The sequence below is a fragment of the Dipodomys spectabilis genome, unplaced genomic scaffold, assembly GCF_019054845.1.
Source record: "Dipodomys spectabilis isolate Male_0828 unplaced genomic scaffold, ASM1905484v1 ptg000138l, whole genome shotgun sequence".
Classification (NCBI taxonomy): Eukaryota; Metazoa; Chordata; class Mammalia; order Rodentia; family Heteromyidae; genus Dipodomys; species Dipodomys spectabilis.
In genome coordinates this window covers 8,633,004-8,699,854 of record NW_024870815.1, presented here as the reverse complement: position 1 = coordinate 8,699,854, position 66,851 = coordinate 8,633,004, and the positions used below count along the sequence as shown (strand labels likewise).

Sequence of the window (66,851 nt, the reverse complement as noted above, 5' to 3'; positions counted from 1 at the left end):
ACAACGGGAAAAAAATTAGAATCACTGCAGATCTCTCCACACAAACAATGAATGCAAGAAAAGCCTGGGAAAGCACCATACGAGCCCTGAGAGCCAATAACTGCCAACCCAGACTGATATACCCGGCAAAGCTAGCATTCACATTCGATGGAGAACTGAAAACTTTTAATAGCAAAGAAAAACTAAATGAATACATAAACATTAAGCCAGCATTACAAAGAATTCTAAGAGGGGGGACACAACCTGAAGAAAGCAACCAGGAACTGGGACCTGCCCCAAACAGGCATTACTCAAAGTCTAACTGAGCAAGCACAGGAGGAAAGGAAAGAAGAAAAACTTAGGAAAACGGAATGGCAGGGACAACAATGCATCTCTCTATACTTTCTCTTAATATAAATGGGCTGAATTCGCCAATTAAAAGAAAACGAACTGAGGACTGGATCAGAAAACAAGACCCATCCATCTGTTGCCTTCAGGAGACCCACCTCTCAGCCAAACATACAAACAAACTCAGAGTGAAGGGGTGGAAAAGGATCTACCAATCAAATTCCCCCAATAAGAAAGCAGGTGTAGCTATCCTGATATCTGACAAAATAAACTTTTCATTAAAATCAGTACAGAAAGACAAGGACGGACACTACATATTAATAAAGGGAACAATCCAAGAGGAGGATATAACCATCATCAACTTATATGCCCCAAATATTGGTGCACCCAGATATGTTAAACAAATGCTCTCAAACTTACAGAATAAAATAGATCCCAATACGATAATACTAGGAGACTTTAACACGCCACTCTCACCAAAGGACAGGTCTACCAACCAGAGGATTGGTAAAGAAGCTACCGAATTAAGTGAGGCCATACTTCAAGCGGAATTAACTGACATCTACCGAGTATTTCACCCTAAAACAACACAGCACACATTCTTCTCAGCAGCTCATGGAACTTTCTCCAAAATAGACCATATCATAGTTCATTCAAGGAACTTAAGCAAATACAAAGGGATCGACATAATCCCCTGTATCCTATCTGACCACAGTGGAATCAAGCTAGCTCTCAATAACAAAGCATACCGCAGAAATTTCTCTAATACATGGAAATTGAACAGCACACTCCTTAACAAGGCCTGGGTAACAGAAGAGATCAGAGAAGAAATAAAGCATTTCCTAGAACTCAATGAAAATGAAAACACCTCACAAAGAAACTTGTGGGACACAGCAAAAGCAGTCCTGAGGGGCAAATTTATTGCCCTCAGTGCCCACATCAAGAGAATGGAGACAGACCAAGTAAATAATCTCATGTTGCAACTAAAACAGCTAGAAAAACAAGAAAAAATGGGACCTAAAGCTACTAGACGAAGCCAGATAACCAAATTGAGAGCAGAGATTAACCAATTAGAAAATCAGAAAACCATAACCAAAATAAACCAAACAAAAAGCTGGTTCTTTGAAAAAATAAACAAAATTGATGGCCCGTTGGCAAGATTAATTAAAAAAAGAAGAGAGGAAACCCATATTAATAGGATTAGGGATGCCACGGGAAACATCACAACACGCACCCAAGATATCCAAACAATTCTAACAGACTACTTTCAAAAGCTATACTCTCTAAAGGAAGAAAATCTGGCGGAAATGGATGCATTTTTAGAGAAATACAAGTTACCCAAACTGAGCAAAGAAGAAGTTAACCAATTAAATAAGCCAATATCCTATAATGAGATACAGGAAGCTATCAAAAGCCTTCCAACAAAAAAAAGCCCAGGACCAGATGGATTCACAGCAGAATTCTATAAGACCTTTAAAGAAGAACTAATACCCATACTCCTCAAGCTCTTCAGAGAAACAGAGAAGGAGGGAGCTATCCCAAACTCATTCTACGAAGCCAATATCACACTCATCCCCAAACCAGGCAAAGACCCAACCAAAAAGGAGAATTACAGGCCAATCTCCTTGATGAACACAGATGCAAAGATCCTTAACAAGATTCTAGCTAACAGAATCCAGAAACACATAAAAAAAATAATACACTATGATCAGGTAGGCTTCATCCCAGAGACACAGGGATGGTTTAACATACGTAAGTCAATAAATGTAATCCAGCATATCAACAGAGCCAAGGTCAAGAATCACATGATTATCGCCACAGATGCAGAAAAGGCCTTTGATAAAATTCAACATTCATTCATGCTAAAAGCTCTGGAGAAAATAGGAATAGAAGGAACATTTCTAAAAACAATAAAAGCCATTTATGACAGACCAATAGCCAATATTATACTTAATGGGGAAAAGCTACAACCAATCCTCCTAAAAACAGGAACAAGGCAAGGATGTCCACTGTCTCCACTCCTCTTCAACATAGTCCTAGAACCCTTAGCCAGGGCAATAAGGCAAGAAAAAGACATTAAAGGGATCCGCATAGGGAAAGAAGAAGTGAAACTATCCCTTTTTGCAGACGACATGATACTATACCTCCACGATCCCAAAAACTCCATCCCCAAACTTTTAGAAATCATAAGTCACTTCGGCAAAATAGCAGGATACAAAATAAACCCACAAAAATCAGTTGCCTTCCTATACACTGATAACGCACAGGAAGAGAGGGAAATAAAGGGAGCAACCCCATTCACAATAACCTCCCAAAAAATAAAATATTTAGGAATTAACCTAACCAAAGATGTAAAAGAACTATTTAATGAGAACTATAAAAAGTTAAAGAAAGAAATTGCAGAAGACACTAGGAAATGGAAAGACCTCCCATGCTCCTGGATAGGCCGACTTAATATAGTAAAGATGGTGATACTTCCAAAACTAATATACAAATTCAATGCAATTCCTATTAAAATCCCAATGACGTACATCACTGAAATACAGAAAACAGTCCAAAAATTTATATGGAACAACAAAAGACCTAGAATAGCCAAAACAATTCTAGGGGATAAAGACAATATGGGAGGGCTATCCATGCCGAACTTCAAACTCTACTACAGAGCTATAATCACAAAGACAGCATGGTACTGGCACAAAAACAGACCCGAAGACCAATGGAACAGAATAGAAGATCCAGATATAAATCCACAGGCCTACAGCCAGCTGATATTCGACAAAGGAGCCAAAGACATACAATGGAAGAAACACAGCCTCTTCAACCGCTGGTGCTGGGAAAACTGGGCAGCCACATGCAGAAAACTAAAAGTGGACCCCAGCCTATCACCATGCACTAACATCAACTCAAAATGGATTAAAGACCTTAACATTAAACCTGAATCTCTGAAACTACTGCAGGACAGAGTAGGAGAGACACTTGAACTAATAGGCACAGGAAGGAACTTCCTGAACAGAGTCCCAGGGTCACAACAAGTTGGAGAGAGACTCGACAAATGGGACTACCTTAAAATAAAAAGCTTCTGCACAGCTAAATCTATCGCAACTAAGCTAGAAAGACAACCAACTAATTGGGAAAAAATATTTACCAGCAATATATCAGACAAGGGGTTAACATCCTGTATATACAGGGAACTCAAGAAACTAATCCCTCCCAAACCTAACAAACCAATTACTAAATGGGCAAGGGAACTAAAGAGGGACTTCTCAAATGAAGAAATAAAAATGGCAAAGAAACACATGAGGAAATGTTCATCATCCCTGGTGGTGAAGGAAATGCAAATAAAGACAACCCTGAGATACCACCTTACCCCAGTCAGAATGTCCCACATCCACAAATCAGCCAACGACAAATGCTGGAGGGGATGTGGAGAAAGAGGAACCCTATTACACTGCTGGTGGGAATGTACACTTATACAACCACTTTGGAAAGCAGTCTGGAGGGTCCTTAGAAAGCTAAAGATTGACCTCCCTTACGACCCAGTCATACCACTTCTAGGCATCTACCCTGAACAACAGGAACCAATATACAAGGACACGTGCACCTCCATGTTTATTGCAGCACTGTTCGCAATAGCTAGGATATGGAAACAACGTAGGTGCCCCACCACAGATGAATGGATCCAAAAATTGTGGTATCTATACACAATGGAATATTATGCAGCCATTAGAAATGACAAAATAATGGCATTTGCAGGGAAATGGATGGAGCTAGAAGGAATCATGTTGAGCGAGGTAAGCCAAGAACGAAGAGACAAACGGTACATGGTCTCCCTCATAAGTGGATGCTAAATCCAAAAGGTTAGGTGATACGACAAAACTAACAGGACTTAAGAAACAAAGAACTCCCGCTCATCTGGTTGAACCACTACTAAATATCCTCATGCTGCTGATCACAAATATGGTATATAACATGTGAACACTATTATATATTACAGACTGTGGTAGACAATTTGCTCCAGGGAAGTTAGAATGAACTTGTGACTTTGAAATTATGTAATCATTTAATCACAATCAAAAAAAAAAAAAAAAAAAAAAAAAAAGAACCTCGGGGAAGGGAGGGAGGGAGGGGATGGTAGGGGGAAAACAACGGAGGGGGTAACAATGTTCAAGAGGAAGTGTACTCATAACCTCACTCATGTAACTGTAACCCTCTGTATAGTAGCTCTACAATAAAAAAAAAAAAAAGTAAAAAAAAAAAAAAAAAAAAAAGAAAGAAAGAAAGGAAGGGGAAAAAAAGGCTGGCTCGGTGGCTCTCACCTGTGATCCTAGCTACTCAGGAGTCTGAGAGCTGAGGATCATGGATCTTATTAACCACCAGAAAACCAGAGTGACACTGGCTCAAAGTGGTAGAATGTTACCCTTGTGCAAAAAAGCTCAGAGACAGTGCCATGGCTCTGTGTGCAAGTCCCACAACCAACAACAAACAAAAACCAGAAAAAAAACCCACCTAAAAAAACTGAGCAGTTTGAACTGCTTAAATGGAGTCTGGTAAGACAGATAAGAAGACCACTAAGTTCCTGCCCAGCTTTCTCATCTATTACTCTAGGCCTTTTGTTCCTCCAAGAATGCTTTCAATTCTGTTTATTAGGTAGAAATAGATCTGACAATACAAAACCAAAACAAGCTGATGTTTCTGTCCCCCACTCCCACCCCAAGGCATTACATTTTTAATTCTTCATATTTTCAGAGACTGCAAATAAATTTGCAAAATTCACCTTCAGTTTGGACCTTTGTAAGAGCTTTAATGTTTTAACTGGCACAGAGATGAGGTTATTTTCTTTTCTTTAGGTTAAAACAAACAGTAAAAAACTTCCTAATACAAATTCTAGACATGATGCAAGTTTGAAGGAATTTAAGATGCTATTTCAGGGGTTGGTGAAGTCAAAAGTTAATTTCTGGCGCACCCCCTCCATGGAACCTGGAAAAGATTTCTGCTTGGTAGTGACACCAGAGGCCCAAGTTGCAGAAACTCACAAGGCAAGGAGGTGGATGTGAGGAATGTGTTGATTCTCCTGCCCGTTGCCCAAATAGATCACTAATCAAAGATTTCCTCTTCTTTTTTTTAAATCCTTCTAAGTGTAGTCTGTCATGTACAGTAGAACTCGATCAAGGAAGGCTGGTTGCACTGTGGTCTACCTAGGATATATTTCTAAGCTCAAGACTAGGACTTCTCTTTCCCCATGTAGTACTTTCCTTGGACCTAAACAATGCTTAATGTATGTTCCTTTGGTTTCATAAACAAAAAGGAGAGTTAATTATCATTGGGATTAAAGAAATGGCATTTTCAGTCTTTTGTTTTTGATACTATTTGGTGGAAGGTGAATTTTTGCCTACTGACACTAGTTCAAATGAGAGGAACTGAGTAACAAACAACTCTCTTGAAAATTCTACTAAAAAAAAAAAAAAAAGCAGAATTTACGTTCCCTAGATATCATAGGGAATGTTACGGTTCTGTTTATATAGACAAGGGCCGAGGTCAACTGCAGATGCAATAAACATCTGTCAAATGATCTGCAGGACGCAACGGTAAAAGTGGAAAAGTGTCTCACTGACAATTTAAAAACACAAATTTCAGTACACGTTAAGCCCTACCGGTCCGAGTACCCGCGCTGTCCCACCGCACCTGCAGCCTGCGACCTGCAACCGAACAGAGACCAGAGCAGCTCCCAGGGCGCCACGACCACAGGCTGGGGCCGTCCTGGCGCCCAACAGCCACGGAGTGGCCGGTCGTGGGAGGAGGGAAAAGTAGAAGGGAAAACTCCGGTGGCTTCTAGAATTCCTACAAGCACACAAGATCAAGGTTAGGACACCCGCAGGGCGGTGTCCCGGCCCGGCGAGTTCGGGGGCACCCTACCGGCCCTGACCGAGTCCTCGCCCCCCTCCCTTCCCACCTGACTCCCCGGCGGTACTGCGGGGACCCCCGGAGGGCAGAGACCGCAGCCGGGCCGGAGGAGCCAGCGAACGAGGGGAAACTCCCTTCCCGCGTGCAGGTGGACGGGCGCTCGGGCCGAAAGGAAGCGGGGCGAGCCTCCCGGAGAGCCTCAGGGCGGCGCCGCCCGCCCCCCGGCCCCCGCACGCCCTCCCCCCCGCCCTCGCCGCCTCCCGCAGCCCTCCCCGCGCCCTCGCCGCCGCCCCGCAGCCCGCCCCTCCCGCACACACTCCCGCGTCCTCGCCGCCGCCCCTCCCGCGGACCCTCCCGGCGCCCCGCAGCCCGCCCCGCCAGGGGGAGCGTCTGAGCCCAGCGGCCGGCTGCGGGCCCGGCGCGGGCGGCGCAGGGCGGCGGCTGGCCGCGGCCCTCCCGCGTCCCCACCCCCGCCCCGCCCGCCCGCCCCCGCCGGCCCTGCCCGCCCCCTCCGCCCCCTCCCGCGGCGCCATGCGCAGACTCAGTTCCTGGAGGAAGATGGCGACAGCCGAGAAGCAGAAGCACGACGGGCGGGTGAAGATCGGCCACTACATCCTGGGCGACACGCTGGGCGTCGGCACCTTCGGGAAAGTGAAGGGTGAGGACCCGCGGGGCGAGGCTCGGCCGCCGCCCGGATCGGAGCGCCTTCCTCCCCAGCCCCAGCTCATCCTCCCCGGGCGCCCCGCGTCCCCGGCCTCGGCGCCCCGCGTCCGGGGTCCGGAGGGCGCCGAGCCCGAGGCCGCCGCGGGGCTGCGGCGCGGCGCGGCCCGGTGGGGGGCGGGGGCGGTCGCCATGGCGACGGCGGGGCCGCGGCGCGGCGCCCGGGGCGAGGGGCGGGGTCGGCCCCAGGTGCGAACTCGGCCAGGTGCGGGCGGGCGGGCGTCGGCCGGGCCCGGGGACGGGGGCCAGCCCCTCGCTTCCCCGACGGCCCTCGGCGCGTCCCCGAGGCTTCCTGAGCGTGCCGCGTCTTCTTCCCAGCCAGGCCGCTCCGCCGTGGGAACGGACCGCGGCTCGGTCCCGGGGCGTCCACGGGCGTGCGCAGCGGGCCGGGCCGCCCGCCGGGCCGGCGTTCTGCACGCGGTCCTGTCGGCGCCGGGGTGCTTTCCTTTCGGGGTGCGGTGCACCAAGCCGGTCAGCGACGGCCGAGGGCGCGGGGCCGCTCCTGGTCCGGTCGTGCGGCTGGCTTCTGCCCCGCTCCTGGTCCGGTCGTGCGGCTGGCTTCTGCCCCGCTCCTGGTCCGGTAATGCGGCTGGCTTCTGCCCCTCGCTTGGTCCGGTAATGCGGCTGGCTTCTGCCCATTTTCAGGGCTGTTTAGGAAGCACTCCGAGACACACCTTTTTTTTTTTTTTAATTGACTAAGATAAATGCAGAATCTCAGATTCTTATGTAATAACACCCGTATTATTCCGAAATAACGGGCTTGCTCTCCGGCACAAACACTTGCAGTTTTCCTGCTCCCCCACCCCCTGCAAAAGAAAGTTTTAATTGCAAGCTTCGTGAGGCATACTTCTTAGTTTTCATCTTCAAAATACTGCTCGTGGTTATTGAGGTGTTGGAGAAAGGAAGCTTGGAGGTGATATCAAAGGGAACAACCCGTGCGTAGTGCTGTGAAAATCTCTGATTTGCGTAGAGTAAGCTCTTAGTAAATATTTGACTCAAAAGGATAAGTTCTTGGAAATCGATGCGTCGAACTAACGGACGCTTGTCCTCCCAGAGCTAAAGAAAACATTTCTGATTTTAGCTCAAAAGAGAAGAGAGCCCTCTTTTTTCTCTTGCCCTTTCCCAGAGTTTCATAAAACTGGAAAATGGCCATAGTCCACAGGGTAACAAATAAACGCATAAACCTTTTTCTAAAAATCTGCAAGGTCAAAAATGTAGGGAAGAAGAAGTGCACGCCTGGGGATGGTAACACAGCTGTTAGGATGGGTTTGTGTTAGTCCAGCAACATGTTTTTGTTCCCTTCTTTTTTTTTTTTTTGTCAGTCGTGGGGCTTGAACTCTGGGCCTGGGCACTGTCCCTCAGCTCTTCAGCTCAAGGCTAGCGCTCTACCACTTGAGCTACAGCGCCACTTCCGGTTTTCTGGTGGTTTATTGGAGATAGTCTCAGTCTCTCCTGCCCGGGCAGGCTTTGAACCACGATCCTCAGATCTCAGCCTCCTGAGTAGGTAGGATTACAGGCGTGAGCCACCAGCGCCCGGCCCCTTCTTTTTTTTCTTTTTGCCAGTCCCGGAGCTTGAACTAAGGGCCTGAGCACTGTCCCTGAGTTTCTTTTGCTCGAGGCTAGCTCTCTATCACTTGAGTCACAGCACCACTTTCTGCTTTTTTTTGTATATGTGGTACCCAGGGCTTCATGCATGCTAGGCAGGCACTCTACCACTAAGCCACATTCCTAGCCTCTCATTTTTTTTTTTTTAATGTGTAATTTTATTTACGTATTTATTTTTGAGACAGTCTTGCTGTGTTCCCCGGGGCTAGCTGCTGGCTTCCAACTTGCAATTTTCCTGGCCTCAGCCTCCTAAGTATTTAATTTTAGCTATGATGTTTCTTGTTAGCAGTTATGAACTGCTTTTTAGTTTGTAAGACATACTCTTTAGAGCTCCGAAAATCCTGATGAGGCAGTTTTGAGGCCCTCAACCTTTCTGAAAGTTCTGCTTAGATTATGACATTCATCTCATTTTCCTGATAAGGACCTGAGTGGTCTTAGGTCTCTTTTTTGTATGGAGAAGTGCTCTTGGCACAGCAGTTTGGAAAGGAAGAAGGAAACCTTCATTTTATGGATTTGGTCTGTGATGCGATGGTGACATGAATCTCTCCAGTGACTCTGCTTTTCCTTAACCTTCGCTTCTCCACCCACCCACTTCTCTCATGAAATACTATATTCTGTCAAAGTCAACTAACTCCCCAAATAAGAGAGTCCATTAGTTAGGGTACCAGAGACTTTTATGTTTAAAATTATATCTGTTCAAAAATGTATTAGTTGATATTGGTCAAAATCTTCAACCAGTTTGCTATCGTTTATTTTTCAGACAGGGCCTCTTCATGGAGCTCAAGCGGACCTTGAACTTAATGGTCCTCCTGCCTCAGCTTCCCAAGCACTGGGTTACTATGTGTAGCCTCAAAGTTTTAAAATGGACAGTTGTTACGGTTTTTGCCAGCAAGTAAGGGAACCCACCTCTCCTCACACTCCTTTTTCCCCTATTGTCCTCTGTTTAGCCAGGAAACAGCCTACCTTGTTTGTGAGTCTTATTGACTCCCTAGATCCTTTTGGCCAGGGATACAAAGTGGCAATTAACTTATGGATGTGATCCACCATTGGATAGGCATGTTTGGAGGAGCATCTTATTTTCAAGTACTTGAATAGGAGTAGACAAGAGGGTAGACACCTATCTACAAAGAAATGTGGATTATTAGTGATTATTAGTGCTAGAGAATGAGAATACAGGCTCTGGGAGAAGGCCATGGTAATGTTTCTAGCCCTAACACCAGCCTTAGCTTGACAATAATTCTTTGGAGTAATAAGATTTGCCATGTATTTCAGTAGAGATGATTTAAAATGGCTGTACAAATTAGTAAATTTTACATTAAAAAATAGGTTAATGGTGTACCTCAAGTGGTAGAATACTTGGGAGTCCCAAGTTCAGTTAAAAAGAAAAAAGAAAGTAATGGAATCTCCAAGAAAATATGACAGTTCTCAGTATGTCATTCCTGGTTACATTTAATTTGTTGGGAAGAGGAGGTTGTAAATTTATTGTGGTTTAGTTTTTGTTACAGGTTAAAAGAAGTTGGCTCCTTAATAACATCATTTTGAAAATGTAAACAAAATAAGGGTTAGTTTGGGATTATGCTGAATTATTTATGAAGTATTGTGTTTCTTCTGGTTGTCAAGATGTCAGCCTAGGTTCCTGCAAATTCTTTCTGTACCCTCTCTTAGTTATAAAAATATGGATGAACAAAGAGGTTTTAGCTGACACAGTAGCTCATGCCTATAATCCTAGTCACTAGGGAGGTTGAGATCCGAAGGATTTAGATTTGATGCCATCCTGGACAAAATGCATGAGAAGCAGGCACTGATGGCTCAAACCTGTAATCCTAGCTACCTAGAAGGCTGAGATCTGATGATCAGGGTGCAAAGGGCAGGAAAGTTCTTGAGACTATCTCCAATAAACCACCAGAAAACAGGAAATGGAACTGTGGCTCAAAGTGGTAGAGCACTGGCCTTGAGCTAAAGAGACCAGGGACAGTGCCCAGGCCCTGCATTCAAGCCCCAGGACCAACAATAACAACAAAAAGTACATGAGACTCTCTCTCATCTGAAAAAGATGGGTGAAGCTGGGTGCCACTGATGACTTACACCTGTAATCATAGCTACTCAGTAGGCTGAGATCTGAGGATTGAGGTTCAAAGCCAGCCTGGGCAAGAAAGTCCGTGAGACTGTTATCTCCAGTTAACCCCAGAAAACTAGGAGTAGCACTGTGGCTCAAGTGATAGAGCACTAACCTTGAGCTGAAGAGCTCAGGGACAGTGCCCAGGCCCAGAGTTCAAGCCTCACAACTGACAAAGATTGCGTGAGGTGATAGATGAATCAATCTACCCATCAAGAAAAGTATAAATAGAGCCTGGCGCCGGTGGCTCATGCCTGTGATCCTAGCTACTCAGGAGGCTGAGATCTGAGGATCATGGTTCAAAGCTAGCCCAGGCAGGAAAATCTATGAAACTTACCTCCAATTAACTACCAGAAAACTGGAAGTGGCTCTGTAACTCAAGTGGTAGAGCACTAGCCTTGGTCTGAAGAGCTCAGGGACAGCACCCGGGCCCAATGTTCAAGCCCCATAAATGACCAAAAAAAAGTATCAATAGGAGGACTATTGTCCATGTTCTGGGCAGAAAGTGAAAACCTGTGTTCCAGAGCAAAAAGGGTTAGAAGTATGGCTCAAGAGGCAGGCAAGAGTGGCTGCCTAGAAAGCAGAGTTCAAACACACACACATAGTTAATCTTATTATAATTTTAAATTGGCAGTTTTTGTGAATTTTTCTAGAGGTGATGGTCACTTTATTGAGCTGGCTGTGTCTTCCGTAAATGAATTGCTTATATATTTCAAAAATAGGTGTATTGGAAGTAGAGCTGTGGCTCAAATGGTAGAGTGCTAGTCAAGCACAAAAGCTCAGGAACAGTGGCTAGACAGTTAACTTCAAGCCCCCAGTAGCGTGCGCGCGCGTGCACGCGCACACACACATTCACAAGTGTATTTTTGAGAGAATAATACAATCTGTTTCTTAAAAAATACACAGCATAGAGTACTCAAGGACAGGTAACCAAGGTGGCAGGAGATTTTGGTGTATTATATGTAACGTTTTCAAATGTGTAATGTTTTCAAAATAAGTAAAATTAGTAAAAATAACCATGAGACGTGTTACTGTTTTTTGTTTTTGTTTTTTGGTCCTGGGGCTTGAACTCTGGGCGTGGGCACTGTCCCTGAGCTCATCTGCTCAAGGTTACCACTCTACCACTTGAGCCACAGCGCCACAGCACCACCTCCAATTTTCTGATGGTTTTTTGCCTGGGCTTAGAACCATGATCCTCATGTCAGCCTCCTGAGGACTGCAGGCGTAAGCCACCGCGCCGGGCTATGCTACTGTATTTACATGATTCAGGTAATGAGTACATTTCTTTTTGAATAGTTTCATCCTCTCCCTCATTCTCTCAGTTTTTCCCCTTCTGACTTCCCTCCTCCTAAAGTTTCATAGCTCATTTCCAACATACTGTCTAGTGAGTATCATTGCTGCATTTGTTTACTCTTTGTCCTATTTCTGTGTTTCCCTTCCTCTCCCCTAAAATAGATAAACTTACATATAAGACAAAAGGTACAGAAATCAAAAACAGTGACAAAGGAGAAAAAAAACCCAAGAAGCAACATAACATAAAACCTCGTTTGCATTTCTTGGAGTTCATTTCGATAAACATCATTTTTATATGATCAAATGCCCATAGCTATTGAACTTTTTTGATCCACTCCTAAGAATATTCTCCTTTGGTCTCATTGGTGTGAATGTCTAGGGTCTTGTATGAGTCCCAAGTGTATGTTTTTGGATTTTCACCATCCAGTGTATTTACTTGTAGATTTATAGGCACATTCCAGTTGCAAAAAATGAGGAAAACCATGTGCCCTGTAGTTCTTTGGGTCTGGCTTACTTTGCTTAATATAATTTTTTCCAAGTCTTCCATTTCCTTCAAATGGGGCAATGTCATTCTTTCTGATAGAAGCGTAGAATTCCATTGTGTATGGGCTGGGAAGGTGGCTTAGTGGTAGAGAGCTTGCCTTGCATGCCTGAGGCCCTGGGTTTGATTCCTCAGCACCACATAAGCAAAAAGAAAAAGCCGGAAGTGGCGCTGTGGCTCAAGTGGTAGAGCGCTAGCCTTGAGCTGAAGAGCTGAGGGACAGCGCCCAGGCCCAGAGTACAGGCCCCACGACTGGACCCCCCCACCCCAAAAAAAGAATTCCATTGTGTATATAATACAATATTTCCTTGATTGATATGTCTGCTGAGTGACATCTGAGTTGAATCGGTGTCTTGGCTATGGTAAACAGTGCTGTCTTGGCTATGGTAAACAATGCTGTAATCAACATGGTTGTGCTGATGGCTTTAGTATGGCCTTGTTTATGGTCTACTGGATAAATATCCAGGAGGAGAATTGCTGGGTTATAGGGAAGCTTTATGTTTAGTCTTTTTTTTTTTTTTTTTGGGTCCGGTCATGGGGCCTGGACTCTGGGCCTGGGCGCTGTCCCTCAGCTCTTCAGCTCAAGGCTAGCGCTCTACGACTTGAGCCACAGCACCACTCCCGGCTTTTTGCTTATGTGGTGCTGAGGAATCAAACCCAGGGCCTCATGCATGCAAGGTAAGCACTCTACCACTGAGCCACCTTCCCAGCCCCTATGTTTAGTCTTTTCAGGAACTTCCAGACCGCTTTCCAGAGGGGAGCCCTAGTATTTCCCCTTCTTCCTGTAGTAATATTTTCCTGGTATTTGGCCTTGCATTGAGGTCTTTGATCCATTTAAAATTGATTCTGGTGCAGGGTGATATAAAGGATCTAGCTTCAGTTTTCTGTATATGGATAGCCAATTCTGCCAGCACCATTTGCTGTCTTTATTCTGTCCTATTCCCTTATCAAATATTAGGTGGACATAGGTCTCTATGGATCCATTCTTATATAACAAAAATATGTAAACAGGTAATAAGCAGACAGTAAGTTAAAGATAGTGGTTACCTCTGGGAAGAGATAAAGGAGCTGGTGTCTAGGAGGAGTCACTCAGGGCTTCTCTTGTATCTGGAATGCTTTATAAACTGGCTGGTGGTACAGGGGTTTTGGTATGCCTCAAATGTTTGTTAACAAAAAAGGTAGCTTTCTCAGATCTTCATCTTTCATAAGCTCACCTCTCACCCCTAACACTCTTAATAGGGAAAGTAATTTTAGAATGGGAAGGAAGTGCTTAGGTAACTAGAATATATTTAGTAGATACTTGCTTGTGTTTTCTCCAGCCTATTACAATCTTACCTTTCAATGTATGATCTTGTTTTATTTTAGGATTACATATCTGAATAGAAGATTACTTGTTATAATGTTCTATAATTAGACAAAGTTCCCTTTGGACAGCAATAACATGATTGTTAGCTAATCTTCAGTTGATTAATCTGCTCTGTTAGGCAGACATTGAGTGCCAGTAGCCTTTGCTGTAGGTGAGGAGCTAGTCTTCTATGGCTTATATGCCTGTTTACACAGTTTTACATTGTAAAATAGTAGCCATCTGGAGAGTTAAGTTTTAGCTTTAAACAGAGGTGGTTCATCCTTTGGGCATACATATTCCTGACATAGTCTGTTTACTACATTCACTGATTGAACGTAGCAGTTAGTTTGACTGCAGTGAAGTCTACTCAATGTAAAATCTTTAGCCTGGTTTTGAGAAAACAGTTGTGCTTCTGATTTTGTGCTAAGGTATTTCTCTTTTTCACTACTTGGTGCTGGTTGTGTAGAGAGGGAGGATACATTAGTAGACTTTTAGTCAGAAGGTCTGGCCCAACTTGATCACAATAATTTACTTTGACAAATTATAGATATGTTTAGAGCTGCAGTGTTTTTTTTTAATCTATTAAGTAGGGTAGCATTTGCTCCATAGGTTTATTGTGAGGCCGTAATATAGGTGTTTCTTAAGTTGTATGATACTTCTTTTTCTTTTTGTACTGGTCCTGGGGCTTGAACTCTGAGCCCTAGGTGCTGTCCCTGGGCTTTCTGTGTTCAAGGCTAATACTCTACCACTTGAGCTGCAGCTCCACTTCCAGCTTTTTCTAGTAGTAAAGCTAAGAGTCTCATGGATTTTCCTGCCTGAGCCGGCTGAACTGGTGATCCTCAGATTTTTAGCTTCCTGAATAGTTAGGATTATAAGGTGAGCCACTGGTACCTGGTGTATGATGCTACATTTAAAATAAATATTATGCTCCTGAAAATTTAATATTGAAAGTACATTGGTAATTGGGTTAAAGGAAAATGTTTTTGCTCCTAAATGAGAATAAGGGAAAAGGGGGGGGAGGGGGGGGGAAGGTTGGGTGGGGGGTAGGGGGGAGGCTGGGAAGGGATGTGAAGGGTAAACAAAGGAAACAAAGGAGGAGGCTGCAATGCTTGATAAGAAATGTACGCATTATCCTGCCCATGTAATTGTAACCCCTCTGTACAGTATGTTCATAAAAAAATAAAATTAAATTAAAAAAAAAAAGAATAAGGGAAAAGACTATAACTTGATGGCCTTAAATTACTAAGACTTAGAAAGGGAGCACAAGTAGGTAACTAAGAATTATTTCTACTCCAAGAGACACGATATGTTAGATTATTCAATTTTGAGATATTCTTGCAAAGCTTTTTAGAGGAAGACATATCACCATCTTCCCATGCACCTGCACCATCTTCCCATGATAGTGCACATTAATGCCTGTCACTCTCAAGAACATCTAGAATGCTGAAACATGCCAGGTTCTTTTTATGTGGGATTCCAAAAATTATTTGGGTTCTGTGAAGATAAAGCCTCATAACATTAGTGAGTTTTGCATTGCTGAAACAGAGCCACAAAAATTTGTGAGAAATTGTAGGCAGGTTAAGCAAGTGTGGAGGGATTGACTCCAGATTTGATCTGTAATTCAAAAATAGAAAAATAGCAGAATACCTTACTTGAATCTTATTCACCTCTGCTTTTCACAGGATATTGTCAAATCTGTTAAAAGTATATTCTGAGTATAAAAACTATTTTTAGAATACATCTAAATATATTATTAATTTATAAAATTATTTCTTCTACAGTTGGCAAGCATGAATTGACTGGGCATAAAGTTGCTGTGAAGATACTCAATCGGCAGAAGATTCGAAGCCTTGATGTGGTAGGAAAAATCCGCAGAGAAATTCAAAACCTCAAGCTTTTCAGGCATCCTCATATAATTAAATTGTAAGCTCAATTTATTTTAATTCCAATCCATTCATTTTTTTTAATCCATTTTGTTAACCTACTTAAATTGACAAGTGAGAAAGAGGAGTGACATTTCTTCCTGTTTCTTCAGGGCTTTGAAAAGTTTCTTCCTGTTCATGTATTTAACCCTTATCCACATGTTTTAGCCTTGTTCATATTACTGCTATTTTTCTTGTTCTTTCCTGTTTTCTATACCTATCTGATAATGTTCAGTTGCTTCTGTGCTGTAGAATGAATAACTGATTTGCTAGTAATAATTTTCCCTAGCTTGCACTGAAGCCCTGGCTTCAACTGCAGTTGGGGGAGGGGGGCGGCTAAGCACAAAAATTCCATACTTCCACATTTCTATATGCTGTTCAGTACTCTTACTAGACACAGTACACTGGAAAGGATCCCCTCCTCTCACTGTGTTTTTTTTTCCTACAGCTTATGTAGGAAGTACAAATGACAATGCATTAGGATGTAACGTTTCAAAGAACAGTAGTTTTACTGTTGTTTTATAGTCACCAGTTGTAGGATGCATAGATAACTTACCTATTGCTCATTTCGCTTATTAGGTTGGTTGTAATTTAAAGCTGCTTAGCTTTTTTTGTTGAACTGTGAAACTGAAAATATATTTCACTCTCACCCCTTCTCATTTACTAAAGTAGTTTTAAGTACTGTCTGTAGGCTGATGACTTGTAAGTGTACATTTCTTACAATCCTCCATGTCCACTGCTTGCTTTATATCCATGTGGATGTCCATGAGGCATTTCAAACTGTACATATTCAAATCTCATCTCCAGTTATCTAGGACAAAAATTCAGAAACCATTGTTAACTTCTCTTTCTCTCACCAGCTACCATCCATCTCATCTCAGCCTTCAGAATATGTTTCTGCTATGTTTTTCAGTCCTTTATCCCCATCAGATTGATATGAGTCACCTTCATTCCTCTTGTAGACTATGGCAGTAGACTTGGCTTCCACTTTTACCATTCAGTCAGTAATTCACATTGCTGCCGTGTAATCCTTTTAGTATTCACATGACCACTAAAGACCTTTTCACTTTGAGTTCAGGAAAAGACAAAGCTTCTTTGGCTTCTAAAGTTCTGGTCCTTTTCAGTTACAACTTTGCTTCTACATTGTTTCTCTCCCACCTTACTTTGCTCTTACCTTCATTCCTCAACATGCCAAGCAGGCTGTCATCTGGAGCCTTGGCTCTTGCAGGTCTCTCTGCCTGGTTCACTTCTTCCCAGATAATGGCATAGTTTGCTCCCTGACTTCCAGAAAGCTCTGCTCAGGTGTGACATTATTAGAGGCTTTCCTCAAGTGCTCTGTGCAGAATTTGCTGTATTGCTCTAAGGGACTGCTCTCTTATTTACTGCTTTCTGCCTCTAGGAACATCAACAATATAAAAGTAGAAAATTTGTTTATTTCCTGCAGTTTTCCTAACTCCTTGCACAATACCTGGTATAGGTGCCTAGGAAATATTTATGGAATGAATTAATATTCATGTTTTAATATTAGTAGATAATGTTTTCTCTCACCAGGTACCAGGTCATCAGTACACCATCTGATATTTTCATGGTGATGGAATATGTCTCAGGAGGAGAGCTATTTGATTATATCTGTAAAAATGGAAGGGTAAGCAGCTCTGATTTAAACCTGTACATATTTTGTAAGTTCCTTTATTCCTGACTAGTATCAGAATGTCAGACAGCAATTTTAAGAAGTCTACTTAATAACTATTTAGGCTCGTAGGTTATTTAGAGCTAGAAACAACTTGATGATCTGTTTAGCTCACTTACAGAGATGTGGATATGGAGCCTCATAATATATACGTGTACTCAAGGACACATGACTTATTAATAGAATTGGATTTAGACCCCAGAATGCATAATTCTCAGATGTATGCTTTCGAAGCATATAAAATGGCTTTTAGTATGTTTCTTGTATATAATTATTCCTTATAAAAATATATTATTAAATTCTTAAGGATCTAGGCCTTTCTGGTCAATCCTAGCCACATTTAAATTGCATTCATTTTTTGGTTTCAGAAATCTGATGTACCTGGAATAGTAAGAACAGGCTCGATGAAGGAGGTAGGAATTAGACTTAAGGAATTTAGAACTGGAAGGAACTTTAGTAGACACATAAAACAATAAGTTAATAGACACAAAAATTGAATACTAACCCTGTTTTTTGTTTTTTTTTTTTGTGCCAGTCCTAGGGCTTGAACTCAGGACCTGGGTTCTGTCCCTGAGTTTTTTTGCTTAAGGCTAGCATTCTATCATGTGATTCACAGCTCCATTACAGCTTTTTGGTGGTTAATTGGAGATAAGAGTCTTATATACTTTCCTTCCTAGGCTGGTTTTTATTTTTTATTTTTTTGTATATATTTTTATTGTAAAAATATTATACAGAGGGGTTACAGTTACATGAGTAATGAGTACATTTCCTATAGAGCATTATTACCTCCTCCTTTGTTTTTCCCCTACCATCTCTTCCCTTCCCACCTCCCCCTAGGCTGTTTTATATTTATTTATTTTTTATTTTTTGGTCGGTGCTGGGGCCTGAACTCTGGGCCTGGGCACTGCCCCTCAGCTCTTCAGCTCAAGGCTAGTGCTCTACCACTTGAGCCACAGCACCACTTCCAGCTTTTTCTGCTTATGTGTTGCTGAGGAATCGAACCCAGGGCCTCATGCTTGCAAGGTAGTCACTCAACCACTGAGCTACCTTCCCAGCCTCCTAGGCTAGTTTTGAACTGTGATCCTCAGATCTCAGCCTTCTGAGTACCTAGAATTACAGGCATGAACCATTGCTATCTCGCTGGCCATATTTTCTTTTTTCTTTTTACGGGTCCTAGGGCTTGAACTCTGAACCTAGGCACTGTCCCTGAGCTCCTTGCTCAAGGCTAGTGCTTTACCACTTGAGCCGCAGCTCTACTTATGACCTTTTCAATGGTTAACTGGAGAAGAGAGTCTCATGGACTTTCCTGCCTGGGCTGTCTTTGAACTGTGATCTTCAGATCTCAGCCTCCTGAGTAGCTAGGATTGCAGGTGTGAGCCACCAGCACCCAGCCCACAATTTTTCTTATATTCAGGTTACCTGATATACCCCTTCTCTCCCTTCCACTCCCGTCCCTTCCCTTTTCCTCCCCTCCCCTCTCTCCTCTTTGCTCCTTTTTTTTTTTTGGTGCCGGTATTGGGGCTTGAACTCAGGACCTCTTGTGCTTGCATGACTTTTTCAGTCATGGCTGGTGGTCTACCACTTGAGTTAGGGCTCCAGTCCAGCTTTTTGTTTCCTAATTGGAGAGAGTCTCTCAGATTTTTCTGTCTGGGCTGGCTTTAGTTGTAATCTTCTTCCTGAGGATTATATCGCCTCCTGAGTAGTCAGGTCTGAGCTACTAGTACCAGGTACTAAACGCCTATCTGTGTCTAGTACTGAGAAAACAAATTTCATATTCTTTTTTTTTTTTTTTTGGGTCCGGTCGTGGGGCCTGAACTCTGAGCCTGGGCGCTGTCCCTCAGCTCTTCAGCTCAAGGCTAGCGCTCTACCACTTGAGCCACAGCACCACTTCCGGCTTTTTTCTTATGTGGTGCTGAGGAATCGAACCCAGGGCCTCGAGCATGCAAGGCAAGTGCTCTACCACTGAGCCACCTTCCCAGCCCCACAAATTTCATATTCTTAATCTAATTTTTTTATTCATTTTACATAGCATAGCTGTTTAATCAGAAGCAACTCATTAACCAAGTTAATTTTAATTGTATTGTTTTCTTGTCATGATTCATTTCCATTGCAGGTATTCTCCTTCTCAGTCTTTTTAACTCCTATCCCCATCCTCTAGGATGTATAAACAAGCAAAACTTGGATTAATACCATTTCCTATCTTTTGTCTTCATTGATTTTTTTGTTGTTGTGGTTTCTTTATCTTTTTTTACATGGTAGGAATTTCTTCAGTTTTACCTTTTATAGTCTTAGGCATTGAAATTCAGCTGTCATATTTTATATTTAAGCGGCATTGTTGTTTTCTGAAAATATAAGTAGTTTGCTTTTTAAAATATCCTTTTTTAATATCCTTATCTGGTGAAAGATAGTTTTTGTTGTTGTTGTTTTTTTTAAAGTTGTCTTTTGGTCCCTTGCACTGTTTCTGTAACCTTCTGTGCTACCATTCTTTCTCATTTATTTTAATTTTTCTCTATTCTTTCTTTACTCTCCCTCACATAAATGGCAATTCTTGGCTATCCACTAATATTTAAGAGTGAAGTACTAAATGCCAAGCTCATATTGATGGAGCATATTCATTGGCAGTCCTTCCGAAACATTGAATTGTTGGGAGACTTCTCATATGTCAATAAAAACAAATATTCCTTAGCTCTGATATTTACTGCAGAAGAAACCTTCCAGTTTTCTTGAAGATTGTAGGTCTGCAGTCAGATCTGCAGGAGCTGGAATGGAAGAGGGCTGCCAGTCTCTGTAGTTAGGATGTTGTTTTTCATTTAACCCACTTTCCTCACAAGGCCTCATGCCTACTTAGGTATCCTTGAGATTAGAAATGGTTCAGCCTTACTAGGATAAACTACAGGTCTTACTCCCCATTAGGGGTGAGTTTCAAAGCTCCTTCCTTCAACCAGTTTTGTCTCTGTAGTCCACCCCTCACTTCTGCCTTCAGAAGTTTCTGAAACTCAAATTTCTAAGCCTTTCTAGGATTCTGGAATAGATGAGTTTATTTCTGTTGTCTAGCTCTGTAGGCTCAGTCTTTATGTTCTGTCCAGCTTGTAGCTGCTCTAGATTGCTGTCTGTCTGGTTCTTTTTGTCTTTACCTGCCTGTTTTATTGCCTTGTCATTTTAATGGTTTTCAAGGAGAGCAAAAGATTAGGTCTGTGATATGTAACTGGAAATATGCTTTGCCTTGCCTAATCTTCATTTACAGATACTTTCTTTTTATCTTTTGTGCTGAATTTTTATGAATAAAATGCTTTTTGTTTTTTGTAGCCTACATCGTTATTATTTTACCTCTTGTATTTTGTTTCATCAATTATAAATTCTCCTGCTCTTTCACTTTTTATTAGATACTTCCCCCCCCCCCATAAACTTCTAGTTGAAGAGATAAAGGGGTTACATTGTTAGTAATTTTTTCCTAGAGGAAGGGTATCTTATAATACTTAAAATAGTAGTTATAATATTGCTTTCAAAGGAAATTAGTATTTTGTCTTTTCTTCCTGGATTATCCATGCCATTTAAGGTATAGAATTCTGATTTTAGAATATTAATTTGTGACCTGTTAGAAAATTGCATATGAGAACTATTTGCTTAGAGGATTAATAGCTTCCTTATTAAATACAACTGTTGAGGAGTAAGTGATTATCACGTGTGTGGAGAAATATGATGTAAGCAAAGAAGTTTTTAAAGGTTTTTGAAAAGGAAGTTGCAATGTATTTTTTTCAGTAAGTACATTAAAGATACTTTTATATTTCTTTATTGTATAAAATAAAGTTTTTCACTTGTTAAAATTAAAACATGTTTATATCAATGTGCAATAAGGTTGCTTAGTAATTCATTAATAGTACAGAACTGTTTCTTCCTCATAACCTAAAATCTCAACATCACTTTCTGTACTCTTACTCTGCATTCTTTTTCTTCAGAGTACTGCATCCTTGATGTTGTATTTGTTTGTTGCTTTATTTTTGTTCACTTGATTAGGGCCTTTGTTTTACTCTTTACTGTATCATATCTGCAGTTGTAGTAAATTGAATGCTTTCTATAAGTATTTGGTAAGAGAATGAAGTAGTAAACAATTATAAGTTGTAGCAGAAACATTCCTAGTTTCAGGTAGAAATTGAAACTAACTACTCAAAGTAGCTCATGAAATGGCTATAGAGGAAGGCAAGCTGGGAAATGTAGTCTTATGCAAATGGCAGGATTAGAAAGCCAAGTTGGTGTGTGTTTATTTTTTCCCCATATCAAAAGTGTTTCATGAACAACGTTCATTTGAGAAGGTTTCGTGCAAGTATTTATAGGATGGAAGGCATAGGTAGGGGGATGCCTTTTAAAAAGACAATATTTAAGATACTTTTCCATTTGTTTTTAGCTGGATGAAAAAGAAAGTCGACGTCTGTTTCAGCAAATCCTTTCTGGTGTGGATTATTGTCACAGGCATATGGTGGTTCACAGAGATTTGAAACCTGAAAATGTCCTGCTTGATGCACACATGAATGCAAAGATAGCTGATTTTGGTAAGGATATTTTTATAGTTTCATTTGTCATTAGGTTTAATGACTATAACATTCTTCAGATAGTTTTTATGTAACAGAGAAATACTGTTCCCCATTTTGTATGTTGTGGCACCTACCTGTAATCTCAGCTTTGAGGAGTTTGAGGCACGGAGCTAAAGCGGGCCTCACTCAAAAACAGTAAAGCAGAATTGATTTTTATAAAATAGTTACACAAGGAAAGATAATTTGAAGTTAGCATTATTTGCAAAAGAGAAAGCACTGTATTTCCAGTATATTCTTTAGATAACAGATGAAGAAAAAGAAAATGAATGAGATAGCATTATTAAAAGGTCAATTAAATGAACAAAATTATAAAATATTAACATATTTTAAATGATTAAAAATGAATTTCACACTGTAAAAACCTGTATTTTCAGGCTGGTAAATGTTTAATAAACATGAAAATTTAGGGAAAGAGGGATATCATTAACAATAACTTCTGAAATATAAAGAGGAAATAACTAACTCCCCCCCCAAAAAAAGAAAATAAAATCTGTTGTTTTTTAAGAAACATATTAGAGTCAGGTTTGATGATACATGCCTGTGATCTCAGCCCTTTGGGAGACAGAGGGAGGAAGATCTTGAGTTAAAGCCTACCCTGGCTCAAAAATAAACCCATTCTATTATTAAAATTGAACTTTTTTCTTTATTTTCTATGAAAATTGACATTACTAAATGTAAAAGAAAAAGGAAACTTAAACATTCTTCTTTTGTTGGCTTTAATTCAAATCAGAGAAAATTGTAAATGTTTTCCTTGGTGTACATTGAAGAGTTCCATCCAAACCTGGGCTATTGGTTTTTTTGTCATTGTTGTCATTGTGTTGTTTTGAAACTGGCTAAATTACTCAACTTCCTTATTCATAAGCTGCCATGATTATCTTAACAGCACATTTTTGATGGGCAAAGATTTCTTTTCGGAGAACTTTCAGGTTCAAACTTATAGGTTTGTTTTTGTGTTTCTGTTCATGTTTGAGATTTTTTTCCCTAGCAGTTTCTACATTAATAAAACTTTAACCCTGCCAAGTCTATTCTAGTAAGTAAAGTAACCAATAACATGTATTCATTAAACTTTATTTTTTTTTTTGTCAGTTGTAGGGCTTAAACTCTGGGCCTGGGCACTGTCCCTTAGTTCTTTAGCTCAAAGCTACCACTTGAGCCACAGTGCTACTTTTGTTTTCTGGTGGTTAATTGGAGATTAAGAGTCTCACGGGGATTTTCCTGCCCAGGTTGGCTTTGAACTTGTGATCCTCAGATCTTAGCCTTCTGAGTAACTAGGATTACAGGCATGAGCCACTGGCACCTGGCTCATTAAACTTTTATCTCTACTAATTTTAAATATCGAAATAGATTGCACATTTTAGGGCATACTGCAGGATATTTGGAAATAAAGACTAAGATGTTAATGCAAGAAACAATATACTTGATCTATTCCTTTAACGTACTTTATTTAATGGGGTTCTGTTGGTATTTTTCTCCTTGGAAATCTTGAATAGCTGTGCTTGTGCACTTTCAGGTCTTTCAAACATGATGTCAGATGGTGAATTTTTAAGAACAAGTTGTGGCTCACCTAACTATGCTGCTCCAGAAGTAATTTCAGGAAGGTAGTATTCTACACCCTCCTGTCCTTAATACTTTCATAATTGTGTAATCTTCTACATTTTTTAGTTTATGGTGTCTTTAGTTAGAAATGGTTTACTGTTTACTTAGATGAAGAGTAAAAAATGCAGTGTGTAGATGTGCAATGTGTAACTTCAAATTTTTTCAAATAGATTGCATTTTGTAGTAGCTTTAAGTGTTCTGGTAGGAAAAAAAAAGTGTCTTGAGAAGTTGCCGTGCCCTATTGTATTATTGCTAATAACAACAGACATGTGTGGTGGTGCATCACTTGGGAAGGGGCAGAAGCAGAGAATTCAGAGTTTGAGGCCAGTCTGAGCCACTTAAGTAAGATCAAGATTAAGTGTTTCAAATAGCAAATAAATAGAAGTAAGGCTTTATTTTTGCTGAATTTTTATTCTTTAAATCTTTTGCAGACTACAAGATTGTAAGAATTTTGACCTTAAATTTTCTGACTACTAGCATTGAGAACATGAGAACAGTTTTCTGGTATAGCTTTTTTAGAGGGAGGGTATGTCATGGGGTTTCTAGATAGGAACTCTACAGGTTGAGTCACAGTCGCTATGTTATGTACGAAGGAGTTAGAGTTGCATAAGTCAAGTAAAGAGTACATTTCTTTTTGGACATTGTCACTACTTCACTTGCTCTCTCCCTGTTTTTCCAAACCCCTAGTAGAAGTTTAATTTGTAAGAGTTTTTGTTCCTTATTACTGTGAAACTACTGAGATTAAAAATGGAACCTGTTTGTTAGCTTTTTATAATGAGCTGCCTTTTTAAGCTGTCAGATAAACTTTTATTTACATTTATTTATTTTAGTTTTCTTGCAGTGTTGGGTTGAATCTAGGGCCTTGGCAAGCAAGGACTCTACCACTGAGCTACATCATTGCCCCTGTAAATTAACTTTTAGTAACTTTTCTTCCAAACTACATTTCTTTTTTTTTTTTTTGGTCAGTCATGGGGCCTAAACTCTGGGCCTGGGAGCTGTCTCAGCTCTTCAGCTCAAGGCTAGAACTCTCCCGCTTGAGCCACAGCACCACTTCTGGCTTTTTCTCCTTATGTGGTGCTGAGGAATCGAACCCAGGGCCTCATGCATGCCAGGCAAGCACTCTACCACTGAGCCACCTTCCCAGCCCCCCAAACTACATTTCTTTGTTTTGTGTTTCTTTAAATATTTCACATGCTAAGTAACTTGATGTCAAAGTATTTTCCTAAGCTTATTTGCCTAGATAATTCTGTAAAGGCATAGTTGTGCATAAGGCTGGAATAACTAGACTTACTAAGTTTCATCATATTTTTATGTTAACTTCAAGTCCAGAATTCTTTTTTAAATGATTTCATTTTTGTTGTCTATCTTAATTCTTTTGAGAAAAAAAAAACAATTTAAGACCCATATAACTGGGGACAGTATAAATAAAGATGAAATGTGTTATGATTATATAGATATTTCAGTGGACTATTGTGAAATTTGGTTTCTCAATTTGGATTGTCTTTTCTTTTAAATTGGTTTTGGGTCTTGAATTCAGAGCCTGGACACTGTCCCTAAGCTTTTTTACTCCACTTCTGGTTTTCTGGTGGTTACTTGGAGATAGGAGATATAGATTTCAAAGCTGGCTTTGAACTATGATTCTCAGATCTTAGCCTCCTGAGTAGCTAGGATAGTCTTGAGCCACCAGTGTCCAGTTGGATATCAGTCTGAGTGAATGGCAACTTTTACCTTCGCAGGAATATTTATTGATCAGTTCAGCAATTTATTTTAATAATTTAAGGGATTCTTTTCCTCTCCCTGAAGTAAGATGTTAGGTGATTTAGTTTCTGAGGTATGTTAAGAAAGTTGTCCACAGGCACTAGGAAGGTGGCTCAGGCTTGCCTTGTATGCATGATGCCTTGGGTTTGATTCCTCAGCACCACATAAGCAGAAAAAGCCAGAAGTGGCGCTGTGGCTCTAGTGGTAGAGTGCTAGCCTTGAGCTGAAGAGCTGAGGAACAGCACCCAGGCCCAGAGTTCAGGCCCCACGACTGGCAAAAAAGAAAGAAAGTTGTCACAGTCTATTGCAAATGAGTGTTTAAAATATTCTGTGAGCTCCTTAACCAGCTTCCTTCCATAGTCAAGGTATCCTGTTCTTAGGGAGAAGTGGCATCAGAGTTTATTACTAAAGAATTTGATCTGGACTGAGAATGTAACTTAGTGGTATAATGCCTGCCTAGCATGCATAAAGCCCTGAATTCGATTCCTCAGTACCATATTAATAAAAAGCTAGAAGTGGTGCTGGGACTCAAGTGGTAGAATGATAGCCTTGAGCAAAAGAAGCTCAGGGACAGTACCCAGGCCCTGCTCAGTTCAAGCCCCAGGAGTGGCAAAAAAAAAAAAAAAAAAAAAAAAATCTCTATAACTTAAAAAAAACTGCTTTTAAGTTCAATATTGATCAGTTTGTTGAGATTTCACCCTATTGGTAGGAACCATTTAAGCACCATGGTAATATAAAACAGACAGAATTTAAGCTGTGTCCTATAACTTTCAAACCTTATTTACATTTGTTTTCAAAAATAATACTGTGGGATTAAGATAGTTATATGTAATAGCGATAATTATAAAAATCTTTTTTATTGTGATAAAAATCTTCTTTATGAAACATCTTCTTTATGATTGGTTAATTTTGACTGATATTATTAACAATTATCTAATAACACCGGTATTTCCTGTTACAGACTCTATGCAGGCCCTGAGGTGGACATATGGAGCAGTGGGGTTATTCTCTATGCTTTATTATGTGGAACGCTTCCGTTTGATGATGATCATGTGCCAACTCTTTTTAAAAAGATATGTGATGGGATTTTTTATACCCCTCAATACTTAAATCCTTCTGTGATTAGCCTTTTGAAGCATATGCTGCAGGTGGATCCCATGAAGAGGGCCACAATAAAAGATATCAGGTAATCTAAACTATTGTATAGTTTTCATGAATGAGAAAATTTTAATCAAAGATGGATGGATTTTCCTAGTAGTGTACTTTGAATCTCATGAAATTAGGTTTGCTGTGTTTTACAGGACTCAACCTAATAATTTGAGTAAGGGAATAAGACACAAGTGATTCAAATCTGCTTCTCAAATTTAAGGGAGCCATTTTCATAAAGGCTTAAAAATATTTGCTGCAAATTTTGTTTTTCTATTGTTCATTTTCTTCCTCCTTGAGAAATTCTTCTAATTTCTAGACCCACACTTCTCAGAAAAGAATAAGGAAGAAAGAAACAAGAGGGATATGAGATCTTAAGATAAATAAAGCATTAAGGTAGCCAAGAAGAAGGGAGGATTTACTTGTGAGCTTGAAGCTTGTTCTTCCAATTACCTTATGTAAAAAGTCAAGCTAATAAAGAGATTATTAATCACAGGGTATGATTTTACTACCAGAGGAAAATGATAAATCATCTTCTAAAATAAATTGAGAAGTGTATTTGCTTTTTATTTACATATTTTAAAAAATATATGGAAATCAAGGTGTGGTATATGTGCTTAGGATTGAGGTAGGAGGACCAAGAGTATGAGAGTACACTTGGACATTGATGAAAACGAACTGATCAACTCAAGGACAGCGATGGGAGGAAGGGAATGAGAGGGAGAGAGGGAAAGAGGGAACAGCTTACACTAAACAAAAGGAAACAAATGTACATATCACCCGATGTGGAAGAAATAGTTGTATTGTCAAAACCCATAGAATTCACAAACTTTATAGACCACGATAATGACAGTTTGCCTCATGAAGGTTAAAATGTGAATGTGTTTGTGACTTTTTAAGTATCACTATCTTATTGTGAAATTTATGTAATCACTTAATCTCAATAAAAAATTATAAGCAAAAGAGTATGAGAGTATTCTGAGCTGTTTGGTAACACTTTATCTACAAAACAGAAAGACTTAGAAAAGCACCAAAAAGAGAAAGGAATAACAAATAGTTAGAAGATAGCCATAATAACCATTCTTCTTTTTTTTTTTTTGGTCGGTCATGGGGCTTGAATTCTGGGCCTGGGTGCTGTCCCTCAGCTCTAGTTCAAAGCTAGTGCTCTACCACTTGAGCCACAGCACCACTCCCAGTTTTTATTGGAGTGGTTTATTGGAGATAAGAGTCTTACAGACATTCCTGCCCAGGCTGGCTTTGAATCGAGATCTTCAGATCTCAGCCTCCTAAGTAGCTAGGATGACAGGCATAAGCCACCGGCATCTAGCTTAACCGTTACTCTTTGGAGTATTTTCTTCTCATTTTTTAAGCTAGCTAGGATGTTTTTACCATAACTCAAGTAAAAAATACTCTTTATGTGTAGAGTTAAGAAAGTGGAAATATTCACACAGAACAGGGTGCAGTCTGACTTTACTTACTGTCTCCATGACCTTGGGCCACTTCCTGACTGACTGGAACTTCAGTCCTTAATTTAGGACAAAGGTATGTTGTTACCTTTATAGAATTGTTTTGAGGATGAGGAGAGACAATATATACCAACTATTAAGCATAAAAGTTAGCACACAGAATTTAATGGATGTTTCTTGATATTTTTATTAAGTTGTTTTTGCTTACTAAAAGGTATTAAAATGAAGACACTATATTTTCTGAGTTGGAAGTAAGTTGTACTTTGCCAGTGTTTGCCATTGTCATTTGTTCTAAAGCTTGAGGTGTAGACATTTCTTTTCCTATTCTTACATCCTTAAAATCAGAGGAAGGCCAAAACATTTTGAATTGTGAACTAGAATAGCAATCTCATTTTAAAAAGATTTTAGTAACACAGTATAAGTATAAATACCCTAAATTCCTCTCAGCTGTTAATTTCAATCTTGAGTCTACTCAGAATTCTTCTCCCAACTGTACAACTTTTTCCCCTTTCAGGGAACACGAATGGTTTAAACAGGACCTTCCCAAATATCTCTTTCCTGAAGACCCATCATATAGTTCAACCATGATTGATGATGAAGCCTTAAAAGAAGTATGTGAAAAATTTGAATGCTCTGAAGAGGAGGTTCTCAGCTGCCTTTATAATAGAAATCACCAGGACCCTCTGGCCGTTGCCTATCACCTAATCATAGATAACAGGAGAATTATGAACGAAGCCAAAGATTTCTACTTGGCAACAAGCCCACCTGATTCTTTTCTTGATGATCACCATTTAACTCGGCCCCATCCAGAAAGAGTACCATTCCTGGTTGCCGAAACACCAAGGGCACGCCATACCCTTGATGAATTAAACCCACAGAAATCTAAACATCAAGGTGTAAGGAAAGCAAAATGGCATTTGGGAATTAGAAGTCAAAGTCGACCAACTGATATCATGGCAGAAGTATGTAGAGCAATTAAGCAATTGGATTATGAATGGAAGGTAGGAAAAGAACAAATATTCTGATTATTAACACATTTTACAAACCTGTGCTCTATAAAATGTTTTACGGAGTAATTGCTTTGGCCTTGTTTTTGCTCACATCCCATGCTAGGTTGTAAACCCATATTATTTGCGTGTTCGAAGGAAGAATCCTGTGACAAGCACCTATTCCAAAATGAGTCTACAGTTATACCAAGTGGATAGTAGAACTTATTTGTTGGATTTCCGTAGTATTGATGGTATGTACATCATACAAAACAGTGAACATGATATATCAGACCTGTTATCTAGCTTGTCTTATTGGTCTTTAATTTTTTGCAGTATTGACATTTGTAAATCTGTTATTGTAATTTTATTGAGTAGTGTCTCTTTAATATCATCTGGTAAAATTCTTAAAGCTGAGATACAGTTTCATGCTAAAGTTTTTGGCTACATTTCTGTTTTGTTGTATGGTTCGTTTTTTATTTTTATTTCCATTTCCTGGAATTCATTTTGATAAATATGTGTGTGTGTGTATGTATGTATGAGGAAAGATAAAATATTTAGAAATGAATGTCAATGTTTCTGTATTTGCTAATAATTTTTTTCAGCTTTCTTACTATTTTTTCAAATTTATGATTAAGCAATTGTACAAAGAGTTACCATTCAGCTAATCAGTTTATGAATATAGTGCATCTTGATCGATGTCACCCATTTCATCATTCTTCCTCCTCTATTAAGTAGTTTTTTTTGGGGGGGAGGCATTTGTAGGGCTTGAACTCAGGGCCTGGGCTCTGTTCCTGAGCTCTTTTGTTCAAGGTTAACGTTCTACCACTTTTGAGCCACAGTACCACTTCCAGTGTTTTGGTGGTTAATTATAGTTTAGGACTTTCCTGCCGGGGCAGGTTTTGAACTTTGATCCTCAGATCTTAGCTTCTTGAGTAGCTAGGATTACAGGTTTGAGCCACCAGCACCTGGTAGTGGTGTTTTTTGAGACAAGATCTTGCTATGTAGCCCAATCTGACTTCAACTTGCAGTTGGTCTGCTTCAGCCTCCTGAGTGCTAGCATTGCATGCACATATCATTATTGTCAGTTAAATAATTTCAAAATTAAGTATGGGGGTTATGGCTTTTGTTCATTAAGATATTATGATACATTATTTTTGAAAGATTATATTGAATGATTAAGGGGTTCATCTGTGGATTTTTCTTTTTTGCTAATACTGGGGCTTGAACTCAGTACCTGAATGCTGTCCTTGAGCTCTTTTTGCTCAGGGCTAGCAGTGTGCCACTTGAGCTACAGCTTCAGTTCTGGCTTTTTGTAGTTAATTGGAGATAAGAGTCTCACAGACTTTCCTGCCAGAGCTGGCTTTGTGCCATGATCCTTAGATCTCAGCCTCCTGATTAGCTAGGATTACAGGTGTGAGCCACCAGTACCTGGCTTTTTTTCCCTTTTTACAACTCAAAGATAGTGCCTTATGTTGCTTTCTAATAAGAAAAACAGGTTTGAGCTGTGAGATACTGGCCAATCTGATTGCCTATCTTGATATCTAGTTTATGTCTCCTAACAGAATAATAGTTTGGGGTATGAAATAGGTTTTATTTTTCCATTATATTTAGATTAAACTTGCAATCTTAGATTTATTAGCACATAAGTTTACCAGCTGAATGACTACTCCTACGTTTATATTTGATTTTGTTTCTACAAGTGATGCTTTTTTATGATCTCTTCTATGAAATACGATTAGATAGAACAAGTGTGAAAACACAGAATTAAACTTAGTAGACTTGAGTTTCACACTTATTATCTTGCTATTTTTCATTAAAAATTAAGAATGCGATGATTTCCAAGATCCTTATTCCCAGTTAATTGATTTTGTGACTTCAAAAGAGCTATTATTGTGAGAATGCTATTTATTAAACCTTGGGCTCTTAAACTTAGATTGTAAGACTGATGAATCACTAGACTCTACTAAACCTTGACTGTCCATTTCAAAAGTACATGCTGTGAAGCTGAGTGCTGGTGGCTCATGCCTATAATTCTAGCTAGAATTGCAGGTGGCTGAGATCTGAGGATATTGGGTCAAAAGCAGCCTGGGCAGAAAAGTCCATGAGAGTCTCCTCTCCAGTTAACCACCAGCACATTGGAAGTGGGGCTGTGGCTCAAGCTCCAGGACAGTGCCAGGCCCTGAGTTCAGGAGCCCCACAACCACCACCACCAGCAACAAAAGAGTACATACTTGTGTATTAAAAGGTAAATAGTTTAGGCATCTTATCTCAATGTGAAGGTATTTATAGTAATTGTGTTCTGGATAGTGTATCAGTAGTCTACTAAAAAGTAAATTCAGTATTGTTAAAAAATTATAAGTTCTAATAAATTGCAATTTATTTTTACCCAGATGAAATTACAGAAGCCAAATCAGGGACTGCTACTCCACAGAGATCAGGATCAATTAGCAACTATCGATCTTGCCAAAGGAATGACTCAGATGCTGAGGCCCAAGGAAAATCCTCAGAAGTTTCTCTTACCTCATCTGTGACCTCACTTGACTCTTCTCCTGTTGACTTAGCTCCAAGACCCGGAAGTCACACAATAGAATTTTTTGAAATGTGTGCAAATCTCATTAAAATCCTTGCACAATAAACCTAAAATGTTGCTTATTTGTTTCATAGCAATAAGCATGCATAATAAACAATAGCCAAATGCTTCCATTTGTAATCAAGTTTTATATATATATATACACACAATTATAACTAAAGATTGGCCTTTTGAAATGCAATTTGCACAGGGATTGGAACATGACTGAAAATTACAGCCTCATGTGCAGAAATGAATTAAGATTATTTTGTTGTTTATTGTTCAGTAGGCATATACATAACATATAATGAATTATAGATCTCTCAGGCTCACTTGATTTTTGGCTATTTTATATTTGGTGTACACAGGGCTATTTAGATGATTAATTTACCATAAAGGCCTTCATGTGTTATTACATGCTGATGTGTTCTATATTTGCTTTATAAATTTATTCAATAAATACTTGCCTAGACTCCGTAGACTTTCACAGTTGATAATTGTTTTCTGGGTTCCTTAAATAGCTAGTATTTCACAGTAGTAGTTAGAGTTTGGATGATTTCTCCCATACCTCCCTTAAAATTCTACATTATATGGTAGATCATATCAGATAGTAGAATCAATTTAAAATATTCCTTTAGCTTGGTTAGTCTCATACACGTAGATATTCTAGGCCCTAAGTTTAATCTTAAAATTTGTTCCCCTATGCCCTGTATATAAAATGTTCTATTTGTTTTAAGAGCTGAGTTACATAAACTGTAAATAAATTGTTGCTTTTGCCAAATTCACAAATTCTTGCTTATCATGTCAGTAAATATGGAATATATGCAGAAATTTCGAATCATTTAATCCTATATCTGACAAATAGATTCAGTGCATAAAAGAAACATCTTTTAGAATCTTTAAGCTCTTGGATATAAGTGTTTTATTTGAAGATAGCATTTTCACCCCAATTTTTTTTAACAAATAACTTTTAGAAAAAGAAATGTTCAAAAATTGTAGGGTGATGAGATGTATGTATATTACTTAGATTTGGCAGTTAACTTTTTAATAGTTTCTTTACACAGATTTACGTATGTATAATGATAAAGCTAGTTATGCATATATTTGTGTGTGTCTCTTGAACTGTTTAGATGTGTACATATTTATCACCTCTAAGCATCTCCTAAAATATTCTAAAAATCCCCTGAATTTGCTATGAAATTTATATTTCCCTAATATTCATACTTAGATTTCATTTGTCCTTAAAATTTCTATTTTAACTGGTTATTTCAAATTAGAAAAGAATTAAAGCTTGCACCTTACATTTGGTATTAACATTTTAGATTAACATTGTATTTTTGTAAAATGGGGAGCAAATCCATTCTTCTAGTTGGTCAAAGGTTCAAGTTTTAATTATTTTTCTTTAATGCTTCAATATCCTAAAGATCTCTGATTAGATATCTATTTCCCCTCTCATGTAATACACATAGTAGCTGAAAATGATTGAATTAAAGTGACCTCAGATAAAACTGACATTATGTATGTAGATAAAAAATATATCACCCATATTTGCCTTATACTATTTTAACTCCAACGAATTGGTGCTGGGGATATAGCTGTGTGTTAAAAAGAGTGTTTGCCTGGCATGTGCAGGGCCCTAAGTTTGATCTCTAGCACCACAAAACAAAAGCAAAATCCTTTTTGTGGATGTTAATCCTTTTCCTATTCCAATATTGCTATCTTCTTTTCCACTATTTTAGGATGTTGTAAAACTGTGAGCACTTAGGTAAGCAGATGGTAATATACTCAGGTGTCACCAAAGCTTCCGTAAAGGGTGACCCTAGCTTATGGTGACTCCAGTACCTCTAGACTCATGCACTGAATTCAGAACAAAAATCTTGATTCATTTTGTCTTCTATTCTTTGAATTTGAAAATTGTACAAAGAATGGAAGTTCCATTTAAATAGTAGTTCAAAACTATGTTGTCTGTGGCCCTATGTGTGGGGTTTGTTTTACTTAACGCTAACTGCAGCATTTTATTTCTGATGCTAAGAGCAGAAGACTGCATTTTTTAAAAAAGTGTTACAGATTTGTATATAGAACTAAGTAATATCTCTACCAACAGTTGTGGGGAGGGAAGGACAAAAGGAGGAACCAGTTAATTAGGACCTTCAAAAAATTATTAATTTTGTAAGCTTTCTAAGTTATTTTGATTTATTTACTGAGTTTTATTTTGAAGATATTTAAATATTGCACTTGTACAAATAGTATAAATGTGAACTATTACAGCAAAATCTTTTTTAAGCTACTAGTATTTGAAGTGACAACTTTTGGTTGTGTCTATCAAGGTTGCAATGGAATTTTCACAGATTATTGTAGCTTGCAGATTCTTACTAATACTGAAGATGAACAGAGTCAATGCAAATGATTTTTAATCTTTTTTTATTATCTTTTCAGCAATTTATATTTTTTTGTGATTTTATGCAACTGTATTTTTACTTTGTCTTGACAACTGAAAGATGTATATGGTTTTTGCCAGGAAAGTACTGTATACATAGTTTTAAATGTAACAGATTTTACTGATGTGTAAAAAAAGTTGCCATTAAAATTGATTTCTCACAGACAGGAACTTTTCTATCAAGTTGAGGCATATGCGAGCTTAATATATCGTATCTAATTTAAAATAATTTCAGTGAAATAAATGCGATTGGTCTTATTTTGATTATACTTTTTTCTAAGATGCTTTTGTAGTGTTTTGGAGTTTTAGGTAATTTTATATAAAAATTCCATCTTCCAACTTGCACTGGCATCCTGGATCTTATAGTGACATCACTTGGAATGACCGTGGTGGCTTTGTTGCTCGACCTGAAGAAATACCCTGCATCTGTGTCCCAAGTGGTACTGTTGCAAGGAAAGGAGAATATGTGTTGTCTGAGTCCATTCGTAAAGAATTTCCTTCCACCTCTCTGCTTTCATTTGGTTCTGGCAAAATGAATGAAATTTCACATACAACATAACAGTTTCTGGTAGACTAGAGCTCTGTCATTCACATGTTTTCACTGGATACAATTGAAATTGAGGAAAATTGCAAAAGAAAAACTTTTTTAACTTGTAACAATGTTTAAACTGTAGGAAAACTAAGTGGGCGGGCAATAGGCTCTTCACAGCCATCTTTGCACCTTTCTTAATAATGTACCTACATATGAAATGCAGTACATGGGCTGCATTTTTGTATCAAGTTAGTTTTGCTTTTATGTAGAAAGCAACCACAGTAAAAGCCAAAGAAGCCACTGAAGGGTCAAAGTAACTCCATTTTTGAGGCAGTGACCATTTGTTGCTTGTTTATCTCAGCTAGCAGAGCAACACGAGGTGGTAATCCAAACACCTGGTAGTGTGCCTTTATAAGCCCTTCAAATCTTTAGCTCAGGGCTCTCCTCCTGGGCTTGCTGTGTCGGAGTGTAGGACAAGGGTGTAGGACAAGGCCTGAGCTGCAGCTTGTCTAAATAAAGCCTTGCTTTTGCATTTCGGAACGTCTGACTCCTTGGTCTTCTTGGTGGGAGTCCTGCGACATGGGCACTACACCACCACTTTTAGTAAGTAGCTAGTATTGGATTTGGTTAGCATCTCAGTACTATTAGAGTACCATTAAGCCTTTTGTCTGTTCACAGGGCTTTTGTTAGGCTGTTGGCATTCTAAATATTTAAAATAATAGTGTTGGAGCCTTAAGGTTTTTGTAGGGAACTTAACTGCTCTAGGTATTTGTAAATTTGTATAAACATCTTGTTTGAAAAGTATTAAGCTGTTATTACTTCAAGTGAATGAACTTTTGTAAATGTTAATACTAACATTAATTTTAAAGGATTTTTTTTTCCAGTCCTAGGGCTTGAACTCAAAAGCCTAAGTGCTGTCCTTGAACTCTTTTACTCAAGACTAGCACTCTACCACTTGAGCCACAGTACCACTTCCTGCTTTTTCTGTTTATGTGGTACTGAGGAATCAGTACCCAGGGCTTTGTGCATGCGAGGCAAATACTCTACCACTGAGCCACACTCCCAGCTCCTTAGAGGATTTTTTTTTTTTTTTAATTCAAAAGATGTTTGTGAGCCAGGTCCCAGTAGCTCACACCTGTAATCCTAACTTCTAAGGAGGCTGAGAACTGAGGATCACGGTTCAAAGACAGCAGGAAAGTCTGTGAGATTCTTCTCTCCAATAAACCACCAGAAAACCAACAGTGGCACTGTGGCTCAAGTGGTGGAGCAACTAGCCTTGCGCTGAAGACCTTAGGGTCAGAGTTCAAGCCCCACGACAAAACCAAAACAAAACATAAAGGTGTTGTCTATAAAAATTAACATAGGGAATGTATGAAATTAGTCAATAAAATCAACAACATAGGGAATGAATGAAGTTAATCAGACCACAGACCAAAGTAAGAAGTATTGGTGAAGTGTGAAAACCCTGGGAAGAAGTCTTAACCAGAGTAGAGGGGATAAAGTTTAAGTTACTTGACAAATCTAGGAAAGACCCAACCACCCATAGACTCAACCACTACTCTGTTACTATTGTTCCAGAGGCTGCTGGGAAGTGCATCCTTGTCACAAACATGGCCATGTGACATCCTCCAAGCCTCTTGTTGAGGACATACATACACTTCCATAGAGGCGTAACAGAGAAGCCCACCAATCATACACATTTGGCTTAATGCATTTTCATTGGTTTTACAGTAAGTGTGGCCACGTGAAAGCATTTCTATTCAGACAAACATGACTGTAGTGTCATATGAGAAGTGACTTACTTTCATTACTTCATGTATATAGTCCTCTGTATTTCTTCTGAGAACTAGCTGACTCACTTGCCCATTTACTCATTATTAATTGGATTGCTCTTTTGCTGTTTAGTTTTTTCCAACTCTTTATGTATTCTTGATATCAATCCTTTATTGAATGCCTGGTGAATATTTTCTCCCATTCTGTGGATTGTCTTGGTTTTGGTAAAGTTTTTTTCCCCCACTGTGCTGAACTGTTTTAATTTGATGTAGTTCTGTCATCGGATGCAGGTGAAGGTTAGTGGAGTTCCCTTTTATTTATTTTATTATTATTTTTTTGGGGTCCAGTCGTGGGGCCTGAACTCTGGGCCTAGGCCCTGTCCCTCAACTCTTCAGCTCAAGGCTAGCACTCTACTACTTGAGTCACAGCACCACTTCCGGCTTTTTTTTCTTTTTGCTTATGTTGTGCTGAGGAATTGAACCTAGGGCCTCGGGCATGCAAGGCAAGCGCTCTACAACTGAGCCACCTTCCCAGCCCCTGGAGTTCCCTTTTAAAGGTAGGGACTTTTAAGGTCCTTGACTTTGATCTCAGAATGACAATTTCTGGATAAGTCACAATGGTAAGAAAACTTAGCAGAGCTTTATGAATAAGCAAATAGAGCAAACTGGAAGGTAGGCATGCAGACAAACAGGCAGAGAAGAGGAGGTACATTCTAACAGAGTCTGGGAGCCCTCAAAGAATAGAAACACTAGCCTTCTGACATCAGGGGTATTTTTATGATACACGCAGGTTTTCTGACTTAATGGTATGCAAAGATAGGTTATCTTTGCTCTCAATCACACTTGGTGGTATTATACTAAATTCCTGGCTCTTGTCTACTATTCTGATTGTTTATGTTTTGGGTCTTTCATTACTTTCAGGGAGCATTTCTCTCAAGAAGGGATACATCCTGCCAAGCAAAGTTTAATTCTTGGGGTGAGAAATGCATCTCTCAGGAAGGAATGTATCCTGTTGTCTCTCTTTAAGCACATATAGTATGCTTCTCTGTTTTTAGCTACCTTGTCTCTGAGCTGCCTTCATCAGGCCTCATTTTTTCCTAATTGGTCCTGCCTCATAATTGTAATGTTCATGGAAAGGAGACTGCCATACGGTTGGGCAGAGAAGTTTATTTGGGGTAACTCAACTACCAGCCCACAGGAGATGGAGGCACATCTCGAAGAGGGCCAACTCATGGTGGGACTGAGGTTATATAGGGGATGGTGGGGAGGAGAAGTGACCCCAGAGCCTGGGGGAAAATTCCCTCTGCCCCTACTGGGCAGGGACTATTGTGGGCAGGGAGGAAAAAGGAAGAGAAGGGGCCATTTTTTTCCCCAGGCAATAATTTCTGGGGAAACAATTTGGTTGTCTTTACTGGTGATGGTTATCATGGAGTCTAATGGCACTTAGTTTAAACAAGGAATTATCCAGTTTTAGTGCTGAGGATGATAAAGTCTAGTCTCCAAAAAAAAAAAAAAATGGATCTTCCTTTGCACAGTATAGCTGTATTATTATATCCCGGATCCAAAAGAGACTCCAAGACACCCAGTTAAAGGCACTAGGAACTTTATTACCACTGTGCGGTGACCGCTTCCTACTACTGGGAAAGTAGGAGAACGGCCTTGAGCTTAGGGTAGGGTGGGTTTTTATAGGGGTAGGTTACATAGTCACATAGATGAGCCATGTAAGGCAGGTTTGGCACATTTTCATTGGTTATAGCTATATGACCTTCAAATTAATTTGTTCTTTATGGTAAATATCATACATAATAATTTGCAATAGGCCACCCATAGTGAGACCACTCAGTGGTGGTCTTCAACTGGTGGGCTTAAGGCCCTGTTACTGAGGCAAGCAAGCAAGGTTACAGAAGCAAAACAGCAAAAACATAGCCTTGAGTCAGGAGCATAGGCAAAACATAATTTTGACTTGATCAGCATGACCAATACTCTCAATGCTATTGACACTGTTACAGAAATTATTTTTATTATAAGCCCCTGACTAATACAGCTACTCGGTGCAGCTGGTGATAAGCCTCAAGGTTGTTAGTAGCCTTCTGCATAGCTGCCAGCTTGGTAAACTTGAGTGAGAGAGAGATGTTCTTTTGCTTTTAAGCAAGGGTGGAGAAGGGACAAAGGCTGGGGTTTTTCTTTACCAAGAGGTGTTTGCCCTTTATCAATATTTTTTTTTCTGTTTTCTGACTTCACAGTTTTGTTCCCATGGATATTCTTTTCCCAGGGAAAAGGGGGTTCAGAGGAGAGAGTAAATTTCCAACATCAGGAGGGACTGAGGCCAGGCAATAGGAGGAACTATCTGCCAGTGAATAGCAATCAGATAGTATATTATGAATACATGAATAGTTTTTCAGTTTCTGAAAGTTGTTCATTTAATTATTTCAAGAGATAACCAGCTGCTGCTCTCATGCTGTAATTTTCTCTTGTGGGGTCTTAGTTTCCCCACCTCTTTTACTTTTCTTATTAGTATATATCAATTATATAAAGGGGTTTCATATATATATATATATATATATATATATATATATATATATATGTATGTATGCACTTTGATTAAATTCACATTCCCTCTCCTCCCTTTTTGGGAACGATTTACAAGCGTTGTATTATTCTGTTTTCCTATGTGCCAGCTTTGTTATTAAGTCCCAGGAAAAGCCTATCGGTCAGCTGTTATGCTCTCTGATTAGCCCTCAAATCTTTTCTCAATCCAGATTTTCCTCTGTCCTTTGCTGCACTTGGCTGGCTTTAGCTTTTATGTTAGGTCGCAAAGCCCTTTGTGGGCAGGGTCCTATCTAATCCTTTACCCCTGATCTTGCTTAACTAGGGGACTGTCAGACCTTTACATTTGTTAGGAACGCTGCTCCATGCCCACCAGTCTCGCTTCCCCACTCCTTCACCTAAGGCCCCCCAACATTTCCAGCTACTTCTGGAAAGCGCTCCGAGTCCGGGATGTACTACAAATCCCAGAAGACAACGCGGTGTGTGGGCGCACGGCGGCGTCTGCTGGGCTGTGAGGTCCTGGAGAAGATACAGGCACACCAAAGCCATTGCTGTCCCTCTTTCCGCTTCCTTGGACAACCGGGGCCTCTCCAGTTGTTCCCATCTATTTCTTGGAAGACCCTGGAGCCAAGGCCAGGGCGCAAAGGGAAGGAACAAAGTAGGCGGGAACACGGATGCGACAACTTCCGCTTCCGGTGGCAAAGGGCAAGCGGAATGTAAACACCGGACCACGGACTGGTGTCAGGTAACCGGGGGCTGTGGGTCCGCGGAAGGGAGAAGCGGAAATTGAGCGGGGTGAGTGCGTGAATTAGCTGCGGAGGAGCTTCCGCGAAGCCTGGCCGAGCAGGGGGCCGAGGTTGGTGTCGGGCCGCGAGCCGTCTCGCGCGGAGGCGGCCGCCCGGCCTCGACCTTTCCCGGGCTGGGGCTGGGGCTGCAGCCCCGCTTCTTTTCCACGGGTCTCCAGAGGCGCGTCTGGAGGGCCTGGGGGGGCCGTCTGGGGGACCTCGGGGCGGGGGGGGCCGTCTGGGGAACCTCGGGGCGGGGGGGACCTCGGGGCGGGGGGGGGCCGTCTGGGGGACCTCGGGGCGGGGGGGGCCGTCTGGGGGACCTCGGGGCGGGGGGGGGCCGTCTGGGGGACCTCGGGGCGGGGGGGGGCCGTTTGGGGGACCTCGGGGCGGGGGGGGCGTCTGGAGGGCCTCTGGGCTCTGTGTGTGTGCGTGTGCGCGTGTGCGCGCGTGGAAGGCGTCTGGAGCCGGGGTCTGACCTCGCTTGTCTCGGCCTGCACTGCCTTTGTGAGTTCGTCCTGATGGACGTTCTTCTTATTGTCTGGCAGTGAAGGGAAGGGAGCGGATTTCTCTCCCTCTGTCTCTCCCGGTTCGCCCTTCCTTCTCTTCCTCCCTTCTCCCTTCCTCTCCTCTTTTCCTCCTCTACCCTCTTCCTCCCCATCCCCCCACGTGATGATTTTTTTGGGGGGGGGAGGGTAAATCCTTTCTTGAAATTTTTTGATCCCAGTCTATAATGTTTACCTGGAAGGTTGTGGTTGTCATTATCTGTGGCCACACAGGATTTTCCTATTGAGACCCAAGTTCTTGGACTTAGTCCAGTATGCAAGACACTTTACTCAACCACAGTTATGCGCAAGACAGCCATGGCGAGGTAGGATGTCGAGACAGTAATTTTATCAAGCTCTTATTACTGTATGGATGATTGAACGAGAACCGGGATTTAGAATTTAGAATACGACGTCGTTGTTGAAAAAAATGTTATGCCATTTGTTAAATGTAATTCTGTATAAAATAATGTCAAATCTGTTTTGGTCTAAGCTCAACATAGACCCTGAATGTTAGTAATTTACTTACATCGTTTCTTTTTCTTTTCTCTTCTTTTTTCTTTTTTGCCAGTCCAAGGGCTTGAACTCAGGGCCTGAGCTCTGTCCCTGAGCTTCTTTTGCTCAAAGCTAGCATTCTTACCATTTGATCCACGGCGCCACTTCTGGCTTTTTCTGTTTATGTGGTACTGAGGAATCGAACCCAGGGCTTCATACATGCCAGGCAAGCACTCTGCCACTAAGCCACATTCCCAGCCCTTATATCCATCCTTATCTTGAAGAAAAATGTTGGTATCTTATGCATCTAGCTGTAGGTTTAGGACAGCCTCTTCTGTAAGAAGTTGTAATTATTTGTTGAGGTAGCCTTAGAGGAACAATAAACGAATCCTTTTTTATGGGGAGATGGGAGCGCTACAGGCCAGTTGGCATTGACCTAGCTAAGTATTGACCTGGGACTTCTGACCTCATGCTTCTCATGCTTTTCCCTCCCGAGTACCTGGAACGCAGTCCTTATTCTGCTATTTGGCTTTGTGTGTATGTGGGTTTCTGAGATTCAAACCTGAGGTCTTGCACATACTCGGCAAGTCCTGTACCAATGAGCTCCATTCCCAGTCATGTTTTTCCTGCACTTTGAACAGATGATTACCTCCAATTTTTCTGATTAATGTGAAGCTTAGGGTATGAAATTCGTAACCATATTTTATTTCCCATCTCTCAGGTAATATTGACTCCATTTAATGTCGGCAAGGAATGTATTTTTTTATTTATTGTGAAAATACCATACAAAGGGGTTGCAACTACATGGGCAAGATAAAAGGAATGTATTCTTGACTCTTCCCAAGGCTACAGTTGTTTATTTCTTGTGATATCAGGCCTTCATACCCTTATGCTTTCATTCTTTCATGATCTGTTACAGTTTCCAGTTTCAAGAAATGTGGGCGAGAATGATGTAAGCATGAAGCAACAGGCCTTGCAGGCTTTTTTCATACATGACTGAGACAGGCACTGGGGGCCTTATACCTGTTTTCAACAGTTACAGTTGGTTTTATCTGGAAGATGGGGAGGATAGTGGGACTCTGAATGACCTATTAAATAAAAATAATACATTTGGTCTTTCTTTTTCCTTTCACACACACCTTATCTCCTGTTACTAATAATCAGCAAAGTCAATAATTGTTTATATTTTTCATTCTTTCGAGTCTTACTATTTAACCCAGTTTAGCACGGAACTTGCTCTGTAGATCGTGTGTGGCCTCACACTCAGGATCAGTTTCATGTGGACATATTTCACCATACTTGAACTTTGACAGTTTTTTCCTTGTGAATGCATCAGATTTCTTTTAGTATTAGAGTTTTGCTTTGGTATCACACATTGCTAGTAAAGAAACATAGCTTCGTTTCGAAACTTGAATCTAGAAAATTGTAATCATAATTCTTTTTACCTATAGAGACAATCATAAATATAAGGACACTTTTTAATCTTTCTTATCCTGCTAATGCCTTCTCCCTGTTTGACCTCTCTCTGTCTCTGGACTTGTTTTCCTTAGTACACTGGTTTTTAGCCATTTCTTGGTTCTTGCCTTAGGATAGAGAAGTTATTTTCTAACAGAAGAAATTTGTTCTCTGTATTGAGTCTATGTAGAAAGTTTTCATCATTTAAATTTCTTAGTGTAGTTTATATTGGTTCTTCAAATTTTTCTCAAAATTTTTACTTCTTTGGGAAGTATGTGGTTGACCTATACAGTACATTTTTTGTTGTGAGTTATTGGTTTTATCAGATTTATTAAGAATTTAGATCCATGATCCATAATTTTTATACCTCTAGATTTTTGCCATTATGTTGAGCTTTGACAAGCCAATTACAGCATTCCTCAACTTTTGTTGCTCCTCCTTTTTTTTTTTTTTTGGTCAATTATGGAGCTTGAACTCAGAGCCTGGGTGCTGTCCCTGAGCTCTTTTGCTTAAGGCTAACACTCTACCACTTGAGCCACAGTGCCACTTCCGGTTTTCTGGTGGTTGATTGGAAATAAGAGCCTCAGGGACTTTCCTGCCTACTCTGGCTTTGAATTAGGATCCTCACTCCTCAGCCTCCTGAGTAGCTAGAAGGCAGGCACCACCATCTCCTGGCTGGTTCCTCTTTCTTTACGTGATTACTTACACTTTATTTCATCTATATTTCAGTGGTAAGGACTTTGATATCTGCTAGGATTTATTCTCTATTTCATTTGTTTTTCCCAGTGCTCTAGCTTGTCAGTTGATCATGTCTTTGGGATTACAGATTCCTTTAAGAATGGAATGAAGGGGTAGACACTCTTCTCCAGAACGCACACAGTATTTAAAATATTTACTCACTAGAGATTCCTAAGTAGCTTGATGCCCAGCTGTGCAACTAATATATTGTTGAATTTTTCAGCTCTTTCCCTAATTAAATATTTGTTAAATACTTTCAGCATTTATTTAGTCTATCTTTTCTCATCCCTTATATTTGTATATCATTGTAGATTCACAAAACAATTTAACATCTGTTATTTTTAAAAATTTACCTGATAAGCCTGCCAAATGATTTAGCAATTTTTCTTTTCTTTCTTTTTGTGCCAGTACTAGGGCTTGAGCTTGGGGCATGACATTGTCATGAAAAGAGAAACGAACAATGAAAAGAACAATGAATCCTATGTATTGACATCTGTCTTCATCAGTTAGCCTTTCAGAACAATTTTATTTCACATTTTTCCCTGCATTCCTCACCCGTTTATTTTTTGAAATGATTCTTGACACATAATTTCATGTGAAATATTTTTATAAGCTGAAGATTTTATAAGGTAGTAACATGTATTTTTTGAAAGATATGGTTTCCTTTTATAAACACACTTAGGCTACACCTCCAGCTTTTTTTGGTTAATTAGAAATAAGAATCTCAAATTTGTCTGCCTGAACTGACTTTGAACCCCATCTCAGATCTCAGCCTGTGAGTAGCTTAGATTATAGGCCTGCGTTTTTGGCTTCTGGTCCCATATTTCTTATAAACTGGCAGAAGTTGAATCTAATTCAGAATTAGTCTTTGCAAGAATGCTCAAAGGGTGGCATACTGTTTTCATTAGGGAGTACAATGATGTAACATCCAGTCATCTTTCTTTGTGACTTTTAGCAGTTCTTAATTATTGCCTAGGTCCACTTATTAAAAATGGTGACAGTTTCATCTTTTTATCTTTTATTTATCTTTTATCTTTTATTGGCCACGTTTGAATATTAAAGCTGTTTGTTTTGTGTGTGTGTGTGTGTGTGTGTGTGTGTGTGTGTGTGATTTTTTTTCCCCCCAGAATGGCTTCCTTTGGGTGGAAGAGGAAGATTGGTGAGAAGGTGTCGAAGGCCACATCCCAGCAGTTTGAAGCTGAGGCTGCTGATGAGAAGGATGGGGTTGAGAATGATGAAGGGAATTGGCTTCATGCCACTAAACGTAGGAGAGAAATTCTCCAGGAAGACTGTGCTGAGAAAAGTAAGCAGCTGAAGGAAGAAGGAGCCAACTTGGCAGAAAGTAAAAGGTATGTTTTAAGAATGTTCTTGTGGAGAATAGTTCACATTATCTGCATCACTGTCAGTAATGGGATGGAGCTTTGAATTCAGTAAATTCATGTGTGAAAAATCTGGTAGAAGTGCTGAAATAATAGACAGTAGTATGTTTAGAGTCACCTGAAAATTCCATGTTCAGGGAAAAATGAAAGTTGTTAAATAGTTGTATGATACTTATAATGTTTGCTCTCCTCTCATTTTTGTTGAGTCTAGAAGGACAAATGCTAAGTGAAATACAGTCCAACTTACTGCTTAACAGAAGATGGTCTAACCTCTGGAAGCTTTGTGGTATTATGTTAAATAGGCATTCCCCGAAGTATCAGAGCTAGACAATAAAAAATAGGTTTTAGTTATCCTTTGTTACTTATTACTACTACTTTTTCTTCCTTTTTTATTGGCATACATTAATAGTACAGAGGGATTTTATTGTGATAATTCTGTAGATGCTTACAGTGTACATTGAACATGCTCTCTCCATTATATTTTTCCTCTTTGCTCCCTTTTTCCATCTCCATCTTCTTTCTTCTTTGACAGAGTCTTCCCCAGTGTGGTCCACACTATTCTTAAACTCTTAATCTTCTCATTTTACTTTTACTAGTACAGGGATAGCAGTTGTATATCACCCTACCTGGCCATTTAATTCTTGCATATTTGAGTAAATATGACATGATGCATAGGAATTTTCCAGTAGCTTCATTTTTTTCTTAGCCCTTCCCTAGCTAAGTTCTTATGCTTGTGTTATATGTAACTGTTTCTTTTTCCTCTCTATTTCTTACTCTTTAATTTCTTTTCCTCTTCCTCTGCTTAGATATTTTATTGGGAGTGAAATTCATTCTCTTGAAAGTCAGTTGGGGAAGAGTCAAGTTGTTTAGCAGATTTTGTACAGAAAATAGAATTATTATATAGATGCAAATAAAAGTGGATCGTTATCTCATACTACAGAAAAGATTAAGTAACTAAAAAGCAAAATTTAAAAGAAAAGATGGGCCTTAGAGAGAAAAAAATCCATAGGTACAGGGTCATGGAGGCTCATGCCTGTAATCCTAGCTACTCTGGAGGCTGAGATCTGAGAATCAAAAGCCAGTCTGTTTGATGTCTGTTGAGGTCCAGATTTTTATAAAAATCCTTTTTATTTTTTTGGTGCTGTGGATTAATTCTTATAGCATTTGTGTTTGGTGAAGAAAATATACTAGGAAAAAGAGACTTGACAATGTGAAAGCTATTGATACATTTGCACAGAATGTATGATTTTTAAAAAGCACAATCTTACCAGCAGGAATACTATCTATATTTTATATTTTGGTGCTGGAGACTGGATCCAGGGCCTCTTTCATGCCAATTATGTTTACTACCACTGACCCATACTCCAGCTCCAGGTTCAGAGTAGGCCCTTTGTTGAGTCAGACTACTGTTCTGATCATCCAGAGATGATCAGGCCTAACTCTTGCTGTCTGGCTACCTGTGTGATATTGAAGAGTCTGAGGAGTTAAAAAAATACAGAGTAGTACTAAGGAAGATACATTCTTTATTTTCTTGAATTGGTAAGAATGGTTGCAAGGTTTCTTACTTTTTTCATAAAGGAGTCAAAAATCAAGGAACTAACATACCAATTTCTATGTCTCATGTTACTCATAATATTTTAATAGAAGACAAACAATGAACTGTACTATATTAGCGCCTTAAATTGGGAAGGTAGGGATAGAAAATAAATAGCAATCATGACCAAGTAACATCTTAATTCAGATTGAATTGTCATTTCTAGTCCTATATGCAAAGATTTTTCTCTTGCAGAACTTTGCAAACTATTCTGTCTAGAAGAAACTCAATTATGAAATTTTCACATTTATCAAATCATTTCAGAATACCCATTACTCTACAGATTCCTGTAAATTCCTGCTATACATCCATTAACTTTACCGTTTTTGTCTTCTCTTTAGACCATACTAGGATGGAGATGGGAAAAGCTATTAGGTTACTGTCATTGGTTCTTTCTGAATATCCTGTGGTAGAGAATAATGAACTTTGTACATGAGCAAAATAACTTTTTTTTTTTTTTTTTGGTCCGATCGTGGGACCTGAACTCTGGGCCTGGGCGCTGTCCCTCAGCCCTTCAGCTCAAGGCTAGCACTCTACCACTTGAGCCACAGTGCCACTTCCGGCTTTTTTTTTCTGCTTATGTGGTGCTGAGGAATCAAACTCAGGGCCTCATGCATGCAAGGCATCCAGTCTACCACTGAGTCACCTTCCCAGCCCAGCAAAATAACTTTCTGCATGTTAGAACATGTAATCTTTTCACTAAAATCAGCTAGACCAGATGCTTTGTTTTGAATGATGAGTGCTGTGAAATAATCAAGTTTTTGCTTTCTAGCATTTGTTTCAGACTAATACACAGCTTTGGGAAATAAGCAGAATTAAAGAATCTAGTAGAGGGGCTAGGAAGGTGGCTCAGTGGTAGAGCGCTTGCCTTGTATGCCTGAGGCCCTGGGTTCGATTCCTCAGCACCACATAAGCAAAAAGAAAAAAGCCAGAAGTGGCGCTGTGGCTCAAGTGGTAGAGTGCTAGCCTTGAGTTGAAGAGCTGAGGGACAGCACCCAGGCCCAGAGTTCAGGCCCACGACTGGACCCCCCCCCCCCCCAAAAAAAAAATCCAGAATTTCAGTAGTTTGGTTACTCTAAGCTAATAAAATTAGAAATAATAGTTAAAAATACCTAGAAGTAATCAGACTTTATTGAAAGTAATGTAAGGAGAAATAGTAAGTCAAAACAAGAAAACTCAGTATCTGCCCAAGTAATCAACTATTTTTTATTTTTTTATCATTTAAAATGTTTTATTTTTCTTTAAAATGGTTTAGGGTTTGGTTTTAATCAGGTTGCACACCTCTAATCAGTCTGACATGTCAGACTGGCTCCTGCTAGCAATACTTCATTAAGTCTAAAACAACAACAAAAAGTTTTAATTTTGAAAGATAAAAATTCCAGTTCTGTGGGTATTTACCCAAATGATCACAAACAAGGCCATACTAAAGCTACCAGCACAACTTTGCTAATCACAGCATTATTCACCATAGCTAAGATATGGAATCAACCCAAATGTCCCTTAGTAGATATTATATATATATTGGAATTCCATGCCTTCATCAGAAAGAATGACACCATCCCATTTGTTAGGAAATGGAAAGGCTTGGAAAAAATTATATTAAGTGAAGTAAGCCAGGCCTAAAGAAACATAGGTCCCATGGTTTCCCTTATCTACAGTAACTAGTATAAGTTGAGGACAAGCAGAAAAGGTCAAAAGCTATGTGCATATGACCATATAAGATGATGCTAAGAGAAATGAACCCCAAGATAGGGACACAAGAGATTTTATCTTTGTTGCTGTTGTTTTTAATGTACTTATAATGTACTATGTGATTTTTCTTTTTGGTTTCTTTTGTATATTCTTCCCCCATGGTATAACCCATGTTTTCACTATAGTTGATTCCCATGCCCTATATCATGTTTATACATTTTTCTGATATGGGGAGGGAAAGGGAAATAACAAAATGCCGAAATAAGAATACAGGTTGACCCATTGTAACAATGACATGTACAAGATACTATGTTGGAAATGAACTTTACAACTTGGGGCGGGGAGGGAGGTGTGGGAGGAATTGGGGAGATGGGGAGGGAAGGGATGGTAAGGGAAAAACAAAGGAAGGGATAACAATGCTTGATAGGAAGTGTACTCATTACCTTACTCATGTAACTAACCCTTCTATACAGTATCTTTTACAATAAAAAATGTTTGTTAAAAAAAAAAAATTCCAGTGGAGAGGATGGAAAGGGATGGGAAGGGGAAACAAAGGAGGAGGCTACAATGCTTGATAAAAATTGTACTCATTATCTTGCCCATGTAATTGTAACCCCTCTGTACAGTATTTTCACAATAAAAAATAGGAAATCTAAGCATAAAAAAAGAAATTCCAGTTCTGAAAACATTAGTTTGAAATTTAAAACAAAATAAGGGTTAATGTTTCATGTTGGTAATACACCCCTCTTACACAGAACTAGAAATGTAATTTTCCTTACACAGGTACTGACACTGATGGACACAGTCAATAAAATTTAGAGCATGTCATTTACAGTTTTTTTTGATGGTATTGATCATAGAATCTAATAGTCTTTTTATCTACACTTAGAAGGTATGATGTTCTGATCTTGAGGCCATATTAAGTATCTATCGTCATGTTCAAAAATAAAAGAATTGAAATCAGTTATATTTAAACTCTTGTGATCTTTACCTTTAGCCTTTTTTTATTTTGCCAACACAATTCTTTCTTTTATTTTTTGGTCTGTTGGGGTGCCTGAACTCTTAGCCTGGGTGCTGTCCCTCAGCTCTTCAGCTCAAGGCTAACGTGCTACCACTTGAGCCACAGTGCCACTTCTGACTTTGTCAGCTTATGTGGTGCTCAGGAATCAAACCCAGGGCCTCATGCATGCAGGGCAAGCACTGTACCATGGAGCCACCTTCCCAGCCTGTCAACACAATGTTCTTATACAACTTTGTGTTGTGATTGTGTCTGAAGTGTTCTTTTCTTCTGTTTTTGGATAGCTGCCTTCCTGTTCTCCAGATTTCTGTTTCTGTTATGTTGTCAGTAAGCTCTAGTCTGACTAGCGTACTTGTAACCCTACTTTCTGTCATATCGGCTTCTTTTTTTTTTTGGGTACGGTCGTGGGTCCTGAACTCTGGGCCTGGGCGCTGTCCCTCAGCTCTTCAGCTCAAGGCTAGCGCTCTACCACTTGAGCCTCAGTGTCACTTCCGGCTTTTTTCTTTTTGCTTATATGGTGCTGAGGAATCGAACCCAGGGCCTCAGGCATGCAAGGCAAGTGCTCTACCACTGAGCCACCTTCCCAGCCCCTCATATCAGCGTTTTTCTTTTCTTCTTCCTTTTATTTGGAACTTGAACTCAGAGTGTCATGCTTTCCCTTATCTTTTTGTGCTCAAGGCTGAAGCTTTACTCTTTGGGCCATACTTCCACTTCAGCTTTTTATTCGTTAATTGGAAATATGAGTTGCATAGACTTTTCTGCCCAGGCTAACTTCAACCAAAGATCCTCAGATCTCAGCCTCCTGAGTTGCTAGGATTGCAGGCTTGAATCCACAGGTACTTGGCTTCCTTTTGGGATGTTTTTTTGGTTTTTTTTTGTTTTTGAAATTGATCATGGGGCATAAACTCAGGTCTAAGCCCTGCCCCTGAGCGTTTCACTCAAGGTTAGAGTTCTACCTGTTTGAGCCACAGCACCACTTCTTGTTTTCTGGTAGTTAATTGGAAATTAATGGAATTTCCTCCTCTGGCTGGTTTCGAACTGTGATCCTCAGATCTCAGCCTCCTGAGTAGTTAGGATTACGGGTGAGCCACTGGTGCCTAGCCCTTTTTGGATTTTTTCCCCCAGTCCTGGGGCTTGAAGTCAGGGGCTGGGACTGTCCCTGAGCTTCTTTGCTCAAGGCTAACACCCTGCCACTTGAGCCACAGTGCCTCTTCTGGCTTTTTCTGTTTATTTGGTGCTGAGGAATTGAACTTCATGCATGCTAGGCAAGCACTCTACCACTAAGCCATCCTTCCCAGCCCTGCTTTTTGGATTTTTGAGACAAAGTTATGATATGTAATTCAGGCAGACTTTCAACTTGTGTTCTTCCTGCTTCAACCTGCCAAGTATTGGGATTATTGCATACCATGTCCAGTTTATTTTACTATAGTGTTTCTCCTTTTTTGAAATTCCTTTATATATTTATTTAGCTACTTATGTTATTTATTTCTCTCCTCTAGAATGTAAGATATGGAACAGTAAGAACTTTCTCTGATGTGCTGTACTGAATATTCAGCTCTTGAATAATATGTGGTATTTACTAGGCCCTCAATAAATGCTTGTCTATAAAACTATTATGTTGGTTTATTGTGGGGAGCTATTTTATAACAGGTTTTCATGAGCTAACTGCTGTTGACTACATTTTATCTATAAAACATACATAAACAAATCCAAATTAGAATATTACTATTCAGAGAATATGTTTTATACCCTAACTACAAAAGGCTTTTGGAAACAGAATTTTTCAACTCCTTTCATTCTCTCTTGCCATGAAAACATAGTACTTGAAAATAACTTCTCTATTCTGTGTCTCATTCCTTTTCCCATAACCTATGTTTTCCCCATCTTCCAAGTTGTTTTATGTAACAAGGTTTTATGGAAAATAAATCTTGGGCTGGGAAGTTGGCTCAGTGGTAGAGCTCTTGCCTTGCATGCCTGAGGCCCTGGGTTCGATTCCTCAGTACCACATAAGCAAAAAGAAAAAAGCTGGAAGTGGTGCTGTGGCTCAAGTGGTAGAGCGCTAGCCTTGAGCTAGCGCTTGAAGAGCTGAGGGACAGTGCCCAGGCCCAGAGTTCAGGCCCCACGACTGGAACCCCCCCCCCCCCCCCAAAAAAAAAGAAGAAGAAAATAAATCCCATATTTAGAGGATGTGAAATACTTATTTGGTGTGTGGCAAAAAAGCTTTGGGGCTTGTAGCTAGATCTTTGTACTTTAATCTTTAGTCTAGCTCTGTTTATTAGTTTTGTAATATTAGGCAAGTTACTCATTCTGCATATTGCTCCTTTTCTGTGTGATATACTTACTTCATAATGTTGTGCTGATGAAATGAACCCTACATATATAATGTACTTGAATGCTAGATATAAAGCTTGATGGACATTAGGCCATGCATCTGTATGTAGGGGAACTATCCTAAGTCCAGCAGCATGACTGGTGGTATAAGCTGAACAGTTCCCAAGTCAAACACTGCAGACGGATATTCAGGTTTCAGCCTTCTAGTCTGTAATGTCTTTAGTGGTTACCGGGCATATTCACTGGAGCTACTGGAGGAGTTATGCTTTAGTAGAATGATCATAGTATCTTTCAAATGAAGATTACTCTTGACCTGCCGTAGCAAAATTTACAAACTTGTTTTGATCCAGGCATGGTTGTGCCTTCCTGTAATCCCAGCATTTGACATTTGGGAGTTATCCTAGCATACAAAGCAAAACCACCAAATTACTAAGTAGGCCAGGAAGTTGGAAGCTGTAGGCCATCAACAACAGGAGAAAACTAGAAGCAGACTCAAAATAGCATAGGTAATAGAAGTAGTGGACAAAGAGGTTAAAATACTTGTATAGCTTTGTTTAAATATTTAAAGGGAAACATGAACTTAATGAGGAGTGAACTGGATACTACAGAAAAAAAATCAATGGAATAGCTAGAAATGAAAAAAAAAATACCTGGAATGAGTTGGATTAGCAGCTATGCTAGTGGGTCTTTATAAATCCAGACGCTGAGACTGAATTAAACATGCAAGGCTTTTATTTAGGGGATCTTGTAAGCAAGAAAATAGAATGAAACTAGGAATTTTGGGAGAGCCAGATGTCAAGGGAACCAGTAATTAATAGAGCCTTCTGATCAGTCTTCACAAAATGGAGAAGCAGGCCATATGCTTAGGAATCTCACAGAGTACTCTTTGTCAGTGTTAACATTTGTCATACCATGTCACTCAGCCTGAGAAAGGATCTTGCTGTACTTGTAACTGGTACAGGTAACAGTGAGTGAGCCGAATGGCAGTCAGAGTAGCAGGGGCAGAGCTCCTGGCGGAACCAGGAGTTCCAGTGGCACTTGAGGGCCAGTTGGCCATCCACAGGAAGCTGCTCTTGTCCTCCCTGACCTGCTCATTTGTCTGCTTGAACCCACATGCAGTTCCTCAGCTCTCTCCAGTCTTCATCCAGCAAGGGCACTGGCATGAATTCACAAACCTGGAGTCTTACCTCCACAACAGCCCCTAGGAAACTTTTGTTTTAATGCTGAGGGTGTTTTGGTAATTGTAAATGTTTGCAAGGATTAAGTGCAGGGACAGTGAACTAGCTTTGAGATGGTAACAATTTTAGGAGTGATAGAAAAGGATGTGTCTGAATAAAACATTGAGAGAAATTGATAAAGAAGAGAATAGTTTCTTTTCACTTTTTTTTTTTTTTGTAGTTTTCTATTCTGTTTTTTAAATTTATTTTTTCAGACAGTGTTTTCTCTGTGTGACACAGGCTGTTCTTTAACTCATAGGTAGCCCATTAGGTAGCCTATTGATCTTGAACTCACTATACAGCCCAGGCGTACCTTGAATTTGGATCCTTGGAACTCTACCTCCCTAGAGCTGAGATTACAGATTTGCACCACTGTACCTAGCCCCTGTTTTGTTTTGTTTTTTCATTTTTCTTTCTTTAAACTCTTAATATTTATTATCTAACTTGAAAGATAACTCTAATTTGCCATGATCCAGGTGTGTCAATGTTAACCCTCTTCCAAAAGCGGTCAGCACTTCTGCACCAGAATCTTCTTCAGCCTAGTTTACAGTAACACGTAACTCAGATTTATTTTGCCATTTAGCTATTTTACTTTTGCAGTTTTATTATGTAAGATTTATGAATTAAAAGACTGGCTCACTTCCCATCTGAACCTTAAGTAATTTGGTGCTTTTTAAAGGTGAAGATAGTTAATCTAGTGGTTGAGAGTGAATTTTGAATTCACTTTATCTGCATTCAAGTCCTACTTTATAATTTCTGTGTGTATAAACCTTGAGTTATTAATTTCTGTCACTTTTATTTTCTCATATGTAAAATGGTGATACATATTTTATAAAATATTGGAAGATTAAAGAGTAGGCCCAGGTAAAAGTATAACATGCCTCCTAGTACCTAGTAAGCACCAAGTAAATATACTGTGGACTTTAGGGTATCATATGTTATTACAATATTTCATGTATTGTTTTGTTTAAATATGTTTCTAAAATTATATCTGGCTAGAATATAACTCCACAAGAGTAACAGTGTAGGTCCCAATATTCTTAAATCAGTGTGTAGCTTTAACCACTAGGTGGTGATACTTGATTGTCTAAATATAAAGGCTCTAATTTTCTCTATTAGAATGTATACAAGTATAACTAGACTTGACCTGTTTAATTAAGTTCTGAAGGGCTGGGGTTAAGGCCTTGTGGATCAGACTCCAACTGGTGAGGGAACAGGGTACTAGTAAAAGCCTGCACATGACTTGTTTTTCCTTATTTCCCAATAATGGACTGTTTCATAAGTTTCACAAAGAGTGTGATCATATGTGTGTGTTTGTGCAGCTTTTGCTAGTTTAACTTGGTATTGTATTTATTCTCCTTATTCCTCTTTTCTCCTCATTCTTGATTCCCTGGGGATCCTACCACTAGCACACAGATGGCTAGCAGGCATTGGCCTCAGGCTCTGTTTTATATATCACCCAAAATACAAATCATCCGTAATTTTTTTCTTTGTCTTTTCTTCCTGTTCAGTTCACCTTCAGTTAACTTTACCTTTTTCACATATTCTGAATCTTTTTTCACCTCGGTTTTCACTGTTTATTTTCTTAATCTATGGTAATCTGTTATCGTCTTGTAACTGTTGTTTCCTATGCACATTTTTATATTCTTAGGATCCATTTTCCTCCTCTGGCCTTAATTAATTTTCTAAAGTGTAAATGAATTAATCTCTCAGTTGTTTAAAAAAATTGGGTTTTCCACACACACTTACATTAAATCTACATCTGTAACTATGGCCTATTAGATTTTCTGTGATCATAACTTTGATTTACTCCTCTGACCTCTTCCTTCTCTTCCTTCTTATTGTAGCCTCATAGATTGTTTCCTTGCTTTAGAGAATGGAATGTTTGATCCTGCCTAGGGCTCTTCCATTGTTGAGAATGGGCATTCTCCAGATTTTAGATGACCACCCTTTGTTGTTTTGTAAGTCTCAGCTCAGGTGCCTTTCTAGAGCAGTCTTTTCCTGATCGTTGTTCTGAGTCATTACATTGGTCATTACTATCACATCTTTCCATTTACTTTTTAAATCCTAGCACTTATATTTGAACTTTATGTCTTTCTTACCCTCTGCTCTTCTTACATGCATGTACTTTAGAAAGTAAGATCTAGAAATACAATAAGGATCTTCTATATCTTGTTGAATGTAGCATTCTAAGTACCTAGAATGTTGCCTGGCCCACAGAAAGTACTGTGTAAATATTTGTTAAATCAATAAGTTGTTAACTATATAGCTCATTAAATTTGAAGCTATAGATAAATCTAATTTGGAGCAGAATAGCTAAGCACACTGGCATTTCTGTCTGGTATATGAGCATGCTATCTAACTTTCTTGTCTTGATCACCAGCTGTTCTTTGCCTTATTGTAGGATATTTATTATTTTACTTGCCCTTGTATAACCCCTGGGACTGACTATTCACCTTGCTTCCTTCCTTGTGTTAGTTCAATTGAATACTGTAAGGTTGTCTTTAAACTGGCTGAATCAGACTGTGGTCATTTATTAACTACAGTGACTTTAAACCAAGTGTTTATCTTTCAGTGCTTCCTATCCAGCAGCTGCAACAGGGCTGTGTCTTTTTAGTGTGTTCCAAACTGAAGTTGAATTAAGAGATATGCTACGTGAGTTATGAGAGACCATTGATTTATTACATGCCAAGTTTCCTATGATCCTGTGGAGGAACAAAGGGGTGCCACCGGAAAGTAAACCAGAGAGAAGAATGAAAGAAGAGAGCAAGCCAATTTTATTTAGCCACATCTCTGCTAACAGCATTGGTTATGTTTTTAAAATAAAAGCAGTGGAGCAGGGCACTACTGTCTCATGCCTGTAATCCTAATCACTCAGGAGGCTGAGATCTGAGGATCAGGGTTCAAAGCAAGCCCAGGCAAGAAAAGCACATGAGACTTTTTTTTTTTTTGGGTCCGGTCATGGGGCCTGAACTCTGGGCCTGGGCACTGTCCCTCAGCTCTTCAGCTCAAGGCTAGCGCTCTATCACTTGAGCCACAGCGCCACTTCCGGCTTTTTTCTTTTTGCTTATGTGGTGCTGAGGAATCGAACCCAGGGCCTCATGCATGCAAGGCAAGCGCTCTACCACTGAGCCACCTTCCCAGCCCCCACATGAGACTTTTATCTCCAATTAACCACCAGAAAACTGGAAGTGATGCTGTGGCTCAAAGTGGTAGAGAACTAGCCTTGAGTGAAAAGCTCAGGGACAGTGCTCAGGCCCAGAGTTCAAGCCCATGATTCCCCCCCCCCCCCAAAAAAAATAAAAAGTTTCAGGGAAACAAATACAAAAAATGATCCAAGAGAACAAGAGAAGATAATACATAATAGGACTGTGACAGATATGATTGATACTGTGACAGATGGTTTTAGTTGTTTACAACCCTGACACTTGGTATAAGTGCTTAAATTGATGGAAATAGGAGCTGTGCTCCTAAGCATTGAAAGCTTAGGGTGGTGGTAGTTTATTTTATTTAAAAAAAAGGGTTTCAGAGTTGGCATGAGGTGTATTAAGGTAAGCTTGAGATATACTAAGATTGAACTGTCTGGGAGTCTGGGTATAGATATTTGTTGACTGGCTCCGAAGCTTAAGAGAAAGACTGATCGGGAAAAACAGCAATGACTAGGTGGTAGTGGAAGTCATTTACATATTGGTTTTGTTCATTTCAGTCATTCTTTAGTTTATCATTGTGAATGGATTAATATAGTTCTTTCTCCTATAGACAAAGAAACTTAAAACTGGTGCATCATTATAAAATTTCCTGGCTACTTTATAAACAGTTATCTCTTGTCAGCTAGGTTTTTGTAGCAGGACCCAGGGTTACAAGTGAGTTGTAAATTTCTAGGAATAGGACTTTATAATATTTCTAAAATGAATGAGAATATATTATGATATTGGAGTGAGTAGAAAAAGAAAAAAATATTTTAGCAGTGATTTCTCAGCTTACAAAGTACAAAAAACAAAACCTTGGATAAAAATTTTTAACAGCTTTTTTATTTATATTTTGTCTTTTTTTTCTTTTGCTGTCCTTCCCTTTCATTCTTTTATTTTTCAGATTTTCTTTAACATTATCATATTTTGAGGAGATATTTAATTTTTAAAAAATTATTATAAAGGTGATATGTGCAGAGGAGTTGCAGTTATATAAGTCAATGAAAGAGTACATTTCTTTTTGGACAGTACCATGGTAGATATTTCTTTTGGGGGGGGGGGTCTAGTTGTGGGGCCTGAATTCTGGCCCTGGGCGCTGTCTCTCAGCTCTTCAGCTCAAGACTAGCGCTCTACCACTTGAGCCACAGCGCCACTTCCGGCTTTTTTCTTTTTGCTTATGTGGTGCTGAGGAATCGAACCCAGGGCCTCATGCATGCAAGGTAAGTGCTCTACCATTGAACCACCTTCCCAGCCCCTAGATATTTCTTGGTAAGCAATTTATTTCTTAGTTCTTGATTTTTTTTTTTAACTTTTTAAAATTTTTGCTGATCCTTGGGCTTCAACTTTTAGGGCCTAGGAACTGTCCCTGAGTTTTTTGCTCAAGGCTAATGTTAGGTTTTTAAAAGAGGTTGCTGAGTAAGAACCACACCACGCACATGTATTCAGGTAAGGGGGAGGTTTATTCATCGGTCGGGCTGGCACCAGGCCATGTGTGCACTCCACTTGGCTGGGAAAGGCCTGGGAAAGAGGGCGTCTGGCCCTGGGCTAGGCCTTATCTAGGGTAGGGGCAGGGAAAGGTATGGCCACATGGAATCCAGATGTGACCTCAGCGGATGCAGATGTGACCTCTTCCAGGTGTGCCAGTTGGGTACTGGGTGGAGACTTTGCTGCGAGGAGGGTAGAGTCTCTTGCCTTCCAGGAGTGGACCTTACAGCAAACACTCTACTACTTGAGCCACAGCCCCACTTCTGCTGACTTCTCTGTCTGTCTGGCTTCAAATTACAGTCATACATCTGAGCCTCCTGAGTAGCTAGGATTACAGGTGTGAGCCACTGGTGTTTGGCTAGTTCTTGATTTTAAAATGTGGTCATAGTACTCTCAAAGACTTATTGAAAAATATGATATTAATGTAACTTTAACAACCACAGATACCGGGAAGCAATTCAGAAGTGGGATGAAGCACTACAGTTAACTCCCAATGATGCTACCCTCTATGAGATGAAATCACAGGTAATTATAAAGAATTTCATTCCTTATGAAATTGTGCTTTGTTTGGTGAGCATTGATGTGCCAAAATATTTTCTGTTCAAATAAAATTTATTTAACTTTAAAAATCATATTATTTATGGGGATTAAATATCCTTTTGGCCTGGTGTTGGTGGCTCACACCTGTAATCCTAGTTTCTCAGGAGGCTGAGGATTATGGTTCAAAGCCAGACTAGGCAGAAAACTCTGTGACTCTTATCTCCAATTAACCAACACCCCCCCCCCCCCCACCAAAAAAAAAAAAGCAGGAAATGAAGCTGTGGCTCAAGTGATAGAGCACTAGCCTTGAGCAGAAAAACCTCAGGGGCAACACACACACACACACTCTCTCTCTCTCTCTCTCTCTCTCTCTCTCTCTCTCTCTCTCTCTCTCTCTCTCTCTCTCTCTCTCTCTCTCTTCTTTTGGGAAGAAATTGTAATTCAGGCAGGATCTGTACTCCTAACAAATTTTTTTTAAGATGGTGAGTCCAAACTGGAGACACATGCTTTATCAGCACAAATACATTTAGTCCACTGAATCCAGTGATAAGAAGACCTTCCTTTAGATGCCAGTTAACTAGTACTAAAAAGCTAGAAATGGTACTGTTGCTCAAAGTGGTAGGGCACTAGCTTTGAGCATAAAAAAACTCAAGGACATTGTGCAGGGAGTTCAAACCCCAGGATTGGCATACATGCACACATGTACATTCCCCTGCCCCAGAAAGTGAAAATGTTTGTTTATATATGCTCATTTGTTAGTAGTTTGCTATATATGCACACGCACACACACGCACACACACACACACGCACACACACACACACACACAACTAACAGATCCTGTTTTCTCATCTTTTTGGCATACAGGTCTTAATGTCTCTTCATGAAATGTTCCCAGCAGTACATGCAGCAGAAATGGCTGTCCAGCAAAATCCACATTCATGGGAATCTTGGCAAACTTTGGGTCGTGCTCAGCTTGGTTTAGGAGAGATAGTCCTGGTAAGAAATTTGCATTATTACAGTGCTGAAAATTTAAGTTTATTTTGTAATCTTTGTAATTACACCCCCCCAACCTATTTATCAAATCTGTGCAAAAACAAACAGAAAATTAACCCTTAAAAGTATTAATACAATAAGGAATTATTACATGAACACAGATCAAAACTATAAACATTCTTTATGATTTATAAACACATTATATTAGAGTCAGTATATTTTTGGTAGGGTTTAGAATATGTTTTAGTTATTTGCCATCATGAAAATTAAAACTAAAACTTTAAGTTGGACACCAATGGCTTATTCCTGTTATCCTAGCTACTCAGGAAGCTAAGATCTGAGGACTGCAGTTCAAAGCCAACCCTGGGCAAGAAAGTCTGTGAGACTCTTACCTCCAATTAACCACCAGAAAACCAGAAGTGCTCAAGTGGTAGAGTGCTAGCCTTGAGCTGAAGAGCCAAGGGATAGTGCCCAGGCCCAGAGTTCAAGACCCACAACCAACAAAAAAAACAAAAACAAAAACCTTTAAAACATTGGTGTTTGGTAAAACATTTAAATAGACAATAAATGAGTTTTGGCTTTGTTCTTTGGAGCATTAAAGGTAGCATATTGCAAGGTGGTAACTATCAGTTATAGCATTATTATGGAGACAAAACTACTTACAGATTTCCTAAAAGAAATGGAAGAGTAATAGTAACAAGCTTAGACTGAAAAGTTGCTTAGCCTAGTGAGGGAAAAGTGAGGGAAATTAAATCAAAATCCTTATTCATGGAACTTTATCCAGCTTTTAACATTTAATTTTAATTGGCTTTTAATTTCTATTCATTTTCTTACACTTTTGTCCGCACATAGGTATAGGAAGAATTGTTAGATGTGTGAATTCATTGTGTTAAATTTGCCTGATACTCAAGCAAATTACGTGATACTCAGCCTATCTCTCAACATGTCTGGGTTAGACCTGTTGGTAGCAAAGGCAAAATGGATAAAAATTTGCTTTAGAGTTGTTCCATTTTCGTTTGGGCATGACTATTCATACCGGACAGTTAACATAATTCAACTTTTACTTCTTTGTCATTAAATAAATTATGACTTTATAGTCTTATAAGTCTTTTTTTTTTTTAAGGGGGGGTCCGGTCGTGGGGCCTGAACTCTGGGCCGGGGTACTGTCCCTCAGCTCTTCAGCTCAAGGCTAGCGCTCTACCACTTGAGCCGCAGCACCACTTCTGGCTTTTTTCTTTTTTGCTTATGTGGTGCTGAGGAATCGAACCCAGGGCCTCAGGCATGCAAGGCAAGCGCTCTACCACTGAGCCACCTTCCCAGCCCTTATAGTCTTTTATAGTTAAAAGTAAAACAAATTTTGTTTCTTTTTTTGAGTATTTTTTATTATCTTTAAGTAGATGTAGACCAGAGTTTCAATTCAACTTGTTTATGAGTACAGTGCATCTTGATCAGTGTCATTTCTTCCATGCTTCCCTGTCTTTCCCTACTCAACTCACACCCTCAAATGTCTCATTCCATTTTCACATGTACATATTGAGCTTTATGACTGCTAAGCTTTCTGGTGAATGTTACATTTAAATATTATTAGTGATTGTTTTAATTTGTAACTTAGATTTTTCTGGCCCTCTTGTAAATATATCTTTTGTTCTTTTGGCCAGTCTGGCTCTTGAACTCAGTGCCTGTGTACTGTCTCTAAGCTTTAACCTCAAGGCTAGTGCTCTACCACTTTGGGCCATAGCTTCACTTTCAGTTTTCTGGTGGTTAATTGGAGATAACAGTCTCATGGACTTTCTTGCCAAGGCTGCTTTGAACTGTGTTCCTTAGATGTCAGCTTTTGAGTAGCTAGGATTATAGGCATGAGCAAAGGCACTTGGCTTATCTGGAAGATTTTGATTACTCATTCAATTGTATATTTTTAGAAATTCATCTTTTTTTCAAGTTAATGCATTTTCTTGGCATATAAGTGTTCATTGTAATTTCTTATGATCTCTGTGGCATCAGTAGTAATTTCTCTTTCATTTTTGATTTTGTGTTTTCTCTGTTGATAAATCCAGGTAAACTTTCTTGAGTGTTTATCTTTCAATAACCAACTCAGTTTTTTTTCCTGTTTTTCTTTTCTCTGCTTTATTTCGGCTCATAATATTTATTTTTCCTTCTAATTTTGGGGTTAGTTTGTTTTTCTTTTTCAATTCCTTGAAGGACAAAATTGGATCATTTATTTGAGATCATTTTTCTTCCTCTAGTTATTTATTGCTAAAACTGTTAGTACTTATTCCCTCGGAGTACTGCTTTTGCTGCAATTTTGGATTAATAGTCAAGGATAGTCAATTGCCATTTTGAGAAATGTTTTCTGTTAGTTTTAGTTATGTCAACTGCCTTTTCTCTCGCTGTCTTTCTTTATATTTTGATGATTTTTGTATTGATATGCTTTGATTCATTTTGAGTAATTTTAATACTTTTCTCTTGTAACTTTTATCCTAGAATTAGAAGTGATTTACCCACAATTATAATATTTGAGTATTTTATATATGTTCATATATTTACATTTATCAACAGGTTTCATACTTTCTTATTGATGTGTTCTTTATTGTCTTTTCATTTCAACTTGAAGAACTTCCTTTAACACTTCTTATGAGGCAACTGTAGTGGTGCTGAACTGCCTTAGCTTTTGTTTGAGAAAGACTTTTTCATTTATTTTTTATTTTATTTTATTCTTTTGTCAGTCATGAGGCTTGAACTCTGGGCCTGGGCATTGTCCCTGAATTTTGCAGCTCAAGGCAAGCAAGCACTCTACCATTTGAACCACAGAGACACTTCTGGTTTTCTGGTGGTTAATTGGAGATAAGAGTCTCACATATTTTCCTGCCCAGGCTGGCTTTGCATCACAATCCTCAGATCTCAGCCTCCTGAGAAACTAGGGTTACAGGCGCGAGCCACCAGTGCCTGGCCTTTCTCATTTACTATTTATTTATTTATTTTTTGGTCTTGGGGCCTGATTTCTGGGCCTAGGCACTGTCCCTCAGCTCTTCAGCTCAAGGCTAGCCACAACATCACTTCCAGCTTTTTCTCCTTATGTGGTGTTAAGGAATCGAATGCAGGGCCTCATGCATGCAAGGCAAGCACTATTAAGGAATCGAATGCAGGGCCTCATGCATGCAAGGCAAGCACTATACCACTGAGTCACCTTGCCTGCCCCTCTCCTTTATTTTTGAAGTACAGTTTTGTTAGGTGTGATATCTTGGCAGCAGGCACTTTGATTTCTTTCTTTAAGCACTTCGAAACTTCTTCTACACCCTCTGGTCACAAGATTTCAATTGAGAAATTTGCTGATATTTTTATTGGAGTTACCTTGCTTGTGACAAGTTGCTTTTTTCCCCACTTTTCAAAATTTTCTCTTTGTCTTTGACTTTTGATAGTTTGATTATACTGTGTCTTGTATGGACTTATTTGTGTTCATACAATTCAAGGTCATTTGATTTCGTAGATCTGAATATCAATCATTTTTAGATTTGGGAAGCATTCCCAGAGTATTTTTGTTTCTTTCCCCTTAATGCCTTCTTAGAGTCTTGTAATATGTATATTAGTCTGCTTGATGCTATCTTATAGGTCCCCTAGGCTTTCTTCTTACTTTTGTTCATTTTTCTTTTTTTGCTTCTCTGACCAAATAATTCTCATGACCGTTTTCTGGGTTTACTGATCATTTCTTATGCTTTCTGCAATCTGGTACTAAACCCTTTTAGTTATTATTATTAATTTTTTTTAGTGTAGAATGCTTCAAATTTATGATCTGTGTGGTACTTTATTTTTTATCTGTATTGAAATTCTATTTATTTTCCTACAACCTCATTGATCTTGGATTCTTCTGAAAAAATTTTCAGGTAAATTGTAAACTCCATTTCTTTGCAATTGGTTTGTAGAAATTTATTTTGTTTATGTGTAACACATTTCTCTGATTCTTCTTCTATTCCTCTTTGTGTTGAGGACTACAGGTTAGACAAAAGCAGCCTATTGTCTCAGACTTCATAGACTAACCTCAAGTTAGTAATTTTGGGTCGTCATTTTGGCCAGAGATTCTAGGGCCTTTCACAACTTTCTATGAATACAATTTGTTTTATTTGTTATTTGAGGTCTGTCAGTACACCATAACAAGACTGAAGGTAGGTTTAGAAGGTGAATTTTTGGATGCTCCACCCAAGACTCTTCCTCTCTAGGAGAAGCTGGGTGAACAAGGAGCTAGGGTTTTGCATTTGGTTGCTCTGTGCCAGAGGGTGGAGCTATGGCTAAGTCCTGTTTCTGTTGTCATTATTTCCTAGATGATTAGATATGCCAGGTCATAGATTTGTAAGAAAGGTAAGACAGAAATCACTCTTTTCATATGGCTCTAGAAAAAAGTTGGGCATTAGGCATACTAGTTATTGACTTTTCCTTTCCAAGCAGAAACTGGAAGGTAGAGGGTTTTGTTGTTTTGTTTTGATTTGTTTTGGCTTGGTTTTCTTCTTTATTTACTCTGTGCTCCACTAAGGATAGGAGTTATAGTAATTGTCAGCCTAAACATTGCATTCTAGTCCCTGGCAGTTAGTTTTTTCCCAGTCCCGACAGTACACCATGGGAAACAAGCCAAGCCATGTTTATGTTCATGTTCTGTTCATGTTCCATTCCTATAACAAAATGTATGGGGCTGGGAACTTATAAAAGACATAGGTTTGTTTAGTTCACAGTCTTTAGGGCTGAAAACCCAAGATCAGGTGGCCCCATCAATTTGGCCTTCTAGGGCCCTGTTGCCTCTGTACCGCAACATAGTTGCTGGCAACATAGTGGGATTGGGTGGGAGTGGGAGAGAACATGTGATGAGTCAGGAAACAGGACTGGGATTTAGGATACAGGACTGCGCTTTTAAAATAGCTTGCTTTAGTAAGAATGTTTGATGGCACATGCCGACTCTGGAGGCAGGAAGAGTGCATATTTGAGGTCAGCCAGTCTGGGCTGCATAATGAATTCAAAGCCAGCCTGAGATACATAGACTGTTTTGAAAAAGAGGGACGGAGGGAGGGACAAAAGGAAGGAAGGAAGGAAGGACAGGAAGACCTGGAGACTGGGGATGTAGCACAGCCATAGAATACTCTGTCAGCATGCACAAAGTTCAATTCTCAGTACCACAAAATAAAACCAAACCAACCAAACTCACTTTATAAGCATTCATCGCTTCCGCAGGCAGTTCCCCCAGTGGCCTAGCCACCTTCTAGTCCTCCATGTCTTGAAGATCCCATATTGTTACATTGAGGCCCAAGATTCCAACATACAAACCTTTGTGGGACAAAGTACATCTAAACAATAGTGCTACTCCTTTTGGTTCCCTCTTGTAAAAGTGGAAGCATTGAACACAGTGAGTGCCAGCTGGTCCTTCCCCAGGGAGAATGCGGAGCTAGGACATTTTTTTCTTCTACTTATTCTGCTGAGCTGAAGAGGAGGACATATGGTAGACCTTCCCCCGACAAGAGAAGGAGACAAGTTTATAGGAATGAGGAGAAATTGTTACCATCATCCATAAGATAGATGATGTTATTCATGGCATAGATAATGGTACGGCTACTTTGGAAAATGACCTAGCAGTTTTTTGAAAAGTGAAACATCTGCCTGCTATATGACACCACAATTCCCCTTCTACATTTGTCTGTGTGTGGGTATATGTTATGCCCGTGTATGCACTGCATTTCTGAAGCTTGAACTCGGGGCTTGGGTTCTGTCCCTGAGCTTTTGTGCACAGTGCTAGCATTCTTCACTTGAGTCCACAGCTTCACTTCCAGCTTTTTATCCGTAGCTGAGGGGAGGTAAGAGCCTCATGGACTTGCCTGTACAGGCTGGCTTCAAACCTTGCCTGCTGAGTCGGATTACAGGTGTGAGTTATTGCGCCTGATCTAAGTATAGCCTGTTTTTTTTGTTTTGTTTTAACTCTTCCAAAGAGTTTTTTTAAGACTGACATTCTTGCCCCAGGTTAGGGTTGGGATGTAGCTCAGTGTCAGAGCGTCCTTGGGTTTGATGCCCAGTACCAAAAAAGAAAAGACAAAAATACAGTTAAAAAAAAAAAAGCTCAGTTTAGTATTAAAAAAATAATATGCTTTGTTTAACTGTGTTCTTCATCTCTCTACAGTCATCACTTTATAATGATGTGTAAAGGACCTACAGCAGATCATGTATCTGTGAAATCCAAAAATAAGTTTTTTGGGTTTTTTGGTCGGTTGTGGGCTTGAATCTGAGCCTGGCCTGGGTGCTGTCCCTGAGCTCTTCAGCTCAAGACTAGTGCTCTACTACTTGAGCCATAGCATCACTTCCAGTTTTTGGTGGTTAATTGGAGATAAGAGTATTATGGGTTTTCCTGCCCGGGCTGGCTTTGAACCGAGATCTTCAGTCTCAGCCTTCTGAGTAGCTAGGATTACAGGCGTGAGCCACTGGTGCCCAGCATAAGCCTTTTTGTGTAAGGATCTTTTGCATAGAGCACATGTTCTCAGAGAAACCCCACAGTTGACTTAAACCAGTGTTTCTCAAACAGAAAGGGCATGTTGCCCACAGTAAGTGCATAGAGATGAGGAATATTGTTGAACATCCTAAAATACATAGAACAAAGAGTGGTCCAAGCCAATGTGTCAGGAGAGCCGAGGTTGCCGTGAATCCACATTGAAGTGGAGTCCTTTTAACTAGGAAGCGTAACAAATAATTAGGAGCATGGCCTCTGAGGCCATCCTGCCTGCGTTTGCATCCAACCTGGCCCCTTTCCAGTCCAGGCTTTTAGTAACCGATCTCTGTGCATCTGTAAATTAGGATAAAAACCTCTTAGAATAATTGTGAAAATATGTGTTATTACATATAGATCTTTGGGAATAGTGGCTAGAATACAGTAACCGTCAATAAATGTTAGTATTGTTAAGATATAAACTCTTGACTTCAGTAGTATGTCTTCTTGGTATCATGCTATTAGGACTTGGTCCAGGAAATCCCCAGGTTTATATATTTGCTAATTTGCAGAAACTGAACAATACATTCTCTTTGTTGCAGACATATGTACTAGTACTTTTGTTTTAATGGCTCTTAGTCTGTCAGCATTTCATCTGTCACTTTCTCTCTCATGTGTGTTTGTGTGTGTGTGTGTGTGTGTGTGTGTGTGTGTGTGTGTTTATATATTTACTCAGTCATAGCAGAAGCCTAACTTCTATCCTTTATGTTCTTTTTGTTGTTGTTGTTGTTTTTGTTGTTGGTTATGGGCCTGTACCTCTGCTCTTCAGCTCAAGGCTAGCACTGTACCACTCGAGCCACAGCGCCACTTCTGGCTTTTTTTCTGCTTATGTATCGAACCCAGGACCTCATGCATGCAAGGCAAACTCTACCACTGAGCCACCTTCCCAGCCCTATCCTTAATGCTCTAATATATCACAGTAATACATTCGAGTATGTATGTATCGATGAGTCTACATACTCACACACATATAATCATCTTAAGCATACTGGGTTTTAGAAAGGAACACATGAAAAATTCTGACCTGTTTTTTTCCCCCCTAGGCAATTCGAAGTTTTCAAATAGCTCTTCACATCTATCCGATGAACCCTGAAATATGGCAAGAAGACCTTTCTTGGGCAAGAACCCTCCAGGAGCAGCAGAAGGTAGCACAAAGAGTTAAAAAAAGTGAAGCACCATCTGGAGCAACACAGTTTTCCCCCAAGTCTATCCCTGACTATGACTTTGAAAGTGACGAAATTGTGGCTGTGTGCGCAGCAATTGCTGAGAAGCAGAAGACAGTGTCAGCAAATAAAACAATGGTTATTGTGTCAGCTTCTGGGACAGTAGAGACTGTAACTGAGAAGGAGGAGGGTGCCACACTACCAGATAACTCTGTTTTTATCAAAGCCCGATGAAGCTGTACACACCTTAAGTTATTTGAGTCTGTCTATCTGATTACTGCTTAACATTTAGACAGATACACACACTCTCTGGAGAGAGGATAAGACTCCTGTCCATAAAATACATTTTCTTCAGATGAGGTATATAAAAACACAATGGTAGAATTATTATGTATTGTTGGACTGTGCTTTTTAAGTTGATTTATACTTGAGGTTAAACTCCTGAGAAAAATGTGGTTTGGTGATAAACTTTGTTTAATTTGGAAATGTTAGTGGTTACATTTAAAGGTATAACTTGAAAAGTATATTCTTGGATAGTGAATAACTTGATAGTTATTGAAGTATTGACCCATTGACATTTGTTTTATAGTGAAGGGAATGTATGGTTTCTTTTCCTCCTAGAAAAATGTTGCCATTATTTATTCTTTCATCCCTCCTGCTTCCATCTTTATTGAATTAAGTCTTCAAAAAACTTGAATAATTTTACCATTCATTTTGATTGAAAGTTATCATTTTGTTCTATATAGAATCTTTGAAAGGTTGCCTGAAAATGCATGCAAATGTATACATCCTGTACATATTCTTGGTGTTTCTTTCTATTCTGATTTGTGCTTCTGTGCCAGTACTAGCTGAGGCTTGAAAGG

At 39.6% G+C, this 66,851-nt stretch overlaps 2 protein-coding genes across 6 annotated transcripts; both read left to right on the top strand.

Annotated features, from left to right (window-relative positions):
- Window positions 1–6,759: 6,759 nt before the first annotated feature.
- Window positions 6,760–34,268, top strand: Prkaa1 (protein kinase AMP-activated catalytic subunit alpha 1). Of its 2 annotated transcripts, XM_042690502.1 has the most exons (10): window positions 6,760–6,886; window positions 15,630–15,771; window positions 17,322–17,415; window positions 17,829–17,873; window positions 21,863–22,007; window positions 23,560–23,647; window positions 26,365–26,589; window positions 28,530–29,016; window positions 29,129–29,255; window positions 31,395–34,268. In XM_042690502.1, exons 1-10 carry the CDS (start codon window positions 6,760–6,762, stop codon window positions 31,637–31,639), a joined length of 1,725 nt encoding a protein of 574 aa, XP_042546436.1. In that variant the 3' UTR covers window positions 31,640–34,268. The 2 variants fall into 2 exon arrangements, with proteins under 2 accessions (XP_042546436.1, XP_042546438.1); XM_042690504.1 differs by lacking the exon at window positions 17,829–17,873.
- Window positions 34,269–39,490: 5,222 nt separating this feature from the next.
- On the top strand, window positions 39,491–66,563 carry Ttc33 (tetratricopeptide repeat domain 33). 4 transcript variants are annotated; one of them, XM_042690505.1, is made up of 5 exons: window positions 39,491–39,606; window positions 44,007–44,228; window positions 57,227–57,308; window positions 58,189–58,320; window positions 65,869–66,563. In XM_042690505.1, the coding sequence occupies exons 1-5, from the start codon at window positions 39,536–39,538 to the stop codon at window positions 66,220–66,222; spliced, it is 861 nt and encodes a 286-aa protein (XP_042546439.1). In that variant the 5' UTR covers window positions 39,491–39,535; the 3' UTR covers window positions 66,223–66,563. The 4 variants fall into 4 exon arrangements, with proteins under 4 accessions (XP_042546439.1, XP_042546442.1, XP_042546440.1 ...); XM_042690508.1 differs by having other exon boundaries at window positions 39,534–39,577; XM_042690506.1 differs by having other exon boundaries at window positions 39,593–39,656.
- Window positions 66,564–66,851: the final 288 nt, after the last annotated feature.

Excerpts from the sequence above, each read along its gene's own strand:
- Prkaa1 (XM_042690502.1), top strand. The coding sequence starts at position 6,760 with ATGCGCAGACTCAGTTCCTGGAGGAAGATGGCGACAGCCGAGAAGCAG. Across the intron at positions 17,416-17,828 it reads ATATCTGTAAAAATGGAAGG|AAATCTGATGTACCTGGAAT; the intron begins GTAAGCAGCTCT and ends TTTTGGTTTCAG. Across the intron at positions 26,590-28,529 it reads GCCACAATAAAAGATATCAG|GGAACACGAATGGTTTAAAC; the intron begins GTAATCTAAACT and ends TTCCCCTTTCAG.
- Ttc33 (XM_042690505.1), top strand. The coding sequence starts at position 39,536 with ATGCGACAACTTCCGCTTCCGGTGGCAAAGGGCAAGCGGAATGTAAAC. Across the intron at positions 44,229-57,226 it reads AACTTGGCAGAAAGTAAAAG|ATACCGGGAAGCAATTCAGA; the intron begins GTATGTTTTAAG and ends TAACAACCACAG. Across the intron at positions 58,321-65,868 it reads GTTTAGGAGAGATAGTCCTG|GCAATTCGAAGTTTTCAAAT; the intron begins GTAAGAAATTTG and ends TTTCCCCCCTAG.